A 72089-nucleotide genomic window follows, 5' to 3' on the forward strand; every position below is an offset into this window, starting at 1 on the left:
ATGACGGAATTAGGCTACGAGGAGGCGGTTTTTCGTTAGCTGTGGTGGTAGTGGTGGTGGTGGTGGTAGTAGTAGTAGTAGTAGTATCATCATCATCATCCTCATCATAATCATCATCGTTATTGTTATTATTATTATTATTATTATTATTATTATTATTATTACCGGTATTTCATTACCTTTATTCTTAATCAGTTTTACTTCCTCTTTAGCTTTCCATTCATTTTTATTTTGCCTGTCGGTCTTAGTTTTTCCTTTTCTTTCGTTTTTGTTACTTCACGTCATTTCATTTATTTTCAATAAAGATGCTTCTTTTTTCATTTTTCTTATTTCGTTGTATTTTTTAATTTCTGTATTTAAATTTGGTACACAGACGAACTATACAGCACAAGCCAAACAATTAACATGATAAAGAACCGTGTGAAATGGCCAACCAACCTAAATATGGCACCAGAATATAGGCAAAAATCAATGTATGAATAAATAAATAAAAATAAATAAATAATGTTGTTTGCCTACTTATATACTTAAACCCCTCGGTACTGCTATCGAATTACTGTACCTAAAAGAATGGTAACAAACATTAGACTATTGTATGAGATCTGATTATACATGAGTTATATGAAAGTACTATACGAACAACCAGAACTGACCTGCACATTATATACTGGCTTTACCTAACCCAGCCGTATTGCCACGACAGAACCTAGCCGCATTGACCCTACATGATCTAGCCGTACTGACCTAACCTAACCTAACCGTATTATTAAAAGCGAGTGTGCAAAAGCGTAAGCAAACCCACATACTTTGACGTCATTTGAGGCACGCCTTTAGCTACTAGTTACGGTCACCCTGAACCCCAAATTACTGAGTGTAGCCATCAACGATAAATAAATCGCTCAGGAAAAGGTGTTAGGGAGCTTCCTTACTCGATGAGAATACCGGCCTAAGTCTAAACCTTCCTGTCCGAAAAGCACTCCTAAGTTGAATACAATCGTCTGGAAATAACTAGACTCTGTTCACCCTGACTTGGCGTAAATTTGCCATGTCTCCATCTTCAAGGCGAAGTAACAGCAAAAGGTTAACGCTGAAGTACGGTGCTCGTCACGAAGAAGTGCTATGGAAAGGATGAAGAGCCGCAGAAATCGGCGTCTTCTGACACTGAGCTACGGGAAATTAGCTGCAAAAGACCAGAATCTCCGCCTTGTTTATAATGCAGAAACTATATAATAGAATAAAAAATACGTCACCGGACTGCAGGGGTTAGGGAATAAAAAGCCCATCAAGAAAGAAAATAGAGAAAAATAAAGAGAAAAATTAAAAAAAAAAATTACTCCGGCCACGTCCATTAGATAACCATATTTCTAAGAGCATTTTTTGGTGGACCTTAAACGCTTCTTTTTTTTTTCTTTTTTTTCTTTTTTTTCTTTTTTTTTGTGTGTAAGGTGAAAGGGATGAGATAGAGGCACGTGGGTACTGAAGGGAGGGGTGAAGGGGAGGGAGAGGGGTGGAGGAAAGCTGGTAGGGAGGGAGAGAAGGGAGAAAAATGGAATACAACTGGTAAGAATAGAGGGGAAGGGGTGAAGGATAGGGGAAGGAGTGAGTGACGGAAGGATGATGGGGAGGGGTGGAGATGAGGGGAGGGGTTGGAGAGCAGGGGAGGTGTGGAAGGCGGAGGGGAGGGGTGAAAGAAACTGGGAGGGGAAGGGAAGAAAGGGAACTGAAAGGAAAGGGGTGGAGGGAATGGGGAGGGAGAACAGCTGGTGCGAATGGAAGGAAGGGGAAGAAAGAGGACTAGAAGGGGATGGCATGACGAGATGGGAAGTGGAGAGATGCTGGTGGATGAGATGGAAGGAAGGGAGGGAGGTGGAAAATGGCTGGTAGGGATAAAGAAAAGAAAGGGGGAGGGGGAAATGGAAGATGAGAGGTGGGGAGGAACGGAGGGGAGCGAGTTGGGAGACAAAGGGAAGTTGATGGATGAGATGAAAGGGAGGGAGAGAAGTGGAGGGAACATGGTGATGAGGTGGAGGGGGGAAATGCATAATCGTGTTAAATATATGTATTCTGAAAAGTAGGCAGGATATAAACAGACAATACATAAAATGCAAGATGGTACCGTACATGAAATATTGGAGGTATAAAAAGAGTATACAATGCTAGCCACATAATTAGCATTCATTAAGACAACATTTGGCTACTTCTTTCATTATCAGTAAGATGTCTTGGACTCGACCATATTCCAAGTGGCTTCGCAACACCCCCTCCTTAGCGATTTATTTTACACACTACCCCTCCAACTAGAGCTGAATAGTCAATGCTCCCAATACCCACATAATACCACTGTTAGGGTTTTTCCAACACACATTTTTGAACATATATATTGACTCTCTAAACAGCTAATCTGGTTGCCAAAAGGTGAGGTATTAGGCTAAGGTGAAAAAGGTGAGGAGACGGTTATTTAGATAGGTTGTACTAATCTGAGGCAATTATTTCCATGGTTACCCTCCAACACTCAGTCTCTTTCCCAGTTACCTAATACCCTAATACTCCAACCTCTTCCTAAATGTCCTCACCAATTAACCCAGACACTCAATGCCCCCTCACTATTACCCAATGTCTCCCTCTTGAATTATCTCAATATCCCAAATCCAATATCCCATCCCCACCAATTATTCTGACACCTCCCCTACGTCCCACCAGTTACCCCAATACCCAATACCCCAAATACCTAATACTCAAAAACCCCATTACTAATGCTCTCCACCCAACTATCCCCAAGAATTACCCCAGTACCACCTCACGCCTGCCCTCAATACCCCGCCCAATTACATAATACCTCTTACTCAATACCCCCTGCCCAGTACTAGCAGTAATTACCCTTCACAGTCTGGGTTAATAGGGGTGGTAGCAGCGCCATCAATATCCCTCATGTGCAGACTCAGTGGGGAGATTAATTAGTGTGTGTGTGTGTGTGTGTGTGTGTGTGTGTGTGTGTGTGTGTGTGTGTGTGTGTGTGTGTGTGTGTGTGTGTGTGTGTGTGTGTGTGTGTGTGTGTGTGTGTGTGTGTGTGTGTGTGAGAGAGAGAGAGAGAGAGAGAGAGAGAGAGAGAGAGAGAGAGAGAGAGAGAGATTAATAGTGTTGTACTGTAGAAGAGAGAGAAGGGCAATGGTGCTGGTGAAATCTCTATTAGGGGCGTCATCAGAGTGGTGTGGTGTGGTGTGGTGTGGTGTGGTGTGGTGTGGTGTGGTGTGGTGTGGTGTGGCGTGGTGTGGTGTGGTGTGGTGTGGTATGTTTTGAAGTGTGGTGTCGTGTAGTGTGGTGTGGTGTGGGATGGGTGGGGTAGTGTGGTGTGGTGTGGGATACGTGGGGTACTGTGGTGTGGTCTGGTGTGGTGTGGTGTGGTGTGGTGTGGTTTTTTGGAATTACTGTTCCTTCGTCTATCTTAACTCGACAGAGATAATCTTCCTTTTGAAGATTATTTCCCTTAACTCAGTGGCTCAATAAGACAATGCTACAGCCCTACATTCTTTCTATAGCACTTCTTCGTGACCAGCACCATATTCTAGTGTTAATCTCCTGCTACAGCTCAATGGCAGAATAAGACAATCCGAGTACAAAGACATTTCATCCTTTCTTTAGCAGTTCTTCAAGACTAGCATTATATTTTAGCGTGCCCCTCCTTCTCCTCCCTGCCTCCTTTCCCCTCTCTTCCTCCTCCTTCCCCTCCCTCCCTTCTTTCCCCTCTCTTCCTCCTCCATCCCCTGCCTCCTCCCTTTTATCTTCCTCCTCCGTCCGCACCCTATCCCCATTCCCCTCGTTTCCTCCCTTTTCCTTTCGTCTCCCCCACCTCTCCCTATCTTTGTTCCCTCCCTTCTTCCCTCTCCATTCACCTTCCTTCCCTTCCATCCTTCCACTGTGTTTCCTCTCTTCCCCCATCTCCCTCCCTTTTTTCTTCACCCTCCCTTTCCCTCTCCTCCTCCTCTCCCTTCTTTTCCTCCTCCATCCCTTCCCTATTTCCTTTCCCCTCTCATACCCTCCTTTCCCTTCCCTATCCCAATTTCCCTCTTCCTCTCTCTTCCCCCCCCCCCGATCACCTGATCACATTAGGTCACATTGGAATGATCGTCATTTTTTTTTCTTTATTTTTACTTTTGCAATATAGGTTTTCTTCACCTCTGATTCGAAATTTTACTTTGATGTAATTTTTGACAATTTTGCCCTAATTTACCTATACAGATTTTCAAGGTATATCATAAATCTCTCTCTCTCTCTCTCTCTCTCTCTCTCTCTCTCTCTCTCTCTCTCTCTCTCTCTCTCTCTTTCTCGCCTTTTGTTGGGTGTACTGATATAAAATGCTTTTTGGCCAGCTGACTACAGTATGCAAGGAGAAATTGAAAGACGAATGGGAAAGAGAAAATTAAGGCATTTTTTGGAGAGAGAGAGAGAGAGAGAGAGAGAGAGAGAGAGAGAGAGAGACAGACAGACAGACAGACAGACAGACAGACAGAGACAGAGAGAAACAGAGACAGAGACAGAGACAGACAGACAGACAGACAGAGACCAGACGTGCGAGAAACCAGATTGATATCCTCTGAGGGGTTATCTTTGCCTCTTTTGTGCTCCTGCGACGGACAAAGCCACTACGACTCAGCCAGCAAGCGCCTTTACGAGCAAATGCACAGGTAGAAGGCAAAATAATGGGTGGGTGAAGGGTGGCAGGGTATTTAATGGGGTAGACTCAGTACTTGTCAAGCTGCAGATGACTTAATACGTGCTAATGGCTTGGTGAAACAGGGTATTAGAAAGTGTGGATGAGAGAGAGAGAGAGAGAGAGAGAGGGAGAGAGAGAGAGAGAGAGAGAGAATGGATGCCTCTATTACTCAGTACGTCAGAGTGAAAGAGAAAGCGCAATTAGGTTAGGTTAGGTCAGGTTCCTCTGGCTCCTCCCTGTCTTTCAGCCTCTCTGTCTCTCAACCTCCCTGTCTGTCACCCCCCCCATCTCTTGCTCTTTCTCTCACCCTCCCTGTCTCTCACCATTTCTGTCTCCCACCCTCTGTCTCTCACCCTCCCATCTCTCATCTCTCACCCTTTGTCTCTCACATTCGCTGTCTCTCACCCTTTGTCTCTCACTCTCTCTGTCTCTCACCCTCCCTATCTCTCATCCTCTGTTTCTCACCCTTTCTGTTTCTCACTGTCTTTGTTGGCCTCCATTCTCAAGCTCCCTTTGTCAGTTCTTCAGTTCCTTCCTGTAAGTCTCTCTCCCACGCCCCATCTCTCTCTCTCTCTCTCTCTCTCTCTCTCTCTCTCTCTCTCTCTCTCTCTCTCTCTCTCTCTCTCTCTCCATCCGCATACAACTCAATCCACTAGACCACTGGGCGATCATTTGATTATATGGCTGCCACCCAAAGCAGAAAATGGTTTAGTTACAGGAAACCATATAGTCTGTTACAGTGCACAGACTCGGAAAGTAAAGTCTACATCGAGTGAGTGGATGATTAATGCCCCGACCCAACACAGTCATAAGGATAAAGCATAAACTAGAATGGCACTCAGCAGAGCGCATACCTCCGCCAAGGCCCAACATGCAGTTCCTTTTAATTCAGTCAAGTCTAATCCAATATGGAAAATGACTACCCCCCTATAAAAGCATATTTAAATCCGCTAGATCCGGAATTTTATTTGGATCCACACCAAACTGTACACGTTCGTAGATACCAACGTCCTAAATATGCATGATATTTTTTTTATCAAGATCCATGCAATGTTCACTGAAAATTTTACGAAAATGTCGAAAAACGCTCTGTCTCGCAATGTTAAAGTAAAAAAAAAAAAATCCTGGATCCGCACCTTTGTGCGGATCTGCACCAAAATTTAATGAAGTCTATTCTGGGCCAAGGGCCCATTCTTTTACCAAGTTTCATGGAAATTCGTCCAGTAGTTTTTGTGTTGTGGTAGGTGGTGGCGACCATCATCCACTCACTTGACGTAGTGCTGCCTACTTCTTCCTTAGCCTTTATCATTCTTTTTCTGTGTCTGCCCTCCTCTCTTCCTATTTCTCCCATCTTTCCTGTCACTTCTTATTGCTTTTCTTTCCTTTACAGGTGGCTTTACATTGAGTGACAAGCCTAATGGTTTCCTGTAAGCCAAGAAACCATTTACAATGCTGGGTGGTAACCATATAACCAAACCATACGTGCTCCCTACGTGTCAACAAGTGGGTTGGTGGAGGGTTAGTGCCCCTCCCCGTAAAACAACGAACTCAAAGTCAAATGGCCACCCCTTAAGGGATTATGGCGTCTGGCAGTAGATAGAGAAGAGATAGTTTTTGTGTAATCTTGTTCACAAACCAACCAACCAACCAACAAACAAACGGACAGGCGTGAAATTATAACCTCCTTGGCGGAGGTAATTAAAACCAGTTCAGTTAGACGACAGAATGATCATGCATTCGCACAAGAAAATAAAAGGATGAAAAGCAAAGACTATATCCACAGCCCACAGCGAAAGAAAAAAAAAAAAGGGGGGGGGGTGAGGAATCGGCGCAGCGTTACTTTCGGCAGGGAGGGTAATGACGATGATCGAGCTGAACGGCGCCGTGATGAACCGACCTCCGAACACGGTAATCTAGCTCAGATGACTACAGGGGCCGAATTTATAAACTCTCCTGGGCTTAAATTGAGTTTGAGACTGCTCTTGTATATGTGCATCTTCACTCACACAGCTACCAAAATCTTTTCTATCAAATAGGAGTAAACATTAGTGATAAAATACTAAAAACAAAATGATACGTGATGAGAGTACACTATTATGGAGGCACCGTTGAAAGTGGTTGGCATTCTTTATAAATATCGCCCTAAGTTTGACTTCTCCCGTGGGCAGAGTCATTATAATAAACCACAATTTCATAACTAGGCAAAATACCCACTCCATCGGCGGCTCGGAGCGGGACATTATCGCCATGAATCAATTACTTTATGCTTCCGTGGATCTGAGGAGGGAGGGAGTCGGCGCCATTTTGGCTACAACACCCGTCCAGTCGCTCGAGATTCTTTACATAACTAGTATGAGTATGTAAAACTTGGTCTCTGACAACAGGTATTATGTCCGGCACTTAATTTTTTCAGTTTTTCCTTTTTATTTTTGCAGCCAGGCTTATGTGTATGCATAAATGAAGCGTTGCCTTTTCTATCCGTCCAAACTATCATATTCCTCCTCCTCCCGCGCATATGGACGCAGGACTCATAAAACTTGATGGTGGGGAAGCGCGACAAAAACAAGTTCTTCTGCTAAAATTGACGTCGACGGGAGTTTTGAGAGATATACATGGCATAATCACCTACGTAAAATACTCTTGATCAATATACTTCGTAATATAGACAAAAAATCAAAGCATGGATTAATTCATTTAGCGGAACTTACTGATATTTGGCTTTCACTCGGCTTCCATTTCCAGATTAACTCTCTTAGTACGGCAGGCAATGAGTCAGCTGAGAGTGAGTCATACCAGCCTGATAGTTAATGAAAACTCACCTCTCTCTCTCTCTCTCTCTCTCTCTCTCTCTCTCTCTCTCTCTCTCTCTCTCTCTCTCTCTCTCTCTCTCTCTCTCTCCAAGTGAAATGGAACGTCGAGAACTCAGGCCCCGAGTTAATCTCTGCATCGTTCCAATTTTAGTATAGGTACTGCCGAAGACTGTCAACGCAAAGTGTCGTTTGGTATGCCTCCGTCAAGCGTTGTGCACGGACTCGCCATACAACCTCCATGACCTTGCTGACCTAACCAGTTCATCGTCCCCTCATATTGTATAACTGACAAAAATTTGGTCGAAATCCGTCAAGCGGCTCAGGAGATAATGCGCACAAAATGATAAATTAAGTCGAGTGAATAATTATGACCTTGACCTTTGACCCCTTGACCTTGCTGACCTAATCAGTTCATTATCTCCTCATTCTGCATCAGTTACAAAAGTTTGGTGGAAATCCGTCAATGGGTTCAGGAGATATCGCACCCACAAAAGTGTTACATATGCACGGACGCACGCACGGGCCAACGAACGCATGGACGGACAGACCAGTGACATAATGCATCCTCCACCGTAAGTGGGAACAGGCATAATGAAATGGGAGAAAGATAAGGACCATATTCTAGGCGCCAAAGCTGACTCCACTTTGAGGCATTTTACATTTTGCAAGGTTTTTCAAAAGTGTTTATATATTTTCCAGTATAGACACATGTTGCCTTAGTAACGTACGGGAGGATGAAGAGGTGTGACAGACAGAATAAATCGCTACGGAACTGATGTTACAAAATGTCCTTATACACTTTAAAATGGCGACACAAAATCTCTGTGTTTGTGATACTTATGATAATGGTGGTGCTAGTGTTAGGATTCGCATGTTTACTCATCGAATAGCATGAGAGAGAGAGAGAGAGAGAGAGAATGCCGTCCGTCACCGTCCGCTATCTGGCAGTGAGATACGGTACAGTACATTCCCTCACTCCTGGCTAGATCATGTACTACCATTACCTCTCTCTCTCTCTCTGTTTATGTTGCACAGGTAGTGTGTGTGTGTGTGTGTGTGTGTGTGTGTGTGTGTGTGTGTGTGTGTGTGTGTGTGTGTGTGTGTGTGTGTGTAGCATAGGTAGACGATAGCCACAGAGTTTAACCATTTCAGTACGATCATCATAATTTTTAGAAGGGGTAGTATCTCTTGTAGCGGCCCTGTCCTTCACACACTCCTTAAGATTTTTCGGACAGAAGGTGTTTCATTTCTGGAGACTAACAAAGGCCCATATTAATGCCCTGACGATCCCGCATCTCTAGAACTTTTATACTTGTTTTCCCACTATACCAAAACGATTTAATTCTTCACAGGATAAACCTCAATTGTTTTTATCTTTTTCTGCTCTTTCTTTCACTAACCAGTCGAAGGATCTAACTTTATTTTCCTCATTAAATAATTTTCTTCATTTAACACAGGAAAATCTCCTTCTTTTTCTCTATTTCTTCACTATCTTTTTTCTTCCTTTTCTTACCCCTTCAAACCATCCTTCTTATTTTTTCCCCTCATTATTCTGCCCCCTTTCCAGCTTCCTTTTTGTCTTATTTTTCCCCGGTTTTCCTTTCTTCTATCCTTCCATACTATCCTCCTTCCTTTTTTCCCTCAACTTTTCTCTCTCTCTCTCTCTCTCTCTCTCTCTCTCTCTCTCTCTCTCTCTCTCTCCATTTCCCTTCCTTTTCTTCCGCCCTTTCTTTTTTCTTCCTTTTTCCTTCTCACCCACCTGCTCCTCTAACCATCATTATCCCACTCTCCCTCCTCTTTTCCTTCCTATTTTTCCTCCTCGTCCTGGCTCTCTCTCTCTCTCTCTCTCTCTCTCTCTCTCTCCTTTTTTTCGCCCCTCCATCTTTATCTGTCGCGCGGCGTGGGCAGACGGACAAACGGAACGGCTTGTCTTGGGGAAAATACCGAGTTTTTTCAATTTCTTTTTTCCTTCCTTCTTTTTTTTTTTTTTTTTTTTTTGAGTCGCCTCTAGCTACCTGTTTTGTGTGGGGGTGAAATTTCTCTCTCTATCTGTCTCTACCTCTGTTTCTCTGTCTCGGTCTCTCCCTGTCGCGGTCTGTCTGTCTCTTCTGTATCTATCTATCTACCTACAGTATAGCTATCTGTGGCCATCATACATGTCTACCTCTGACCATCGCATATGTCTATCTATCTACCCGTCTATACTATCTATTTAACAATTTATCTATCTCAAAATTTTAACAGGACTTTACATACATGCACATACACTGATAGAAAGCACACGTACAATCACCAGCAGAAGTGCCTTTTCCTGCCTAATAAAGACAGTACACGTTATGGTACAACTCGTTCTTGTAACTTCTTGTAACTCTTTATTTTGCTATCGTTTCTCTCTCATTTTATAACTAAGTGATCACCTCGGGTCTTAGCATATACCGATTTTTTTAAGCATAGTTATAACTAAGTCTTACTGTGCAATGTATGTCGTGGCGCTGAGCAAAATAACAGTGAATAGCAGGACTCTCTCTCTCTCTCTCTCTCTCTCTCTCTCATCAGCTTGGCAGGGTCTCAATGCGGTAGGCCAATTAGAAGGCCATGGTTAAGACAGATGCCTCACCCAACACTACGAGAAAGAGAGAGAGAGAGAGAGAGAGAGAGAGAGAGAGAAAATAAATCGTCTCACAACAGAAGTGACAAAAAAAAAACTAAGTAAAATAAATTACACTTCATGATAAAAATAAATAATAAAGCTAAGAAGTGACAACAAATAACTACCACGACAGAAAAAAAAAAAAAACAAGAAAATATGAGAAATCTAAAGGAGAAGAAGAAGAAAGAGTTGTACCTCTCAAAACAGAAAAGAAAAAATAAAGACAAACAACAGTTCACCAAAAAAAATAAATAGAAGAAACGAACAGATTATAAAAAATACCTGTACCTCTGATGACAGAAACAACACGAAAAAATAGACGAAAAAACAAAAGGCAATAAAAGAAACAACTGTACTTCTCACAACAGAAAAAACAAAATAAAGAAATTAATACACACACACACACAATATATATATATATATATATATATATATATATATAAATCTATATATATATATCTATATATATACACCTCACCTCCCATACCAGAAAAAAATACAAAAAATAAATTCCAATACAAAAAATATGACAAAAAAACGAGCAAATACAAGAGACAATTAGGGGAAATAATAGAAAACAAAAGCAGGGGGACATGACGTCACCTGGCCTCGTCACCTGCATCGCCTAATTGCAGGTGGGAGTGTGCAGGTGAGGGAAAGGGAGTGTTGGGTTACCTAGTGAGTGAGAGAGAGAGAGAGAGAGAGAGAGAGAGAGAGAGAGAGAGAGAGAGAGAGATTATTGTATTTGGCAATATCTTCGCATCTCCTACCGCCAATTTGAGCATCGGAAAGACTATTATACATCATTATAGTATGTGGATAGATAGACAGATGACAGACAGATAGATAGATAGATAGACAGATAGATAAATAGTCACAGACAGACAGGTAGAGGCAATTAAGCAAAAGCCATGAATATCTGGACATGCGTATCAAGAAAAAAAAATTCACAAGTAACGTTACACACACATACACACACACACACACAGGCACACACACACACACACACTCCCTACATTCCAAAGACGCACACTCATTTAAAGGGTAACGAATATGTATGCACCAGCTATGTATACTAAGACAAGTATGTGCACCAGATATGTAAGCCAGGATTTTATGTACACTAGGTAAGCATGTGTACGAAATATGTACACGAGGAATGTATGTACACCAGGGAAGCGTGTACACCAATCACGTACAACAGGTATGTACATGCACCAGGTAAGTATGTACACCAATCATGTACACCATAAATGCTTGTGCTCCAGTCATCTGCACGAGGTATGTACGTATGTACACAAGGTAAGCCCACCAGGTAAGCATGTACAACAATCATGTACACCAGGCATGTATGTAAACCAGGTATGTACACCACTATTTAACATTTATGTACACCAACCATGTATACCAGATAAGCACGTACAGCACATCTAATTCGTGCACAAAAACAACCATGGATCATCTCAGTTCCGTCCGAAGAAAATGTGCAACTGGCGAAATACAAAGAAAACCTTATGTCTCCTAGTGGGTATTTCAGATAGTATCTTCTTTTCCTCTTTGTATTCGTCAGGCTTAGGAAAGACACCTTGCTCCTCTCTCTCTCTCTCTCTCTCTCTCTCTCTCAGCACGTCTCAGCACAGGCCCCTAATTAACCGCCGTGACTATAGTAATCTTCCCTGTTCCTTTAAAATTAATTGGAACTCTTGTCTTCAATTTTCTTTATTTTCGTACTCTCTTTGCGGGCTGATTTTTTGCATATTCCTTTCTTGTTTCTTTCACTTGTTAGATTATGGATAACGAATTTCTCTGTCTATCTACCTGTCTCTGTCTATCTATATATCTATTTATTTATCTATTTATCAATTACTTTCCTACAATTATCTATTAATAACTTCTGCCACCGAAACCTATATTTTCTTTAGTTTACCTTGATTTTCTGGTTCTCCGTTTTCTCTGGTCTATTGCTTCTCGTTTTCTGTCTTACCTGACTTTCCCATTTACTCTTCCTAAGTATCTATCTATCGCTCTATCTACACCTCTTTCTGCTTGTCTGTCTGTGGCTGTCTGTTTATCCATGTTTAGCTGTCTTTCCAACTATCTATCAGTCAATTTATCACCACCTCCCTATCTATCGATCTATCTGCCTCTCTGCCTGTTATCTATCTATACCCATTTATCTATCTGCCTGTCTCTCTGTCTATCCATTTATCTATATGTATGTCCGTCTGTCTCTTGCTGTCTCCCTAACACCTTCAGGCTTAATTCTCTTCTAATCTAAAGAAAATCCCTGCCGTCAGCTGGAATAAAGTAAATAAAAACCTTGAGCTAATGGACGTCAATGGGGATTTTTATTTTCAACCTTTCTGCCCCTTCATTTTCCCCTTTTCCTTCCCTTCCCTTTATCTTCTTCCCATTTAGTTTTTTTTTCTCTCTTCCCTGAGTGTCCTCTCCATTGTTTTACTTCATTTTTTTACTTTTTTTCATCATTACCTTCCATCTCCTCCTTTACTTCCCTTTCCCTATTATATCTTCATTCATCCTCTCCCTTTATTTTGTTCACTTACCTACCTCACATTTGTCCTCTCCTTTTATAATCTTCCCTTTGCTACCTTCCATTTATCCTCTCCCTCTGTATTCCGTTATCAACCTTTATCTTCTTCCTTTAATCTCCCTCTATTTTTTTTTCGTCTTATCAACATCCCATTTATCCTCTCCCTTAACTTTGTTTCCTTTATCTCCCTTTACCTTCTTCCCTCCCTTTCTTTTCTTCCTTTTACCTACCTCCCACAAACTTTTCTTCTTCCCCTTATCACCTATCGGCCATTAGGATATTATCTGTTTACAAGGGTCGCTCGTTAGCTGTTGGCCTCTTATCTAACCACCTATCAGTACTGCTGTTGGGGAAGTAGGGGGGAGGGAGGAGGGAGAGGAGGGGAAGGGAGGGGGAGGGGAGGGAGTGGAGAGGGGGAAGGGGGAGTAATGTAAAGCCTATCCCGAAAGTCTGTCACATAAGATAAAAATGCAAAAGCAATATATACGTCTTTCGCCTTAACTTGGCCCATATCTTCATTCTTTTTTAGGCTTATCTCAAGTAGCTCAGTACTACGGGTGTACATCTTCCCATAGCACTTCTTCGTGACTAGCATCTACTGTGTCTGCATCCTTTCCATAGCACTTCTTCATGACTAGCATCTACTATGAGTCTCCATCCTTTCTATGTCCATCCTTTTTCCTTAGTATTATCATTCTCCATTTTTCCAACTTTATCTTCCTCATCCTATTTCATCTTCTTCTATTCGTATTTTCTTAGCCCTTTTTCTTCTCCCCGTTTTCCCGATTCCCTTTTCACCTTTGCCCTTTCCTTTTTCTTCCTTCTTCTTATCTACGTCCCATTCACTTCTTTTTCCTCTTCTCCCCTTATCACCCAGTGCTCATTAGTCTCTTATCTGATACAAGTGTGGCTCATTATTTTACCTGTTGGCTGTTTTTTTGTTATCATTCTCCTATTATCTATTTCCTGTTATTATTTACGTCATGCTATCTACCTCCTGTTATCTGTCTACTGTTGTTATCTATTTCCTCTTATCTATCTCCTGTTTTTAGTCTCCTGTTTCCTGTTATCTCTTGTTTTCTGTCTCCCCTTATTATCTTCTTCCTGTTATCTATCTCCTGCTCTGTCTCCTCTTATCTCCTGTTATCCATCTCCTGTTATTATCTACTTCCTGTTATCCATCTCATGTTACGTCTTGTTATCAGCTTTGTTCCGTGGTAGCCTCTTCTCCCTGTACTTATACCCCTTACTCTATACTGCTATCTCCTGCTTCTCGCTATATTTCCTGCTTATGTTATCTCATGCTCCTTACTGCTATCTCCTGCATCCTACCCGTATTTTGTAAATAATCAAAATTTGCTGACGATACGAAGATTGGTAATAGAGCAGATATCCCAGAGCAAAGAATGCTGATTCACAGGGATCTTGATATATTGCTTAATTGGGCTGAAAAATGGCAAATGGATTTTAATATCGATAAATGCAAAGTTCTAAATATTGGAAGTAAGTATGAAAATGTAGTTATAAAATGAATCGTTCTCAACTCATGAATGTAAACCATGAAAAGGATCTAGGAATAATAACTGTGACATGATATTAAGCCAAGTAAACAGCGCACAGAAGCTATAAAGAAAGCTAATAAACTAGTTGGATTTAAAGGTAGATAATTTGAGTTCAGATCTGAAAATATAATTCTTACCCTGTACAGTTCCTTGGTGCGTCCACATCTAGATTACTGTGTGCAGTTCTGGTCACCGTATTACAGGAAAGACATATCGGTAGTGAAATTAGAAGAGTGCAGCGACGAGTAACAAAAATGACACCCAGACTGAGGAATAAATCATATGAGGAGCGATCAAATGAGCTAAAGTTATATAACCTATCAAAGCGCAGACTACGAGGGGATCTGATTCAAGTATTCAAGATTATTAAAGGAATCGATAATATGGGTGTTGACAAGTACTTTGCCACTGATAGTTCGAAGTATACTAGAGGTAATGGGTAAGTACTTGGATGGGTGACCGCCTGGGAACACCAGATGCTGTTGGCATAACGTTCTCCCTACATGTCAATTGGGGTTGGTGGAGGATTAGTGCCCCTCCCTGTAAAACAATTAACTCTGAGCCCTTGGCCACCCCGTTTGGGATACATGGCGTCTGGCAATGAATGAATGAATGAATGAAATTTCCAGTCTATAATGAAGCGAAGCATTTTTCCTTTAACAGGGTTGTTAACATCTGGAATAAACTGCGCAGGGATGTCGTTGATTGCAGTGCAGTGGTGACATTCAAAAATAGCTTGGATAAGTACCTTGCTTCAAATCCTCAGCTGAACGCCCTCATGACTGAATAATAAAATAAGCTGTTTTTCTCTATTTCAGATCGTGATGAAACTACAGTATAGCAGGGAAATACTATGTAATTTATGATAATTGTAGCTTATTAACACTTGTATAGATATAGGACAGAATAGAGTTTGCCACTTTTCAGTCTTTCGTATGAAAATTCCATGTCAGCTTTTCCATGCTACATGGTGGTCCTTCTCACTTTTTTCCTGCCGGCTTCAACTGGAGGGTTTGGTGGGTGGGGAGGAGCCTTCTTGCTTTGCTATCCTTACCTTCAACTTGTAAAATTAGATATCATAGTGATAGCCTTCTCTGTAACAAGCAGCCTCGAAAGGACCATTGGGTCTGTTGCAATTTGCTTTCCTTTGTACTTCTTTGTACCCCTATCTCCTGCAGAATGCCTCTGTCTCCTGTCCCTCCTGCTCACTACTGGCATCTCTCATATTGTCTCTTCTATTACCTCCCTGTTATCGCACTTATGTCTCCTGTTTCCTCAAATTCTCTCCTGTTATCTCCCTTCTGTCTTTTACTAACTCTTTATCAGGTATCTCACATCTTTTCCTCCTCTGCCATAAAGTGCCTCATTTTCTCTCTCTCTCTCTCTCTGCCTGACACCTGATATTCCACAAAGCCTCCCAGTTTCCCTACTAATGCAACTCTCAACCTCACCTTTCTGTGTCACTCAGGGTTTGGCTTGTCACGAAGAAGTGGTGTGTGTGTGTGTGTGTGTGTGTGTGTGTGTGTGTGAGAGAGAGAGAGAGAGAGAGAGAGAGAGAGAGAGAGAGTGTGTGTGTGTGTGTGTGTGTGTGTGTGTGTGTGTGTGTGTGTGTGTGTGAGAGAGAGAGAGAGAGAGAGAGAGTGTGTGTGTGTGTGTGTGTGTGTGTGTGTGTGTGTGTGTATATGTGTGTGTGTGTGTGTGTGTGTGTGTGTGTGTGTGTGTGTGTGTGTGTGTGTGTGTGTGTGTGTGTGTGTGTGTGCGCTTCATACGCAGAAATGTATATATTTCTTGACGCGAATATTTTCCAATTACCAAATTCAGAGAAGGCTGCTTGTATCTACGTGTGTGTGTGTGTGTGTGTGTGTGTGTGTGTGTGTGTGTGTGTGTGTGTGTGTGTGTCATACGTAGAATTAGGATTTTCTCCATTCCCACAGTTTCCCAGATTTTCAGTTCAAAGAATGCTGTCTTCATTTGCCCCCACGTGTGTGTGTGTGTGTGTGTGTGTGTGTGTGTGTGTGTGTGTGTGTGTGTGTGTGTGTGTGAATTATTTTTTCCTGTTTTTCACCCCTTTTGTTTCCTAAAATTCTTTTCGTTTCACCAAATATTCTCTCTCTCCCTCTCTCTCTCTCTCTCTTCCACGGGGCGTCAGGTTTGAGTGACAATAAACCCGTAATGGGGCAAGTATTTAATGAGGGTGTGAAGTGCTGTGCGGATGTGTTAAGCGCATGTTGTGCTGATGAAGTATGTGGATACCGGTATGTTATGTGGATGTGTTACGTGGGTGTTATGCGTTATGTAGATGTGTTATGCGGATGCTATGAAGATGTGTCATGCGGATGTTATGTGGATGTGTTGTGTTATGCATGTGTTATGTGGATGTTATGTGGCTCTGTTGTGTATGCGTGATGTAGGCGTGTTGTTATATGTGTATGTAATGTATGTTGTGTGTTGTTTGTGTTATGCTGGTGAAATGTGTGTATGCTGTGTTATGTGGGTGCTGTGTTATGTTGTGTGGATGTGATGTGCTATGTGGGTGCTATGTGTTATGCTGATGTGTTACGTAGGTATGATGTTATGTGGGTGCTATGGTATGTGGGTGTCTTTTTCTTCACTAATATTCTTTTCTTTTCGTCTCGTCCTGTACGTTCCTAATTCCCTCAGTTTTGTGTTCATCATCATCATTATTTCATCTCTGCTACCCACCTTTAAACTAACTTAAACACGGGTTTTCCATCATAATTATCACTACTGCAATTATCAAAATCAAAATAATAATCGCACAGCCAAAAATTACTCAGAAAACATCACGTCTATCATCCTCACTTAATCTGAACTGCGCAATTCAGCAAAATTAGTTTCTAACACGAACTACTGCCGTCATCATCACTATCATCCTTATAATCTTTCAAATATATAAGTTAAGAACAAAATATTCCCGCAGCACTCTGAAGGACAGATTTATTATATTGCCATCAACATCACTATCATATGTTTTCATCAATTATTTACCTATTATTAATCTTAACCTATTATTACCCATTAATAACCTAAGCACGGCTAATCATCACCACAATCATCACTACCATCATCATCACTCAGATACATGTAAACCAAGAAAAATGAAAAAAGGAACGGACTCGCGCATCTCCTTTGAGGCCAGCGTTTGAACAGCTCGCGCCATCTATTGAGCGGCAAAACGACTAAACCCTTGCCTCTTGCGTCTGCGTATTCCCGCGCGTCAGTCTTGCCCTGTTTTGCGTCAGCCTGTACGTCAAACAATCCAGCGTGTACGTCAAAATGTTACATCAGTGCCCGCAGGGGAGAGTGAAAAGTAGAATGTAGCGAAAAATACGCTGATATGCCAAATGAGCCGGCTTGAATTTTATAATTCTTGCTCGCCTCAGCGGGGTAATCAGGTGTACTGAGGTGTTCATGGCTGCCTATCTATCTCTATATATCTACCTATCTATCTACTAACTACCTACCTATCTATCTAGCTATATATACACCTATCTGTCAAGCATCGCAAACCTAAAACGATTAAGCTGTTTTCTAAGCTTGTCCTAAACACAGAAGTAGCACGAATGAAAATATTAATGTACAAACAACAGAAATACACACAAGAATAACACATTTACGAGGTATCCGAATAAGCAAGATACGAAATAAGTTATAAGTTCTCGCACATATGCAATATACTGAAAAACGCACACAAAACAATGCAAACAATAATAAATACGTGCACAAAACGAAATACGCACACGAAAGCAAATTACGCACACATGACAAAAACTGAAATGCTCCCAGAATAAATACGCACACGAAAAAAAACACATGACAAAATGATCTGACAAATGCTTGCATAATGAAAACGCACACGAAAGCAAAATACGCACAGAATAGCAAGCTTCGCACACAGCATAACAAAGTACTGGAGGAAAATCTTTGCCTCCGTATGATGATAAAATATAATAATAATAATGTTAATAATAATAATAATAATAATAATAATAATATGAACTATGGAACGAGTTCTAGTAGTACGCCGTTAGAGCAAAATCCGTTAAAGACAAACTTCAAATTGATCGGGAATACTGAAACAACAAATGTATACAATATATATATATATATATATATATATATATATATATATATATATGAAATACACACGAAACGTTCTGCAAAATACAATTGATAAGCTTATTTCCTTTCAGAGAGAGAGAGAGAGAGAGAATCTGCACCAATTTGAATCTCCGACAAAGTTTGACTGGCGAGAGATACGGAGCTAGCTTGCTATTTGGTTTTTCATGATAACCGCTCTACAACTCATGTTAGTGGTTCTTGAGCACACCAAAATCACCGCGAAAAGCTATGATCGAAGCAGAAACATCGGAACGAAGGTTAGATTGGTCAGGATCACATCCACGTAATTCTGGAAGCTTCTACATGCGTAACAAGCCTGCGCAGTTGACAGGTGATCTAAACTCAACATACTACTCTCATCACATTTGCACGATAATTTCTTACCTTTGTTCGGTGTTCTCCGGATTCCCGGTGACTTCCTGTCTTGATCAACACCAGAATATAGCCGGCGGGTGATCAACTATCGAAAATTTCACAAAGTAAAAGAGACTGACTTTCGCTTGTACCGTCATCAACGCACATGTCACTCAAGTGTTCGGACTCGGCGTTTCACTTTCACCCTCGACTTCAGTGATTCGACTTTGTGCGCTGAGAAATCGGGAAAATAATGCAATAACTAAGTAAAATAATAAAGCGGTATTATGGTCATAGGAAAATAATAAAGGTAAAAAGCTACTGATGGACTCTCCTCTTGCCGAATCACTCACTGCATGTCGAACTCTCTCAAACACTGAAGACATTTTCAAACCAGCATCTTCCTTATTTTCTTTAGAACTATGCACAATATGAGTTCGGCATTCAGGCTATGTTCTATCTACGCTTGTTTCAATTTCCTGACGTACTTAAGCGGGCAACTGTAATAAGATAATGCTTTTGTATGGATTAATTCCTTGTGTGACATTAATATGTTGGCTGTAGCATTGTTATTGGTTTATTTCAGGAAAAAGAAAAAAAAAATAGACGAAACTACTGTAGATACCCAGTCTCTCTCTCTCTCTCTCTCTCTCTCTCTCTCTCTCTCTCTCTCTCTCTCTCTCTCTCTCTCTCAGACCTGAAAATCCATCTATGTTGCTAGAAAATGTAAAATAGAGCGAACAATACAATTTATAAGAGAGAGAGAGATTGAGGCTAATGAATTATACATATTCAAATCTCTAATGAAGGCAGCAGTCATCATCATCATCATTATATCTTTTCCCACTTAAGGATTCCTGCATTACTGTTCTTTCCTCACAGTACCCCTTCAGTCCAATGATGTAGATTTTAGTCTCTCTCTCTCTCTCTCTCCCCACACTCCTTTACTGTTTGATGTTGTGATGACGCAAGTGAGGAAGATTGTCAAGAGGTCAAAGGTCAATATATGCCTTCCCCCTTCCCCTTTCCCTCCCCTCTCCCCCTCCCCAACCCTTTCTCCCCTTTCCTCTCCTATTTCCTCCAATGTTAGCCCTCCTCCTCCTCCTCCTCCTCCTCCTCCCTCCTCCTTCTCTATCTCTCCCCCTCCCTCCACTCCTAATAAATATGTATATAAAATATTGAGAGAGAGAGAGAGAGAGAGAGAGAGAGAGACCTTCATATATAAAGCAATAATCAAACCAACCTCAAGAAATGTGTTGTAATTAACATTTTGCTAATAAATTAAGGTAGTGCAGTATTGTTAATATTATTGTTTATCCTAATAGCAGTACTGTGATTGCAAAATGGATTAGGCGCTTCCTCTCTCTCTCTCTCTCTCTCTCTCTCTCTCTCTCTCTCTTTACCTACCTACCTACCTATCCATCTAACTACCTATCTATCTTTTCTTGTTACAAGACACCACTGCATATCACAAAAAGACGAATCTCTCTCTCTCTCTCTCTCTCTCTCTCTCTCTCTCTCTCTCTCTCTCTCTCTCTCTCTCTCTCTCTCTCTCTCTCTCTCTCTCTCTCTCTCACTAGGTCACGTGTAATTCCTGAACAGATCCCCTTTAGTTTCTCTTCAGTGACGTCATCCACCTCTGTTTATATGTACATGTAGATGTGTGTACGTGTGGATGCGTGTACGTGAGGGTTTGTGTGCTATTGGATGTGTGTATGAGTGGATGTGTACATGGGCAACTGAATCTGTGGATGTCTGTACGTGTGGTTGAGCGTACATGTGAATATGTGCACGTGTTGTGTGACGTGTGGATGCGTCTGTGTGGATGAGTGTGGATGTACACACACACACACACACACACACACACACACACACACACACACACCATGCACACACACGTACTTATGAAAGAAAACCTAAGAAAGAAAGACACGTGTGTTACATTTATTAAATACATTTTAGTGACATGAAAATGAAATATACACCACATGAAATAAGTTCAATAAAAAAAAGTATCGCACACACATACACACACACACAAACACATACACACACACACAAACACATACACACACATACACACATAAACACACAAATTATGTATACATTCATACATGCAGTTGTATGTATGGATGTATGTATGCATTTAGATGTATGTATAAATACCCTCATTGTAGCATAGCTCCTTCACGCTTTTCACCTAATTCACCCTTCCTTTAGCCCTCACAATTAACAAACTCCGATATAAAACTAAAATTCACCCTTTGAAGATCCACTGCCCCAGTCCATCCACTACTGACTGCCTATGGGTCTGCAGGGACGGCACTTGCAAGTCACCACATTCCTGAAGCTCTTCTCGAAGCTGAAGCCGTCATCACACTTCAGGGGGATGTTGATGTTCTCGTGTCTCTCTGGCTGACAGCTGCGACAGTCATTGCCTTGACTCCAGATGCCCTCCTTCCGTGCTGGGAGTGAGAGACAGGGCGAGTGTGAGTGACAGGGGCAGAAAGAGAGAGGATGAGAGTGATACTGATTAAGAGGTAGTCGGGGCGTGAGGGAGAAATGCAAAAAGACAGGGTGAGGAGGAGCAATATTACCGGAAAACGGTAACAACCATGCAATCCTATATTACCCCCATCTAGGTGTAAGGGTCTGAGGTAGGCAGTCGTAGACCAGTATATTATTTTTACGTTAAATAATGTGCTGGAGAGGGAAGCCTTCATGAGGTGGTACAGATATACCCAGGCAACTCCACTGGCTGATTGTGCAAACCGCTCTCAGCTCCTTCCCTGTCCTCGAAGATGAATAATGGACTGCAAGAGAAGGGCAGTTTCGGCTTGCAGTCCACTGTCCTCACATTCAAATGAGATTGGGTTCAGCAACAGCAACAACGCATAAAGCACTACTAGCAACTAAACACACACACACACATGCACCTATAAACGTCCTGGTGGCGCAGTATCCGTAGCAGTATCTGATGGGATGGGTGATGGGGTATCTATTGGCGCAGTGGCCGTGGTTGTACGTGTTCATGAAAAACATCCCGATCGTCTCGTGGTCGTCCATCTCCAGCGCTGAACATTCGCCTGCCGAACATGAGATACAGTGAGAGAACAAGATTACAGCTGCCAGAACAGCAGAGAGAGAGAGAGAGAGACTTCGCACATACAGTAAGAGCTGGATCATTTTTGGCTGATAGCTCAAAGTAGGGGAGTGAGAAATTGGTAGCAACTTCACCCCACCCACCCTCACCTACTGTAGGCTACTACCAATCCCTTAGTGTTCACACTTTCGTTACAGTTCGTTCATTTTAATGGCGGGGATTTTCGCCTTTTTGTGGCCTATTTCCCGTAGCTCAGAAGCAGAACAAATCAATACTACAGCCCTATATTCTTTTCACTGCACTGCTTCGTAACTAGCAACATAGTATAATGTTAATATCTTATTACAGCTCAGTAATCAATATGAGGAGATGGCAATTTTTTCGCCTAGTGAAAGTAAGCAGAGAATAGCTATCGTCAAAGTTCCAACCGTGGTCCCAACCAACGCTTACCAGAAAATTTTTCACAAACACTAGAGCCGCAACTAACCAATCCAACCTCAGTCCTAGCAGAACAAACAATAATGGTAACCGCAAACATATTCTTACCTTTCCTTACTCCTGATTCATCATTATCGTTGCGGTCATTACTGTTTTTCTTATTATTGCGCCTTTCCTCGTTCCTCTCTCTTTCTTCCTCAGCAGTCGTCTCAGACTCTGGCCTCTCCTCCTGCTCCTCCTCCTCCTCCTCTACGGCAGCTGAATCGGATCGCTGCTCATTTCTCCTGTTGACGGCTTGCTCTTCGTCGGCTTTAGGCTCCTCCTTTCCTGTTAAATCTCGTTCAACCGTGCCTAAGAGAAATATAGTGAAGTCGTAAATCTCGCCCAACAATGCACATGGGAAATATAGAATAGCTTTTCATAAAAATACACGTTTTCTCTATTATAACATTAAAAGAAAATGTGCAAAATAAGGGGCAACTCTTTAACTTTAACGTAATAGAAGTCAACTTTTTGCTTCGCGGAGAAAGAGACAGACAGACAGACAGACAGAGACTACCTGAGCCTGTGTGGTGAGAGGGCCGGGCCCACGAAAGTTCCGCCGTCTTCATGTCCTCCACAAAATTCAGTACAGCATCCAATTTTTGTTCCAACACGGCCACTGTCGCATTTACACGCTGTGCTGACTGGAATATAGAGTAGGAATGGTTAGATGGACAGACAGATAGACAGGTAAGTGTATATAGGTAAATAGGTCTAAACAGATAGGAAGGTAGACATAGATACATAGAAAGACAGGTGCTACCCAAAAGTTCCAGTAATTTGAACAAAGGGAGCCAACCATTTGCAGTTTTGCCTTTTGCCGCTAGGAGGAGTCAGCAGCACCCCTTGTGCGTCAGTGTGGCCTCGGCAGTGTCTGTGAGTGGACATGTTGTTGAGCTACGCTTACTATTGTAACGAGGTGTGTAGGTGGTTTGGCGGTTTTGCAATGGTGCAGCAATGTCAAGTCGATGTTGATCGTTTTCTTCGATATCCAAGGGATTGTTCACAAGGAATTCGTCCCACCCGGTCAGTCTGTCAGCGGAAAGTTTTACTGTGAAGTTTTGCTGCGTCTGAGGGAGAACATCCGCCGCAAACATCCAGAACAGTGGAAGAACAAGAACTAGGTCCTGCATCATGACAACGCCCCCGCCCACACATCAATTGTTGTCCGGCAGTTCCTGGCTTCCACTAACACGGTAGTCACTCCCCACCCACCCTATTCTCTTGACCTTGCCCCCTGCGACTTTTTCCTGTTTCCCAAGCTGAAATTACGACTGAAAGGGCGTCGACTTGACTCGACTGAGGAGATCCAGGCAGAATCGCAGGAGGTGCTCAAGACCATCACGCCTGAAGCCTTTCAGGGATGCATGGACTCGTGGAAAAAACGCTGGGACCACTGTACAGTATACATGCCCAAGGGGACTACTTAGAAGGCGACAGTGAGAACAAGGAGGTAGGGTAACTTATTTTCCTACAATATTCAAATTACTGGAACTTTTGGGTAGTGACTTGTATGTATATACAGATACACAGACAGACTATACAGGCAAGTAAGTAGGTAGGTAGGAAGAAACAGACATATGAAGCAGACCCAACATTAAATTCTATACAATGTCCACAACTCAAACAGCCTAAAACTGCCATCTTTCCATTTTGAATGAGAAGCTGTAGCAAGAGATTAACACTAAAATATGGTGCCAGTCACAAAGAAGTGTTATGGAAAAGCTGTAGGGTTGTAACAAAGTACATAAATTTTGGTACCATTATCTAATTATTCTAGCGATGAGCTACGGGAAATAAGCTGCAGAATAACGAAAATCTCCATCATGCTTAAAGAACAATAGATTACCACAACTAACCTGCGCGGTGAGCTGTGATATCCACTCCTTGTCTTGGTGTATGATATTGCAGAGAGAAGAGCCCCACCCTAACGACCCGGCAGCCTGCATCACCACCACCACAACCACCAAAACAACAGCTAGCCTCCCGTTCATCTTCCTGTGGGAGCAATATGAATACAGTATGTTAATTAGTTCCTGTCTTCAAAACGTGAGAGAGAAGCGTTAAGATCGTGATACTTGACCTGTGAGGGATGAGGGATATAATCAGATTGAAATGTTGATGTCGATGAGAAGGGTATCACTGAGCGACAAAATTTAGGGCAGCATGTTGAGAGAGCTATGGCAAAAGAAATAGTAGAGAAATTATACAGTCAGGTAGACTAAGATGGTTTGGACATGTTGAGACGAGGGTGAGGGAGTGCGAGGGGACAGACTGAGGAGGTCACAGATTATGAATGTGGAGGAAAGAATGACCGGAGGTAGACTAAGGGAGATAAGATCCTGCGAGAAGAGGTTCGGGTTGGGGATTTGTAGAAAGAAGCGAATCAGGATTGTGACACATGGGGATATGGTATCGGTGTAAATGCCTACTCATGCTATACTCTTTATACTTTAACTTGGCCTAAAATTGCCATATCTCCATTTTGAATGCTGGGTTGTAACAAAAAATTAACCCTAGAATGTGGTGCTAACTGCTATGGCCACAAACAAGTGCTAAGGAAAGGATATATCCCGTAACATTGTCTTATTCTGCAACTGAGCTGCAGGAAATAGGTTGCAAAAGGGCGAAAACCTCGGTCTAATTATAGAGAAAGAACAGTGATATGGTCAATGGCTCCTAAACGTAAACGAAATGTATTGGTAAAGCGTAGCAACACTCATTGTGTAAAATTTCAGACTTCTTTCATTCTTTAGTGATGTATTAGTGAAAGGTGATAATAATGATGATGATGGAGGGTACATCAGTCAAAACACATTATATTTTAAGTGAATGCATATATGAAGGTAACTACTGTATATATTGAAGCTACATCTTCCACTGAAAGCCTAATTAAACTATAGTACTGAAATTTAGAACACTTATATAGACTACAAATTAATTTTCACACTAGTTTCTTCTACTGTGCATCGCCGAGATTCTCTTCACTTTCGTTGCCTCTTCTCATCCATCTCTTAAGTTTCTAACACTTTTCCTCTCTTTCTAACCCGTTTCTTATCTTTTCAACACTATCTTGTCCTTCTCTCTTTTCTGGGATTAGTCTGGAACTCACAAAGCAAAGAAGAGCAGATGTCTCGTCAAAGTTGTGGACAGAACTGGGGTGTTTGGTCCGGCTTCACTCCTTAAGTAACCCCTCACCTTCCTCTTCCTCCTCCCCCTTCCTCATCTTTCCCCACCCCTCCCTCATCCCCCCCATCCTCTACCTCATCTTCTCCCACCCCTTCCTCCCTCCCTCAGTTTCCCCCTAGCCTTCTCTTCCCTCACTCCCTCTTTCCCTCATCCCCCCCATTCTTCCCTCCCCTCCCCCTACCTCATCTTCCCCCACCACTTGCTCTCTCTTTCTCTCATCCCCCCATCCTTTCCTTCCCTCCTCCACCCTCATCTTTCCCCCACCTCTTCCCTTCTCCCTCTTATTCCCCATCCTTCCCTCCCCTCCCTCATCCATACTGATCCTGCTGACTTGCAAATAGTTAACTTGTATGGACTGACTGAGAAGGAAAGCATCCAACAAACATATATACCATATGACTATGACACGCAACCATCACTTAATAGTTCAGGGTCCCTATTTGAGTTCGAAGCATTGCATTCGACGTAGTTTTTGGAGATTTAACATCTCTTCCTAAGCACTTTATTCTGCAACTTACTGTACTTCAAAATCCTTTTCTATGTCATGAAGTTGATGTTAGTATCAAAACTATAGGCCTATAAATAACAAGAGAATATTAACGTGTAACTGGACTCTTGATGAGAACTGAAAAACAGACACCTATACGAATCTGGAATAATTTTTGTGGCTAGGCTACACGATTCCATGCAACATAAAACTGATGTATGCTGTGATAATGAGACTTATTTCCTTTCCTGCATCTCCAGAAGTGCTACTAGGTAAGGAAGACCCGCGATGCAAAATAACCAGCTTTTTTTTTTTTTTTTTCAGCTGCAACCACGAGTCCGTGTGTGCTGTTGTGTACGAGATGGGCACGTGAGGCGGGAGAGACACGTGAGCTAACCCTTTGATATCACTGGCTTCTCTTACTCTCTCATCAGCATATCTCTGTCCTATGACTCGTATATTCAGGCCATATCGAAGCCTCTCCATACTCCAGGTTATTATGAGCATGGAAGATACGAGTAGGTACGATTCTCTAGCCGTTTACTTCCAGTTCCAATCACATCTGACCTGAAACGATGCCTCACCTGTAAATCTGCTGATCCTTTGTGACAAGTGGATAAGCTGGATGGGAGGGAGACACAGGATAGTCTGCAGTCATTTCATTCTCTTAAGGAATTACTGAAGCTCTACCCTGTCTTCCTACCACCCAACCTATCCACTTTACCCAAGCTGTTGATCCTCCACCCCTTCACAAGACCCCCCCCCCCTCCCCATAGCTTTCCTTCAAGGTGAAACGCCAGATGTTGAGCGTGGCGGGCAAGGGTTAGACACACAGTAAGCTTGGACCCTGACAAACGTACTACTCTGATGGAACGATCCGTGTAATGGGGCGTATAAAAGCCCGCGTTGCTTAGAGGCAAAGCGGGGATCCTCTCTTTGGCTCAGTGGTAACGTGCGCGCCTATCAAGCGCGAGGACCTGAGACTGAATCTTGGTCAGACCAGTGATTAATTTGTTAAGTTTCAGTCAGGTTATTACATTAGTTGGCAGCGGTGTAGGATGTGAGGCGAGGCCTTGAGGGCAATGATATTTGTTAACAGCCTTACATCCCAGGGGTAAGCTGTCCGGTGTGGTCCGCAGCGCCCCCAGTGGTGGCCTTCAATGCGCTGCGCTACCACGTGTTCGAAACTGACCAAATTAATCACCAGAGGAAGAAAAGTGATGTAATGGGGTGTATAAAAGTCCGCGTTGCATAGAGGCAACTCGGGGATCCTCTCTTTGACTCAATGGTAAAGTGCACGCCTATCAAGCTCGAGGGCCTGAGCTCGAGTCTGAGTCAGACCAGTGATTAATTTGTTAAGTTTCAGTCAGGTTATTACATCCGTGCAGTTAGTCATTTAACTTTGGACGTTTGTATCACCTGGCGAAGACCCAACACCTTTGCCACCTCTGCTGGTAGTCCATTGTAGTCAGACTGAAGGGCCGATATGACTGGTGTTCGGATTTCGTGCAACCATTGATGTTTCGTGTGTGTGTGTGATGCAACTGGGCAGCTAACAGTTAATGAAGGTAAAATTCCAAGGTCAAGGATATACAGGAAGTCTTACAAGTAGCTCCCTTCCCTTACCCCTGTCAATCCAAAGACATATCCTTCATTTAATAACACCAGACAATTTGGTTTAATTAAAGGGCTATATTGTATTGTAGTGGGGAGAATGAAAGCTACAGTATATTTAACCTATCCAGTTCGAAATCTCTCCTGAGTAAATTAAGATCATCAGAAGAAAGGGTAAGTGATCCTATAAGTGTAGCTGGAGCGTTACACCCTAACACGATTGCTAGCATAAGGAAAGTAAAGGCGGTTCTCTCCTGCCCATCAAACCCTGATTGTCTGGAGATTACAAGACTGCTGTATAGAAAAATATGTCATCGTAGTGAAAAGGCTCACCATGTCATTACAGTGAAGTGTAGCCAGTCCTGTTATAGAGTGAATCTTTTACAGTACCGCGATGGGCGCGAGGTGAGGGGCGATGCAACACGCACCTGTATGGCTGCACTCGAGGTAACCAGATGAGCCAGGATTACTGAGAAGCACCCTTGTCTTCCCACCAGCTAGACGGTTTCCCTCCCCAGGCACGGCCATGGGATGGTATCTTGTGTTAGCATGTGAGTTCAGTCCGTGCTGCACAGCTTGGAGTTTGCATGGTCAGTTTCCCAAAAAATCTCACTGGCTTCCCTCAATATCTGTATATAATGTAGGAAGATGCATGTAATACTTTTGTTGTGGGAATTACTACTCATTTTGCACACCTATGCATGGAGTGCTGGGGTGTATTATATAGGTGTGTGTGTGTGTGTGTGTCAACAGTATAGCTCAGTTTCATCAAATTTTAATCAAATTTGATGGAAAGATTGAGTCACTCTAGTGATTTGATATCAAGAACAAGAAGTCGAAAGTCAAGGTCATAGGTCGAGATTAATTCAAACAGTCTTCGTCTGATTCAGACCAAACTTGGTGGAAATGCTGAAAGTCAGCCTAGGATAGTGATTCAATTTTGCAGACAATCAGTTAATGGTCAAGGTCACAAGGCAGGGACAAACATTAGGACCTAAAACTGAAAGAACTTTGACTGATTTTGAACTGAACTTAGCAAAGGGGTTAAAAGTCTGCAAAAGAGTATGTGATTTCATTTTGAGAATAACAATTCAAAACCATCTCATAAATTTATGCCTTGAAAATACTCCTATGATCTACGTCTGGACATCATAAAGAAATCACTGAAAATTCTATTAGCAATAAATTATGCAAGCCTAAACTGGACCTAACCTCAGTAGCTCAAAATGGAAATTTTCAAAAAATGAAAAATAATGACTTAAAATTTAAAACAGGGTGTGCATCCATCCTCCATCCAATCCTACATTGCCCCATGAGGAGCGTAAGAGCCCGGGGCTAGGCAGTTGGTCCCGACATTTAAGATGAGAGTGAACAGCCTCACTCATCCCTGAGTGGCATTACATGAGCAATCAACCCTAATCACCCCTTGGATATAAACCTTCACCGGCTCAATCCGATAGGAGCACAATAATTACCCACTAAACCACCAGGCACCAAAATTTGGTTATATGGTTACCACCCAACGTAGTAAATGGTTTCCTGGTGTAGAGGAAACCATTTGGCTCATCACTCAGTGCAGTGTCACCCACAGGCAGAAGGAGGGGGAAAAGAATGAAGAAAAGAAAGATAGATGAGGGAGCGTAAAGTCACCCGTAGGCAGAAAGACGAGGAAAGAATGAAGGAAAGAAAGACAGAAAAGGATGGAAGGAAAGAAGGATGGAGGAGAGGAAAGGGCAGACATCTGAAAGCAGCACTACATCGAGTGAGAGGATGGTGAGCGCCCCCACCTACCACCAACAGGGTGTGCAAAGACCAAAAATACACATCACCTTTACCATGAAACAAAAGTACTCTCCTTAACTAACCACATGAACATAAAAGGATTATAATTTATCACTTCACAGAATTCATCCCATCCTTGAAATTTTATACTGAACTATCCCCATAACAAAGAAACAATAAAAACAAAAAGCCTCCCTACATTACACTCAATGCCTTAAAAACATCCTCCACCACCCAATCACAAACATAGAGGCATCCTGCTCCACAAAACAAACCTACACACAAACACATGTCATCAGAGCCACCTGAAATCTCCACCCACACAGCTTCCCCCATGAACCATTACCAGATATCTATACTACAGAAAATGCTGCTCCCAGAGACACACAAGTTCATTTAGCTAGATTACAATGTAATCACCACCATTCTCTACTCCAGTAACAATACTTAAACCGTGCAAGGCAAAGGCAATGCAGTATGTTCTTGTAATACAATCCATCACACAATGCATTTACCTCATTCATCTCTCATAATACAAAAACCTCATCACACAACACACTCAACTCATACACCTCTCACAAGTACAAAGCCCTTCAGCCTAACATCATGAAATTTCCAGAAGCACCTAGCTGGTAGCCAGTTTCCCACAATCCCTGACATTCACATTCTGATGAGCCTGGGGCTACAACCACCACATTCACTTTCTATATTTCCTCTATGGTACATATAATGTAAGCACACCACCATGCACCTACCCTCTTTGCAGACCTCTTCAATCCACATCTCTCACAAATCTCTACATTTCTTTCCTATCTAGCATATACAGTACAACCTACACATGAAAATACACATCTATCTATCTATTGCCAGACACCATAATCCCGTAAGGGGTGGCCATTCGACCGAGTTATTTTTTATACGGGAAGGGGCACTAACCCTCCATCAACCCACTTGTTGACACATAGGGAGCACATGTTGGTTTGGTTATATGGTTACCACCCAGTGTTGTAAATGGTTTCTTGACTTCCAGGAAACCATTTGCTTGACATTTGTCCATACTTGTGGTTCTATGTCAACTACCACAAAACTATTAGCACAATTGCAATAGCAACATTAAAATGTGTTTTTTTGGAACTTTTGATATACCTGTATAATGTCACTTTCACTCAGAGGAAATTTTCAGCTAGACTGCAGGATGAGGAATTTTCGACATGAAATAACATATGGGTATCTGAGCTGTGGGCAATAGAATGGAAAGTATCAACTGAGGAGACACACTTGAAATGTGCAGAGTAGTTTTGTTATCTGAGTGACATGGTGAATGTTTGAGGAGGAATGGATGCTAGTTCCTCTACTAAAACGAGAAGCGGGAGAAGGAAATTTTGGGAACTGTTGCCTCTCCTGCCCATAAACAGGCTCTTCTTTCATGCCAAGGGTAAAGGGTACTCAACAAAACATGGGTAAGAAGTGTTAAACTGTATGGTGGCAAGACTTGGCCTGTAAGAGGAGAGGATAAAAGCAAATTGGAACATTCATAAAAGTGATCTGAGAATGACGAGATGGATACTTGGGGTCTAGGAAGAACAGAACCAAGAACAGTGTTCTGCAAAAAGATCTGGCATATGAAACATTGGAAAGGTGATGCAAACCAGAAGACAAAGATAGTTTGGACATGCTGAGAGAAGGGAGAAGGACAGTCACAAGTATGAGTATAGGGAAGAATGCACAAAGGCAGACTGCGAAAGACATGAAGTCAGATACTGCATAGAGATTTCTGGGCCAGGGGACTGAGCAGGGGAATGGTTCAACTCTCACATGGAAAGATACCACTGGATGAAAGGACAAACACATTAACATGGTCAATGGTCTCTCATGAAAGCATGAACATAAGAAATTCGAAAATATTTCTTGGTATTTTCTTTACTATAACCTGTACCGCAAAAACAGAAGAGCAATACAGTACTTTTTTACCTTATTTGTGTATACATGATGCTGTAGCCTAGAATGTGAAACATATGCCAGTACAGTATAATTCTTTACATTGAAAAATGGTTCACCTGGCAGTAGTACTAATACGACATCACCATACTGAAGAGACAGAGGGACTCTTTTTAACTATTTCACTACCAAGGTGTCCCCTTAGTTAAATAAAATAGTCCAAGAAATTATTCTGAAAGTCATCACTGAAATGAAGGAGTCAATATGATGTAGTTACATGGCTCTTACATACATGTATACAACAAATACATGAAGAGAGAAACTTCAAGAATAATAAAATATTTATTTGTGAATAACACAACTACCTTACATCACTATACTTAAACCACCTTTACTCAAACCCAAAGACATACTGCAATGCCACCTACTGGACAATAAAGGGCATATCACAATGTCAATGCAAAGTATCATAACCAATTTACTGTACTTTACCCAGGACATCCCTCTGTGTAGCTGTTTTCTAAGTTGCTCTTTTTTACATAATTTTTTACTGGTAAGTCCTCATTATTGTAAAGTAAAACTCCCTATTCGCTTCACTGTTACCTAAAAAGCTGCTTTGCCAGTTTCACCACATTTACAGAAACAATACAAAAATATATGCATATACAATAAAGCCTCAATAACGGACTTCAATAGACCGGAATTCACTTTTATCGGAATCAAGGAGCTACCAGGCTAAATTCTTATATACTGGAAAAAGTCCAATAAAGCAAGAAGCAGTCCAGACTGCCTGAACACTTAAGCTACACTCACCACAATAAGGTAAATAAAAGACATGTTCATCTGCATAGAGTACAGTATTATTATATACTGTATATGATACCAACTGATTATCGTAGTGAATGTATAATACAGTCCAGTACTGCAATGGTGGTGAAAACAGTTTAAAAACCGTTTGTGCAATCTGGACTAATGTCTGATACATCAGAAAACATCCGGGTTACCAGGTGGCATCCAGATGTTGCTTTTATCAGAATTTTGTTTTTCTTGGAATGGCTTCTGCCCTGATTAGTCCATTATAGTGAGGTTTTGCTGTACATATATATTTTGGCACACATGCCACATTTATACCAAAGACTGCCTATACTGTATAATGGCCATGCATCTATCTACTGTACCATGCACTAACTGAACAATAGGGTGAAAATCTAATGATGGATGCTGGAATTAACCCCTTCAGTCCCATGATATACTTTTTACTTCATTCTTGCTGTTACCATGATGATTTTATTCATATAGAGCCAAGATTCCAGGGGCTTGAATGGTGAGCAAATAGAAACATGACCCACTGGATTGGGCAAATTTGGGCTGTCTGGACACTGCTACTCCTCACCCTGCCCTATGGTGGGAAAGGAGGTCCGGATGATGATGATGATGATGATCTGAAACCCATAAATTACTGAAGGCTGCATATAGCCCTTCCAGTTCCAAAAGTCTCTTCCAGGCTGGATATAATTATCTGGAGCCAGAATATAATAAAGGATATGTTCTGAGACTGCAGGGATTTAACCTAAGTACCAAATAGTGTGCTTGTGTGTAGTCATTAGTGGAAGACCAAGATTCACATTCTTGTCAACTATGCAAGTTCTTAACATCTGTTCCTTAGCAATTTATTTTGCATACTACACTTTACTGTTCTCATGTATGTTATTCATATCTTTGGAATATCAACACAGACTGCATTAATCTATCTATCTATCTATTGCCAGACACCTTAATCCCGTAAGGGTGGCCACAAACAAATCACCTCCATGTTGCCATGTCCCCCGTCATTTCACTGTCCCAGCTCACATCCCCCTCTCTCATATACCTCTCCACTCCATCCCTCCATCTCATCCTTGGCCTCCCCTCCCTCTCCCCCCCTCCACCTCACTCACATACATTCTCCTCGTCATTTTCTCACTCTCCATCCTCTCCACATTGCCAAACCACCACAATATGTTTCTCCTAACACTTCCTATCACATCCACATCCACACCACAACGCTCCTTCACTTCCTCATTTGTCAGCCTCTCTCTCCATGTGACTCCATATGCTCCTCTTAAAAAAATTCATTAATGACACATGTAAATATTAATGTAGTAGTAGTAGTGGTAGTAGTACTTATAGCCTCATGTTCATCTAACTCCAAACCAACTAACTGGAGGGTGAAGTTACCCTCCTGAAATCTACCATCCTCCTTTTCTTGGAGTGGGGGGGGAGGGGGAGGAAGACAGGAAGAGACTTGAGGAACACTTGTATGACCAGGCAGCTCCACTGCTCAATTATATCAGCACCACCTCATGAAGGCAACCCTCTCCAGCACTGATTACTCATCTAACAAAAGAGGAACTATAAAGCCACATAAGCAGATGAGAACATAAACCCATGGGCTATATTCCTATAAGCTTAGGAAGCCTGCCAGCACCTCTTTCTTACCCCATCATTTCTGTTGATGGAAAGTTAATAGTTTCCTCTATGATAGTTGCAGAGAATTCATTGACAATAAAACAAAATTTTAAAAAAGGATATCATGAGTGTAGAGGTCAAGGGCAAGGCTAGTTAAATGACAAAGCTGAGTAACCTAGTCCCAGGCCCCTACACTCATGATGGGGTAATAAAGGAGTGGACGATGAATAATTGAATAAAACTCTGTATGATGTGAAGCATGCAAAGCAGAAACACTAAGAAAGAGGTTCCAGATAGACTCCTATGTGAATGAAAATACAACAAACTAGGGATGTGAAGGTTCTACAGATTGTCCACCTTAACCTGGCTTAGAATTTTCACCCTTCGCAACTTATTTCTCACAGCTCTATGGCCAAATGGTTCTATACTAAAGCTCTACATCCTTCTCAATGGACTTCTTTATGATAAACACCATATTCCAACATAACTTGTAACGGCTCAATATTCAAGACAGAGAGATGGCAATTTCAGGTCAAGTATAGAATTTGGCATAAACAAAAGAAAAATTAACATCTTCACCGATAATAACTTTTTCCAAACAAAATGGCAGAGCAACTTTACAGTGTTAATCTTGTATCAACATACTATAAAACATAAGCTTAACCCCTTAAATTCAGTCATGCATTTTTTTATTCTACTCTTGCTAACTTCTAACCTTTCTTTCTATTTTCAGATTATTTCATTTGGTTGAAGATAGACTTCTGAGTGGGAGGGTTAATGCAGTCTTCATGAACATCACAGGCAGAGATCTTTCAAAAGCTACATAAGCTCATCTACTCATACCAAGAATAAAATAAAAAATACGCTATTGGATTCATGGGGTTAATGTTGGTCCTCCCAAGATAAACACCGAGTAAACAGAGTAAATGTTCCACATACTTTACAGCACACATCTCAATGTCTTCTATAACAAAACACTGCCAGTGAATCAGGTAACTTATTACTTAAATACGATTCAGTAAATTATCAAATTCCCTCCTATTACACGTGGGATCTTATTCTCCCAACTCTTGCACACGTATTCCAGAAACTTCATTAATATTACAGTATACTTTGTGCTATCTCACCCTTTACAATATACTGCACATATATTGCACAACAGAACCTAGTTAAGTACTGTACACAACTCTACTCAGTAACAGTGACTTGATTATCACAAATTACATAATCATATAAGTAAAATTAAGTACAGTATATAACACTCCCTTCCCTTTCATCCACCCATCATCCAATCCTATACTACCCTATCAAGAGCATATGGGTCTGGGGCAAGGCTATTTCCTTCACACATTTCAGAGTGATCAGTTACATGGCTCTTAGAGCCACTATGTTATTCTTCTAGGTTACATCTAGTTAAGGGTGGCTAAACCACTATATGACAAAATGTCCTGCCTTTTAATTCTCATAAGTCAGTTCCACAGCACAGTACATTACTGCCTTCATTGGACAATGGATAAACACAAAGTAACTGCATGGACAACTTTGCTGAATCATCTGGTGCTTATGTCTGTCTTTAAAAAGCCTACCTTTCCAATTACAGACTGCTCTTCCAACACACAAACTAAGAATTCGGTAGCCAATCTATATAAAAAAAAAAAAAAAAAAAAAAAAAAAAAATTGTCATCAATCTCTCACAACATATAATTTTATTTCTCATAAAAAGTATAAAATATTAATACCTGTATGGCTTAACCAGTACCATTCTATATGCCACTCAATATGACATAACCAATTAAATCCAAATTTATACATCACAGAGATGCTGCCATTCACTCCTCCATAACGTCTACAGATTAAGAGTACCAATATTAGCATCATTTTAGTTAGCTACACCAAATAAGGCCAAAATTTAACACATCAAGCGAACAGATGACAGAAATGATAAAATAAAGCTACTGTACTTAATAACATATTTTATACTGCACAGGTTTTGACAGCAACATACATTTATGGAGGATGAAAGGAAAGGGCAAAAATATCTGCACAAACTAGATGATTACAGTGGTCAAAACAATCACTCAGGGATCTCCTACTCAAACACAAATGCTTAAACCATGACTGTTTAGCCAATTGGGCCTCTTGTTCAGCTTGTTTTCTTGGAAACATGTTGGTACAGTATAAACAATTTGGTGATCACTCCATTCTTGCAAAATAAAGATTAACTCTCTCTCTCTCTCTCTCTCTCTCACACACACACACACACACACACACTAAAAGCTAAATAAAAGCATAATCACAGAGAGAATATTACAAAGATACTTCACAGGGGTCTGTATATTTTGACGGTAGAATGTGCTTCAGTAAAAATGAAAAGTTTTATGCACTCCTACCTCAAATCTACTAGTTCACCATCAGTATCATATACAAAGAATACCAATAATGTTAACAGTATACTAAGGAACATCAAGTATTTCTGTATTTTATATAAATAGTAACTTAAAAAAGAGATTCACAAGCACTGGATTAAATTCATAACTTTTCCAAAGCTTTACTTAGAAAATTAATAGTAACAAAACTCATACCGGTATATTATATAGCTATCACTTCCATTTTTAAAACTGCAACATTTGATACAACTGTATTATTGTAATTACATTTTTAAAAATCTTTACCAGCCACAAAAATTATTTACCTAACTTAGTTTCATAATCATCTGAAAAACTCATCCACAGAAATCTCAGGTGCTAAAAAAAAGGCTAGCAATGATACATTCAACAAGGCAACATACCGTACCCTACATCCAAATATGCATAGCTATTTAAGCTTCCTCAACTCGTTTGGTTATTAGTATAAGATGCACCATTTACTAGGCCCTCAGAAGCCCCATGGCCATTCTGGATACCATTAGCAATAACTCCATTCTTCACTATCCCATTACGCTGATGATCTGACTTGCCAACAAAAAAAGGGTGGTTCTTGAATTTCTCGTACTCTGGAAGTGACAGCTGTTTATCAGACTCACTGATGTCATTGTGAATGGCTGCAATGAGCTCCTCTGAAAAACACAGGAAGGTCATGGTAAGCAGGAGCTATTGCATCATCTAATATCAACTGCAAAGTATCTAAAAAAAACAAGAGTATTCTATCTCAATGCATAGATTCCACATCCCGAAGAGAACCCAGGTCCAACAGAATGAAGCATTTTCAAAAGTCAAGAAAGGGGGTACTCCCAAGATTTGAACCTAAAGTTTCACGGCTATGGGGGAGGTACACTCCTCCAGCAACACTCCACCCACAGCAGCCCTGGGACTCAATAGGATACATTAACCCGTCACGTCCCGAGGTTTTCCGCACCTCCGACATCCCCCAGTCCCGAGGTATTTTCGATTTTTTTTTTTTTTGGCTAAAACCTTCGCTTTTGGTGAGAAACATCGAAAATTCATAGAGAAATCGCTCACCTGAGGTTTAAAGTGCCCAATCCAGGTAGGAGTTCCTCCTTACCTGAGTGGGTTTTCTAACATGCTGGCACCAAAGAAAACGAGTTCTATGGGAGGGTAACTATTTCATCCACTCATAAACGGTATTTCTTTATTTACTTGGTACGAATGTACATGTAGTATGACAGTATATTGGTTTTCAAGCAGTAATAAAGGCATTATAAGCATTGTTTCACTCACTAACTAATCACCATACCTGACCTATTTTTGCCACACTACCTGATCATTATTTCTGGCTGTTTCTTCTTCTAATGCTATGTAAACATTGTCCTCCACATTGTCATCGATTGGGGAATCACTCTGGCCCTGAATAACTTTACTAGCCAGGTCACTGGTAACAGGTCCTTTGCCAAGACAATGGCGTGAGGGGGGGAGGGGGGAGGTTATGCAGTGTAAGGCATTGTCCCTGCTTGGTATCTTGTACAGGAATAGAGGAAGGTGTCCGGTGTATACATACGAAAAATCACGTGCGAAAATTGAAAATTGTGCAAATTAGGTACCTTGCAATTGCACGACGTACTGGTACGTCGCCGGGACTGGCAAATGCAAATCGTGGTGACGTACCCATACGTCGTCGGGACGGGGCGGGTTAAGGACAAACTATCAACTATAAAAAATTAAGATATAAACATATTACATGACTGTACTGCAAAAAACAGAACGTCTCAACTCAGTCCTGCTCTATGTGATGTCTGCTGAGAGAGGTGACATATTATGTGACGTGCTGGTTTCACTGCTGTTATACAAATATCCCTTTAATCTAAAGAGGGTGCCATCCAGATTAAAGGGGTTCATAATTCTTCAGGTACCAAAAGAAACTGTGTTAATCATCATCATTATCTTCCCTCTTTTACCCACAGGCAGGTGGGGTGAGGTAGGGTACAGAAAGTCAGGAAAAGGAATGAATATGACAGTGGGAGAACTAATAAACAGCATGCCCAATGAAAAATGGGCCAAACACACGTTCATTCACCATTCAAGACCCCAGAATCCTGGCTCCATCTAGTAGTGACAGCTGTCTAAGCATAGCCTCATAATTACCAATCAGATGGAGTCAATTCAATTATTTAAAAAAAAAAAGTGCTAAACGGCATACACACTTTCATAAAAAATTAATCCAACCAGCTCAATCCCTTGTCTGTTCCCAAGCCTCATCAGCTTTTATACCTCTCTTACGTACACACTCATTTATCATATTTATACACCTTCTTCCTGGACAACCAAACTTCCTGCTACCTTTAACCCGTTAACTGCGGGGCGTCACTTTCGTGACGCTTGGGAGCAAGGGATCATACCGCGGGGCATCGCTTTTGTGATTCTGTGTTATTTTGAATTCACCCGGGCTTCCAAGTGGGGGCTTGTATCATCTATCAGTACTGCCAATGTCCAACACTAGTCAGCACTCCTAATCTCATCTGTACTCCCATCCATTGTTGACAATTTAGCCATTTCTCCCCGTTCTTGACTCCCCTCCCTACCCCCCCTCCATTACCCTATCCTCTCGCCTGCCTGGCCGTGCTACGCTAAGTAAATCCTCCCTGGAATTTTTCACTGATTTCATCCATTGAAATAAGCCCTATGCCCTATTCTTATACCAAATAATATATACAAGAAAGAAATAAGGTAAGTGAGAGTGCCATACACCTGGAATTGGCTAATTATCACCTGAAAACACCTCACGTGCACTCGTTCGCTAATTTTCGCTGTTTTTTTCCCCTTGAAATATGCAGTATAATCTATTTTCGTAATAAATATACATATAAGGAGGGAAGGGAGAAGCCTAATTGATATTTACATTCACCTGGAACTACCTAATTTAAAATGTATTGTCTAGATTTCCTGCCAATCATTTCAGTGCTATACATAGCTGTTCCAAGAGCTAACATTGGTAGTACTGAATATCCCCTAAGTAGGCCTCCACCCGGCCCTCCCTTATCAGTTTACTCTCATCTTCCGAAGTGGAGGTACGTCTGTTTCGTCTTGCTGACTTCAGGGACTTTTTCACCCCCATGCAAAGGGCCCTGTGACCTTTACCCCCTACTAAACCTCGTGTGGAAAGAGGTAAAGGGCTGACAATTGATAAAAGAGTGACTACGATCTTTCTATTGAGTAAAACAGTGCAAGTGGAACTGTAAATAATGTGTAAATAATGTGTAAACAGCAAGTGAAAGTAATGAATGTAAATATACGTGAACAATGGAAAATAGTTTTATAAGTTACTTCAAGTGACAGTGCATAACACAGTGTAAATAAAATAGAAATGTAAATAACGTAAATAAAATAGAGAACGTAAATAGAAATGTAAATGAGTAGTATTATAAGAATACAAGTATATACCCTAGGAGTAATGAAAGTGAAAGTTTCACTCTAGCATGTCTGAATACTATGAGTTATGAGAGTGAAGATGAAAGTGACATTCACTCTCAATGCTAGTATACAGGACGAGAAAGTGAATGCTACGTATTTTACTGAAAGAAATTGAATCCCTACAGTGACAATAAACTAATACTACTGAAGGAAACTTATGGATAAAGACTGTAGATATATATAAATGTTATATAGTAATAGAAATATAAAGTGTGAGGGGTTTTATGAATAATAAATGACACAGTACCAAGAGCGAACTAGCGCAAGTGCGACGGTCAGACGCGCTCATAATTTTCATTGCTTTCACAGTGGGGTTTTTTTTGGAGTATGGATCCCAAACTACTTGAAAATCATAGAGTAGTGTTTATAGTGTTAATATCTGGCTGTGGTAATCATATAACGGGTTGTCGGGAGGGGTAAAGTGGAGACTTCGTTACCCAACTTCAGAGGTCTCCACAAATCCTATGGTAACTGAAGAAGGCTCAACAAACATTCCAGGAGAAAGCTGAAGGTATGTGCCATAAGCATATGTAATTTTAATATTCTAGGGCTAATAACTGATTTTTGGCAAATATTTTTTGAGAGTCTGTCGGAGCCCGAATAACCCCGCGGCACACGCGAAACATCGGTAAACATGCCCACGGTGTAGGGGTTAAACTCATTCACACATACCCTCTTCATCACCTTAATTATATCCATTCTTTCCATATGACCATACAACCTAATCACACTCACTCCAACTCTGCTGTCCATGGACTTCCTAACTCCACATCTTTCACAAATCACGTTACAGTAAAACCTCAATATAACGGACTTTAACAGACCGGAATTCGCTTTATCGATATCAAGGAGCTATCAGACTAAATTCTTAAATACCAGAAAAAGTCCGATAAAGCCAGAAGCAGTCTAGACTGCCTGACCACTTCAGCTATGTTCACCACAATAAGGTAAAAAAAAAGACATGTTTATCAGTGTACAGTACAGTATTATTACTGTGTAAATCTAACTATCTATCTATCTATCTATATATATATACTATATATATATATATATATATATATATATATATATATAAAATACCATTCGATTACTGTAGTGAATGTATAACACAGTACAGTACTGCAATGGTAGTGAAAACAGTTTCAAAACCGTTGGTGCGATCTGGACTAATGTCTGATATATCAGAAAAAATGTGAGTTAGCAGGGGGAAGTCCAGGTGTCACTTTTATCAGAATTTCGCTTTTTTCGGAAGGGCTGGGGCCCCATTTAGTGCGTCATAGTGAGATTTTACTGTATTTCTTATCCACTCTTTGCACTGCACACACATTTCTTAAGAACACAATCTCCACCACACTAACTCCTGACATTTTAAGTCACACCAGAATCTCAAACCTACATGTTAAGGTACAAGTACTGTGTTAAAGGGATATACAAATTCTTCATACAGTGTATAACTTACCCAAAGAGTTGAAATTCTTCTCACCCCGGATGTAGCCAAGCATTACTATACGAAGTTCAGATCCATAAAAGTCATTCTCGAAGACGTGCATGATGTGTGTCTCCTGGAAGAGGTACGCCTCCTGTGATGTAGGTACACAAACACACACAAACACACACACATACATACAAACACAAACAGAAAGGATTAGTAAAGAATTATTAAAAAATAATAAAGCTCATGCATGAGCTTAGGAGGAAGTAAGCTAAGTACTGTACAGGTTAATATAGGATTAGATATGTTGCGAAATTATAAAGCAGATGCATGTGCTAAGCTAGAGATATGTTATACAAGGGTACAAAATGCTATGACAGAAATATTCAAGTTCATGCATAGGTTAAGGACTTTAGGTGGAGGTAAGCTATACACGGAGACTAAAGTGTATGGAAATAAGCTACATAAGGATTAAAAGCACCTTCAAAATATTACACAGGTAAACAGAAAAACTAAGGAGTTGAAGCAGCAGTTTAAATTCAGTATACTGTATCTACAACAGATGCTTTCGACAACACCTGATTTTATACCCAGTACAGCTTCTTTACACATGTTCCAGAAACAAGCAAATTAGCTAAAGCAGTACATCAAAGTGACTGGGTCGTGCTAACATTTCCCTCCTACTTTGTCACATTTCTCTTGCTTCTTTCATCCACTATCACAATAATAAATTAAAGATAAATTACCGTCTCACTGAGCTATACACCAACACCAGTAATTATGGTTTTCTTTGTACTCAAAGTATTGCCTAAAAATGGTTCCCTTTCATCACAAATATATCAAAATTCAGCATTTCTTTTCTTTCCTTTGACACCCAGTCTCCTAAAAACTTCCTTAATTTTCTCACTGCACTTACACCCTGCCTAGGTAAACTCTTCCGTCTTTGTCTATAAATTTGCACCTTTCCTTCTTGCTGGAAGTTTCCTCCCATTCAACCTGTCCCAAAGAAGGGTGACCATTCCCAGCCCTATAACTAGCGCCCAAATGCTTTAATATACAGTACGTCACAAGTTTTTGAGTCTATTCTGAACAAAAAAAATTATAAAGCATCTTTCCTATCACAATCTTCTTTCTGACTGTCAGTATGGGTTCCACCAGGGAGAGTCCACTGGTGATCTTCTCACCCACCTTTCAGACTCCAGGTAATCCACCTTTTGGGACTTTGGCAAAAGCTTTGCCATTACAACTGACATCTCAAAGGCTTTCAGTTGAGTCTGGCACAAAATCTTTAATTTCCAAACTATCCTCTTACGGTTTCTATTCTTCTATCTGTGCCTTCATCTCTAACTTCCTTTCTGGTCGTTCTACAGCTACTGTTGTAGATGGCCACCATTCTTCTCCTAGAGCTGTCAATGGTGGTGTTCCTCAGGGCTCTGTCCTATCACCACCTCTCTTCCTTTAATTCATCAATGCCCTTCTAAGCGCTATATCTAACCCTATCCATTCATACGCTGATGACTCTACCCTTCACCTTTCCATTCGCTTCCTGCAGCGTCCATCTCAGCAGTTACTTCAACAAACAAGGGATGAGGCTATGACACACCTAATGTCTGACTTGGCTCATATCTATGACTGGGGTAAAAACAACCTAGTTGTTTTAATGCATCCAAAACTCGGTTCTTACATCTATCAGCCCAACAAAATCTTCCACAGGACTACCCTCTAAAATTTAACAATGTCCAGCTCAATCCTGCATCATCTTTAAACATATTTGGGATTTCATTCTCCCGGGATTAATCTTGGAAAGAACATATTACCTTTCTTGTAAAATCTGCTTCCAAGATATTGGGTGTACTAATCCAACTCTGTACCTTCTTTAACCCTGCACAGCTGTTGACTTTTTATACAGGTTTTATCCACCCCTGTGTAAAGTACAACTCTTATGTGTGAGGAGGCTCACCACACACAGCTCTTGTCAACAGAGTGGAGTCAAAGGCTTTTTGTCTCAATAACTCTCCTCTTCATAATGGCTTCCTTCAACCTCTGTCTCTTTGCCGCACTGCTGCATATTCATCTCTTTTCTATTGCTACTTCAATGGTCACTGCTCCTCTGAACTGTCTGCTTGCATCCCTCCACTATTATGGCGGGAACATAGCACCCATCTAGCAACAAACTCTCATCCCTTTTCTGTCCAACTCTCTACTGCAAGAGTTAACTGTTACTCCCAATCCTTCATGTATGCAACAGGTCAACTCTGGAACTGTCTCCCTTTGTCTGTTTTTCCTACTGCCTACGATCTCCAGTCTTCCAAATGCATTGTGTCCACGCATCTCGAAATGAATGGATCTTAATTTGGCTCTCTGTTACCTTGTTTTTGTTTTTTTCTTGGAGGAAGTACTTTGCAGGTCCTTGGCCCTTGGTTCCTTCTTCCTTGCATTAAAAAAAAAAAAAGGGGGGGGGAGGGGAGACTTAGTCCTTCCCCTTAACTAAGACTTAATTGACTTCACGCAACCACAACTTAGTTCAGTACAGTGAACAGTATTCAAGTCAGGGCAGTGACATAGTTCTGCCAAATAAAAGCAAACCAACTAAATCTTATCATACCCTTCACTGTTACAGTCACCCTTGGGTAACTTAATCTGGGTAATAAAAGATTATTTTATCTAGCTTTTAGTCCACAGCAGAAAAAGGCATAAGGCATTGGCAGATGGCATTATTGATCAAAGTGCAGCTGAACACTAAGAACATGCAGAAATTACACACGGTTAACCCAGAGTAATTATAGTATCTTTAGCTTCATTACACTTACCTTCAGTTTTATGTGCATGCAATCGAAATGAAAAGCCACACTGAATTTTCCATTAGCATAGACACACATTTACATTACCTCTAAATGTTCCAATATATCATCACATTAACATGGATTCCATCAATATTCATCATCATCATCCAATCCTGTGGTGCCCCATGAGAAGCATAGGAGCCCTGTGCTAGGCAAGTTGGTCCTGACATTTAGAGTGGCATTATGAGAGCAATAAACCCCAACCACCCCTTGGATATATATTTGCACAGGCTCAATCCAATTGGAGTGCCTTAATTACCCACTAAACCACCAGGTACCATAATTTGGTTATATGGTTATCACCTAATGTAGTACAGTAAATGGTTTCCTGGTGTACAAGTAATCATTTGGCTTGTCACTCAGTGTAGAGTCACCTGTAGGCTGAAGGAAGAGGAAAGAAAGATGGAAAGAAAGACAAAAAAGGGAGTGTAAAGTCACCTGTAGGCAGAAATTGGAGCAAAGAATGAAGAAAATAGGAGACAGAATAGGAAGGAAGGAAAAAAGAAAGGAAGAGAGGAAAGGGCAGAAACCTGAGAGCAGAACTACATCGAGTGAGTGGATGGTGAACGCCCCCACCTACCATTACATTAAGAAAAGAAAATCTAGCAACTTCATAAAATGCCAGATCCATGCTCCCGAAATGCTTAATCAACAATACCAATCAATCATATAAATCAGATAAAAGAAAATTTAAAACGCTAAATCAGATAAAAGAAAATTTTAAAAGATGGTGCTTTTGAGAAAAAAAAATATTATCATTATTATTAAAGGTTCACTCTCATCTTAAATGTCGGGACCAACTGCTTAGTCCCTGGCTCCTACGCTCCTCATGGGGCAATGTAGGATTGGATGATGGATGAATGGATGGATGGAATTATTAAAGGTAATTAAGCAGGCACTCATTTTAATCAGGTAAATGAAACAACAAAGAAAAAATATTAATACAGGTAATTATGTAGGCTATCTATCTATTGCCAGACGACTTAATCCCATAAGGGGTGGCCACAAACAAATTGCCTCCATGTTGCCCTGTCCCCTGTCATTTGACTGCCCTGCTCCCAGCTCACACCCCCCTCTCTCATATACCTCTCCATTCCATTCCTCCATCTCATCCTTGGCCTCCCCCTCCTTCTCCCCTCCACCACCTCATTCACATACACTCTCCTCATCAGTCTCTCACTCTCCATCCTCTCCACATGGCCAAACCACCTCAATGTGTTTCTCCTAATGCTTCCTATCACATCCACATCCACACCACAACACTCCTTCATTTCCTCATTTGTCAGTCTGTCTCTCCATGTGACTCCACATGCTCCTCTCAAATAACTCATTTCCACAGCTCTCACTTTTGACTTCTGTAAAGGCACTCACTCATATTCCAAAGTGGAAGGTCAACTGTTACAACTCATGCTGCAACTTTAGGGAAACACATGAATAAACAAACATACACACAATTGCTTCACAATATAATTAAGTAGAGCTGACTTATTTTCATCTGTATTCATAGCATTTCTAGTGTATGAATAATTCCAGAGTGCCTCTCACATACCGGTAATCTAAAAAATGACAATGCAATTAAAATCCTGCCTTAGCTATTTGCTGGTGAACAATGGTGGCTGAAACATGACACCCAGCATCACTAAATGTCATCAACTGGTTATTTATATATATATTTTAAAAAAAAAAAAAGTATGGCCAAAGTTTTCAAAAACATAAAAGTAAATTTTAAACAATACTGTACTCCCTGATAACCTTTAGTTATTTCATAAACAAACAAAAGGAAACAGTCTGTACACTGAATGTCAAATGTATGGTACATACAGTAATACTCCAAGTACTGTACAATTAAAATTTCCCTCAAGCATACTGATTTGAGATATTACACTGCAGATATTTCACATAACCATGAAAACAATCAATCCTTGCTAAAGTCCAGGAAAATACCAAACAGTAGCTTCCCTAATCAAGTAGCCTTCATTACAAGAACTTTTACCTGTAGGAACATAGGATGAAATACTTAATCCAGTAGTAAACTTCACCCAACATTTAGAAAATAGTAAAGTATTGTACAGTATAGACTAATGTACTACTAACTGAACAAAGACCTCCAGATTCAAATTAATAAATGCAAGAGCCCTGGGGCACAGCATCTTGTGGAGGCCCTCTAAAAGGCCGAACACTGAAGATGTAAGGCAAAAGGCAAGGGGTTACATGTGGAAATTTCCCACAGCTGGGTTCACAGCTCAGCCCTGTCCACATATGAATATGGTCTAAATAGTAAAGCAACTGAAGTCCAAAAAGCAAAAGGACACTCCAGAAAATGGGTACTTGTTACTCAAGACAAGCTGGATGCACCACTTACCATGGACTTCTTCTCATTCTTGTAGTATGGGTTCCAGCCAATACTCATCACCATCTTGAAGGTGGGTCCATTGTCCACCTTCGCCCACCCAAAGTAGATGCCAGTGGTGATCTCATCCGGAAGGTGCTCTACTACATGCTCAGGGAAGTTAGCTAGAACATAAAACAAATCAGTATAACCTACTCCACCCATGGCTTGCTGGCATTCAATATTGCATTAAGAAAACTATTGTTCACAAGTAGTACAGTTCAGTGCATAAAACTTACAAAGAATGTTCAAGATTTCTCAGTTCCAAGTGATCTATACAATAGTTCATTAATGCATACAGTAATCATTTGTTTTACCATATACAGTCGGAATTTTGCCAAATACTATTCCACAACAGTCAAGCATAATTAGCTATTGTACCAAACCCATATGAAACCTGATATGCAATTAAGATCTAACCATACACTCACCGATGACACTTAAATGCACTTTACAAAATGTGCAAATCAGCTGTTCATCTCACTCAGCCCTTATCAACTCTACACTTTCCATGACCTTCAAAATGTTCCCCACTTATCAGGGATGTCAAGATTAGAACTTCAACCCACCATGCCGGTGTCTGGTTAAAATTACAAAGTAATAGTATAAAATTATTTATAATCTCTATCTATCTATAGCCCGACGCCCTAATCCCGCAAAGGGTGGCCGCAGACAAAACGCCTCCAAGTCACTCTGTCACCCACCATTTGACTCCCCTCCCCCCAACTCACCCCCCCCTCCCTCATATACCTCTCAACTCCATCCCTCCACCTCATCCTCGGTCTACCCCTCCCTCTCCCTCCCTCCACCTCACCCACATACACCCTCTTAGTCAGTCTTTCACTCTCCATCCTCTCCACATGTCCAAACCACCTCAGTGTATTTCTCCTAATCTTTTCAACCACATCCACATCTACCCCACAACGTTCCTTCACTTCTTCATTCGTCAACCTGTCCCTCCATGTCACTCCACATGCTCCTCTCAAGTAACTCATTTCCACTGCTCTCACTCTTGACTTGTTCCCCTCTTGCAAGGTCCACGCCTCGCTTCCATACGTCAGGGTAGGGATCACAATACCATCATGCAGAGACTTCTTAACTTCCATACTCACTTCCCTATTTCTCATCACTGCTTTCAGCATGCCTACAACCTTCCTTCCCTGCTGTACCCTTTCACGCACTTCATCCCCCAAAGTTCCATCCTTACTCATCACACTACCCAAGTACTTGAATGCACTCACATTCTCCATATCCTCACCATCCAACCTCACTGCACACTCTGTGACTTCATTCCTCTCAAACACCATAACTTTACTTTTGTTTACATTAACTTTCAGCTTCCTCCTCCTACACACTGTCCCAAATTCATTCACCAAACCTTGCAACTCCCATTCATCTTCACTCAACAATACTGTATCATCAGCAAACAGCAACACCGGAAGCTTCCAAATCTCACCCTCATTCGTTAGGGCCACCCCCACATCCACTGCCCTACCTTGTACCTCCTTTACGACCCCATCCATATATATATTAAACAGCCATGGAGACATTACACACCCCTGTTTCAGTCCACATTGAGATCAAAGAACTCACTCAGCTCACCATCCACTCGCACCGTACCCCTAGCTCCCTCGTACATACTCTTCACAGCACTCAACAATTTCCCCTCCACTCCATATATTCTTAATACCTTCCACATACCTTTCCTATCTATTCTGTCATAAGCTTTCTCCAAGTCCATGAAGGCAGCGTACACTTTCCTTCCCTTCTCTAGATACTTCTCCACTAAACATCTTAGAACAAATATCTGATCTACATACCCTTTTCCCTTCCTAAATCCCCCTTGTTCTTCTCCAACTAGCTCCTCTGTCATATGCCTAACCCTATCAATGAGTATTCTACCATATATTTTACCAGTCACACTAAGAAGGCAAATACCCCTATGGTTACCACATACTTCTCTCTCCCCTTTTCCTTTGTACAGAGGAACAATTATACCTGATTTCCAGTCCTCTGGAACCCTTCCCTCTTCCAAGCCAATCTACACAACTTCCATATCCACTCCACAACAATCTCACCCCATACCTAAGCATTTTCACCACATACTCCATCAATTCCTGGGGCCTTTCCCAGCTTAATCTTCTTCATCGCTTCCACTACTTCCGACCTACTGATCTCTTCCTCCCTCCTCTCATCTCTTCTTCTCCCAGCCATTCCCCAACCACTTATACTCACACTGCTCTCACTCTCTACATTCAACAAATCCTCAAAGTGCTCCTTCCATCTCCTCAATTTCTCTCTCTTCTCTACCAACAATCTATTATTCCTATCTTTCACTCCCCTACTATTTCCCCTTTCACACATCCTTACTTTCTTTACCTCCTTCCAAAACAATTTCTTACTCTCCCTCCATTTCACACTCAGATTCCTCCCAAACTCTTCATCCACTTTCTTCTTACTCTCCTTCACCAGTCTCTTAACCTCCCTTCTCCTGCTCACATATACCTCTCTCTTCTCTCTCTCATCTTCTCCCCTACCTCTACTCGCCAACCATTCACCATATGCCTTATTCTTTTGTTCCACAGCTCGTTTCACCTCATCATTCCACCATGCTGTCCCTTGCACACCCTTGCATCTCCTCCTCACTCCACAAACCACCTCACACGCTGCGCTTATCTCTTCCGTGAATATCTTACATACGTCTTCCACCCCTTCCATCTGCTCTAGCTCATACCTTCCCAATCTTTCTTCCACTATGCTCTTATACTCTGTCCTCTTCTCACTATCTTGCAATTTCTCCTCTCTTCTCACAGGAGCTGTTTCCTCCTGTCTTCCCCTTCGCCTCCTCAACCACTTTCTTTGCAGCTCTACCTTGGCCATCACTAAGTGATGGTCCGAGACTCCATTCCCCCACCCTCTCCACACCCTTGCATCCAACACTTGTCTTCTCATTCGCTCATCCACACACACGTAGTCTATCATTGCCTTTCGTTCAACAAGTTCACCATCCATCCTCCTCATTACTCTCCATGTATACCGGTGGATCATCTTATGACGAAAGTAGGTGTTGGCTATTGCCAACCCCTTACCAGCACAGATGTCCACCAAAGCACTACCATTCCCATCTACTTCTGCTGGCACACCCCACTGACCAACCACTCCATCCACTCGTACATTCCCGACTTTGCCATTCATGTCTCCAATCAACAGCACTCTCTCGCTCCTCTCAAACTTGTCCATACATGCTTCTACTCTACTTCAAAACTCATCTTTCACTCTTGCCACTCGATCCTCTGTTGGAGCATACACACATACAATCGCCCATGCTTGTATACCTACTTTCATCCTCACCCATACAATCCTTGCACCCACTGTTCCATACTCTCTTATATTCTCCTTCCACTTCTTGCTTATCATCAGACATACTCCCTCTATTGCCCTCTCATTCTCACTGACTCCCGCACATATACCTACACCGTATTCCCATTCTCTCATCCTTTCACCTTTCCATTTAGTTTCAGTCAATCCACATATATCCACTTTTGCATCCTCAAGCACCTGGACAATCTCTCTCTCTTTCACTTCATCATTCACTCCTCTCACATTCCACGTTCCTACTCTCAGAATGTCCTTTGTCCGTTCCTTAGTCGTCAACGCATGGTCCGTCCGGGTCCGAGGCGCTTTATTTGCTTTTTTAGTTAGTTCTTTTTACGGGGTGGGGCACTAACCCACCACCAACCCTTTTAGTCGCCTCGTACGACAAGCAGGGATACTGGGGGAGTATTCTTGAAACCCCCCTACCCCCAGCTACAGAAATTTGAGAGAATATTGCAGATCAAGACAAATTTTTCATAATAAAATACAGTACTAGAAGTCACTGGAGATATCACAAATGTTACCATGGTCCTCCTTATACCCATAGATCACTGACAACAGCTTACTGTACACTATCAACACTGATTACCTTATCAGTAAATGCTGTAACACTTAAATAATATATACAGAACCTACAGGATGCTACACAAGAGGTATGTCATTATACTCTTATCACTGTAACCTGTTCCCAAACTACAATCTCCCCACCTTTAATTCCAAGTTGTAACAACAGAGGAATACGGTGTGTGCATATATATATATATATATACAGTGGGCTCGGACAGTGCGCGTCACCGTAGTGCGCGATTCGCCTTGTGCACGAGTGACCAAAAATCATAACCAAAAACCCTTTAATGCGCGAGTTTACCGCACAGAACGCGAGGCAGAGGCAAGGAGTGGCTCAAAAATGCCATTTTCTACTAATGCGCGACCACCCCTCACAGAGCGCGTCACGTGTCGTCATGTTGATGCGCCAGACAGTCAAGTTGAGCAGCCTAGCGTGATGGAAGGCAGGACTGAGCTGTGTATGTCAAACATTAGCAAGATCCTTGCTGCCGTAGATAAGCTCAAGGAAGAGGTGAAGGAACAGGAAGTGAGCAACCTAAGAACGGAGGAACTTCTGGTTGGTATCGACAAACTCTTCCGTTTCTACACAGACTGGCACAGGGAAGAAATAAACAGGAGAAGACAGACGCTCATAACAAGCTACACACAGCGGGCTCAAGTTGGTGAAATAGCGGAACCATCGACATCGTCTGCTCCTGTTCCTGTTGAGGATGAAGAGGATGCAATGTCAGAAGTGTCAGCATTGAACTTTGAAGGGTTTATGGCTGAAGTGAGTGACTTTGATGCTCCTGGGGAAGGTGATCAAGAAGAGTCTGCGGAGGGAAGTGTTGGTGCGGTGGGGAGTGCGGCGCTGTAAGTGTTGCCGCGCCTCGGAACCCCTGTTATTTAAGGTCATCAGGCCTGTTGTCTACTGTTGTTAAGGTGACTACCCATATTTTTGTTATTGTAGCTATAGCTTTAGTACAATGTCTGAAACATATGACCTTTATTATGTCTCTAAGGGCCAAAAAATGTCCAGGTATGAGGGGGTACCGCCCATATGTAATTATTCCCATAAGATTATGTACCGGTATTCCTAGTACGCGAATTCCCAGTGCGTGAGCTCGTGCACTGCCCAATCTCTCGCGCACTGTGCGAGCCCACTGTACTGTATATATATATATATATAAATATATATATATATAGTACACTGTATATATTTAAATATGTGTGTGTGTGTGTGCATATATTCATACACACCATATTACTCTATTGTTACAACTTGGAATTAAAGGTGGGGAGATTGCAGTTTGAGAACAGGTTAAAGTGAAGTGATAAGTGTGTGTGTGTATATATATATACAGTAATCACTCTAATATCCGGACGCCCAATATCCGAACATCCCCACTAACCGAACCTTATCGTCCTGGGATCAAACATTCCCAAAATGGTCCGAAAATCCAAAAAAATTGGAAAAAAAATCGATTTTTTGCCGTCCATAATTTGAACTTGCCGCGCGCGCCGCGTGAGAGCATTGTTTTGGTTCGTCATTCCTCCGACGTCTGATAGGGCGCCGCTGCATCCTCCCCACTTCCCGCCTGTCTCTCACCGCGACAAGACCTACGCTCTTCGCCATGGCTGCCCACGTGCTCGCTTTTGTGGTGGTGCCGTACTTGCTGCAAGGCCTCCTGCTGCTCTCTGCCCTACTCTTAGTGTGTGTGATGATGGCCCCGCCTCCTGAGAAAAGGAAGAGAGTGGTGTTGACTCTGGAGAAGAAACGGGAGATATTGGAGAAGGTTGATGCGGGTTGGTCTTCCTCTCGCATTCTCCGCGAGTTCAACCTGGCCCGGTCGACTTTGTTTGATATCAAGCGTTCCCGAGACAAGCTCATGCAGTACACGGCTGACTTCTCGTCGAGAAGCAAACGCAACGTGGAGAGGAAGGTTATGTTTACCCCCAAGTATGCAGAGATCGACCGCTCCACGTTGATTTGGTATCGACAGCAACGTGCAGCTGGTGTGATGGTACATGGAACGGAGCTGAAGGCTGCTGCTGAGAAGTTTGCAAGGCTTCACGACGCCCTAGACTTCAAGGCATCCGAGGGTTGGCTCTTCGCGTTCAAGTTGCGACATGGCCTTACTAACCGTAAAGCACATGGCGAAGCATTGGACGCTAACGAGGATGGAGTGGACGAGTTTCGGCACAAGGTGAAAGGCTTGATCGACAGGGAGGGCCTCACTCTCGGTCAAGTCTATAACGCTGACGAAACTGGCCTATTCTATCGCTCGGTGCCAACGAACACTCTCGCCGATGAGACGGATAAGCGTGCACCTGGCCGCAAGCTTTCTAAGGAACGGATATCTGCTTTGTGTTGTGCCAATGCTAACAGCATGCACTGGCTTAAGCCCGTTATTGTTGGCCGTGCAAAGCAGCCTCGGTGCCTTCGTGGGGTGATGGATGTCCTTCCTGTCATATGGTACCATTCTTTGAAAGCATGGTTCACAGCTGTGATTTTCAAAGACTGGTTTCACCATCACTTCGTCAAGGAGGTCATACATTACCAGACGAAGACACTGGGAATTCCTCGCGACCAAGTAAAGGCTCTCCTTCTCCTCGACAATGCACCTGCCCACCCGTGCGACAAGGACTTGGTTGCTGAGAATGGCCGTATTAGGTGCATGTTTCTGCCACCTAATACGACTGCTCTCATTCAACCAATGGACCAAGGAGTGATCGTGGCAACAAAGCGCCTGTACCGTCGGAAGTTCCTGGACGAGGTGATGGTGGTTCTCGAGGACGAGGACGAGCGCAGGGAAGGACGTGACACTCGAGGCAAGCGGACTTTGGAAAACCTTCGCCGCTACAACATCAAGTCTGCGCTGTACAACTGGGCTAGTGCATGGAAGGAAGTCCCTGTGAAAACTCTTGAAAATGGTTGGTCTCGTCTGCTTCTCGGAACAGATGTGGAGTACGATTTCCTAGGGTTTGACGTGGATGACTTCCATGCACGGCTACGTACGCACGGCGACGATGTTGATGTGGACGATGTTCGTGAGTGGTTGGACGACGACGAGGGCGATCCTGGGTATCAGACGTTGTCTGATATCGAGATCGCGTCTTCGGTTGCTGGTGTCAGTCCCGAACTTGAAGATTCCGACGACGAAGGCGATGATGATGCAGACTCCACCCAGCAGGACACTACTCCAGCCATCCCCAAGCTGAGCGCACTCCGGGAACATCTAGAGTTCGTCCTAGACTACCTGGAACACCCGGACTGCGACAGGGAGATGGGGCCCTTGGGACTCGTGGAGGAAGTGCGTGCTTTCCGGCAGCGCATCATCAATCGCCAGAATCGTCGGTCCTTGCGTCAGTCAACGATTGACAGTTTTTTCAGGCCCGTGACCCCCGCTGTGCCAAGCCCTGGTTCCACTCCGTTGCCTCCCCAAGACAGGCCCTCATGCTCCGAGCCACAGCCCAGCACATCAGCTACAGTGGAGTCACCGCTCGACGTGAGTTTGCGGCTGTCTTCAGAGTCTTCTGTAGTCGGTACGCCATCACCACTACCCACCGATGCACCCCTTGGACGCCTGCCAGTGATACTCTCGGGCTCTGACAGTGAATAAACAGCAAGAACTTCTCCACTAGACCACACGGGAATTTTGAGTGTTGTGCAGTGAAAAAAACGGTGTGTTGTGTTAAGGTTTTCAAGTTGGGAGAAAAGACTAAGTAGAAAAGAAATTTAACGTAACTAACCTTCTTTGTTTTGGCTTTGGAAACTTAAAAAAACTTGGGAAAAGTTAATGTGCAACACTTAAATTTAATGGAACATTATTTGGACTAAAGTGAACACTGTGAAAAGAACGGACTTCTGTGTGTTATTGACTAAGTTCAGTGCAAGACTTCAGGAAGAGCGTAGCGCAAGTGCTTCAGGAAATCGTTCTTACTGTCAGACTCCGAGAGGAGGCGGTTATTCATCGAGGTGGCCAGGGACTTGCTGTAAGTAGCCAAAATGTTTCATGTTGTACTATTTCCCATACTATATTTACCAGAATGTTTCATATTGTATTTTTTCCCATACTATACTTACCAGAAAGTGTCATACTGTACTTCTTTCCATACTAAACTTACCTCATGCATGTGCAGTAGGAATGTGTTTTTCAGGGTTCGGTTAGGTTAGGTTCGGTTAGAGTCCATAAGTACCAGAATGTTTATTAATGTATGAACATACTTCTAAACCCACATTTTATGTGTCTATTGCATTTATTTCAGTCATTTATGTGCCTTATTGGTGTGATTTGGGTGTTAAATAGGTGCTATGCATGTCCGGAGGGAGTTGTATAGGTGTTTCTCTGTGTTAGGGTCCGTAAGTACAAGTCCATAAGCTGGGGCCCAATATCCGGACAAAACCAATATCCGAACCTACCGATGGCTCTATTGATCCGGATATTGGAGGGGTTACTGTATATATATATATATATATATAAACACTGTACTATATATTTTTAAGAAGTTAATCCTCCATGCTAGGATCAATGAACAATACAGCTGTGAAGCATGAGCACTACCACCGAGCTATTCTGGCCCCCTAGAGTAATACGGTACTTGATGATGATGCTAGCCGCGAAGTTCTACAGAAAGGACATACTGTTAAGGTGCAGCATAGCCTTCTTCTGCCACTGACGTACATTTTATGTGCTGCACAAGGACAAAAATCTGGGCCAAGTTAATGTGAAATGTGTAGAGTGATACTGTCTTTTATTTTCCAAGGATTATGGGTAATTTTTGTAGTTTTGGACAGACATGCTTCTTAGATAATTAAGTCAGGTTAGGTCAATTTGAGCAGATCAGTCAGGTTAGATTTGACACGTAAGTTTAGATAGACTAGATTGGTTTGGTTATGTCTGTCTGATTGTGACTGTCCGAAACTGCATGTTTACCAAAATAATGGGTATCTGTTTGTTACTTGACTCACTTAAGCCAGGGATGTCTTTTACATATAATTATTATCACAGACAAACATTCAACTGGAGTGGTTAAATATATTATAGCCTTAATAATCCACTTTCAGAGGCAGTGGCCAAACTGATAGAGAAGGGGTACTGGTATACTGTCTTAATGGAAGTGGGCTCAAATCCCAACTGGGGAAGGGAACAGTTTCGATATGAATTTCATTAAAGTATAATTTACTATCAACCAAAGACCTACTGACGTAAAAAAAAAAAAAAAAAAAAAAACTCACTTATACTATACTGTACTGTACTATACCGGTAGTCACGGTGCGCAACTAAGATTGTCATTATTGTACCCTGGCAACCTACCTGTAAACAGTGCATCCAATTTCATATCATATTATACACGAATCATTATTATACAAGAACATATTACTGGCATACATGAATCACATGCGTATCACATTATACACGAAATCAGACGCACATTGACAGGTAGGTTGCCAGGGCACAATAACGACAACCTCAGAGTCGTGCACCATGACTTTAATACACCAGTCATGAATGAGACAGCCCTAGCATGTATTCAGTATGGATGGTTAAGTTTTGGCGCCTAACGGGTAAGTGGTGACGTGGATGTGTTGGGTATGTACGATGACTGACAGGACTCAAGGAACAGCCTGTTACGCCTATGCCCTGAATCAGATACATAATAATAATAATAATAATAACAACAGAGGCTTTTTCCTAGCTAAACAATACACTGAATTGAGTATTACCATATTTCAAAGAATAAAATAATACATAAATACAGCATAATACAAAACAAGCAGGATACATTTAAATTTACCAGTAACATCATGCATCTCAGGATTATATTTTAGTCAAAATAAAATGTGATACTTTTTTAACCAAATACACTATACACTTTAACTTGGCCCATATTTTTGTCCTTTGCAACTTATTTCAAACCGCACAACAGTTGAAAATGACAATACTACAGCTCAGATTATTAGCAATGCTAACTATGCAGCTGCTGGTCCCCTGGTGCCAGGGTTTGAACCCTGATGCAAAACAGCTGCCATAACTCCTCAGGTATCCATCTACCCTTTGAGTTGGTAGGTAAAATGTGTAGGCTACATACCGGTAGGATGAAACCAATCGGATGTAACCATGGTAACTTGGGTAATGCAGCAGCCTTGTATTCAAGGATGCTGGATGAATAACTCATCACAGGTTCAAACGTCTATGTTATGGAGATACCGGTATGCACTGCACTTTGGTACAGTACCTCATGGCATCTCCCCACCTTTATGGGAGGGAGGGGTACATCCCACTTCTTTGTGACTAGCACCATATTCTGTTTATCTATTTGTAGCCTACAACTCAGCATTCAGGATGGATGGCAGTTTTGGCCCAAACCAGATTAAAAAAAAAAAAAAAAAGTAACAAAAGCATGTTTATGATTCCAGCAGTTAATACCCCTACATATGCTACCCCGCTACACAATAATACATAACCAGCACGACACATAACATTATCAATACTAAATCTATCCCATTTTCCATGGACTATGTTAGTCACTTAAAACAGCGATGCATTGCTGACTTTTAACAATTTATTTTTCGGATTACTCCTCCCATTTTATCGGAGGAGATGGTTCTTCAAGGGTGTGATAGCTCGATGACGCAACACACGGGCATACACGGCCAACTTTCTCTTATTATGGAAAGCACACAGACAGGCTTTCAGGTTCAAACACGTGTGCGATTTTAGCCCGTGTGTATTTTCCTTTCTGGAGTTTCCATGGTTTAGTAATGTTGTTTACCTTTGACCACCCGTTCTCAGAAGCTAACATTCTCAAGTCTTTAGAAATTCGCAACCATGTACTGTACTTCGAGTGTAATATCCACTTCACGTAACAATCGGTCTAATCTACATCACTTAATTAGTTCTTAACACTAACCTGTAGGTATTCCCAGTTCCTTAGATCCCCGGCCAAAGCCTTTGACAACCGTGCCGACAGCGAAGTAAGGCAATCCTCCCCTCAGCGCGGCCATTTCGTAACTGAATGTAAGCGAAGCGTCGTCTGCACGGTCTACCGTCTGCGTCCCACCACCACTCACCATCTCAGCGAGTCTTCACACAATTTCAAACTTTCATTTAGGCCAGTATATTGCATTTATGAAGATATTTTTTTTTCCATGTCTCGATTACTTTCCATGAACTAGTGTATGTTGTACTTAGCAGAAAGCAACATACAGTGAATTACTATGAACATATCGTGCAATGTGCGTAGTTATCGACTCTTGTACAAACATGTAGTTTTGCTACAGACTGACGTACAATTTTGCATTTTTTGTCAGAACATCATTCCGATTAAAAACAGAATAACTGAAGCTGTAACATTTACTATTGTCAATTTATTTTCGCCTCACGAAACTAGACAACGCCCTCAGCTACAATACAACGCAATGGTTACATGAAATTCAATGAGCCTGTCTTCTTATAGTTAAAACGATCCTCTCATCTGACTATATTTGGCCATAAACCGAGCTGAAGAGAGTTTGGAATCTCTGTCAAGCTAATGTGCTATACCGAACCACGACCCATGACAATCATGTGAACTATGGAGGTGAAAAATACACATTTATGATCCAGGGGAGTAAATGTGAATTGATTATGCAGCGATAAAAAGCGAACTTAGAAGATTCTCCACTACCCATTCCAAAATACGACGAATAGTAAAATATATGACCCAAGTATAACATTTCTCATGGTACTCAGCTGCTATGAGACTTGTGCTTTCTTGAATACTGGGTAAGATTCTTTAATTTCATCCCATAAAATGTAAATATAACAGTCCAGTTGTCACACACACACACACACACACACACACACACAAAGCCCTTCTGTCATAACTATGCAATAAGTAGCTTTGCAAGGACGACAGGACGTAAAATTTTTGTAACCTTCTGTCTTTGTCTATCCCACACTCTCAGATCATATACTAACAAGGGAGAAATAATGGTACAAATGTGCGACTCCCATATCCTACGCGACAGCTGTGCCGACGTCCTCTTGTATAATAGCAAAAAAAAAAAAAAAAAAAATCTTGATCAAGTCGCTTTCGTAACTCGAATTTTTATTTGCAGGGAAAACAAGAAACACAGGGAAGTTTTTGCCCTATTTTCTTTTCTGCAGGAGCCAGAAAAAAAAAAAAAAAAAAACGATTACTGTTTTTGTAAACTAAGTCTGTGGCAGAGATAAGCGGTATGTGAATATTCGATAGTCATCACTGTAAAAAATGAGAGAGAGAGAGAGAGAGAGAGAGAGAGAGAGACATAAAGTCTACATCATTGTCCTATCGTAACATCTTTTTTTGCAGGAGGAACGCAAGGCAATGGAAGATTCTCCAGTCCTTCTCCTCCCTAAAAAATCAGTGTTACGAAAGATTCTGATCCCACTAGTACTACTACTACTGCTGCTGCTATTACCGCTACTACTACTACTACTACTACTAATACCACAACCACTACTACTATAGTACCACGGCCACTACTACTACTGCTACTTAATATTACTACTACTAAGTCTGCTACTGCTACTTCTAACCCTTTCAGTTACAAATATCTCTCCCAGACTATAATAAAATGGCCTTAAATGAACAAAAATAGGAAAAAAATAGAAAAAATGGGAAACATGATTAGAAAGTATAAGGGGAAATACCCAGGGGCTTTTATTACACGTCCTCTTAATTTTTCCCGCAAATTCCTACTGAAAAACAAATTGATTAACTGTTGAGAGAGAGAGAGAGAGAGAGAGTCGACCTACTGTTCAGGTCCTGTTGGCCATGACTTGCACATGTATTAAAATTCCCCTCTCTCTCTCTCTCTCTCTCTCTCTCTCTCTCTCTCTCTCTCTCTCTCTCACACACACACACACACACACATACACACACAAGAGATCGAGCTGGCTGGATGAATGTTGTGAGACGTGCATGATCGGGGATTTGGCACCCCTTTTTAACGTGATAGCGTCCGGATTGACTCTGTCGAATATGTTTATGTGAAGCTGCAAATTGTGGTGAATGTTTTTGGCTTATCAGAGCCAGGATTCCGGGGGCTTGAATGATGAGTGAATGGAAGAGTGGCCGATCTGATTAGGCTGTACGAACGTTGCTACTCTTCACCCCGCCCTAGGGTGGGAAAGAAGGTCCGAATGATGATGATGATGATGGAGAGAGAGAGAGAGAGAGAGAGAGAGAGAGAGAGAGAGAGCATAACCTACTGTAGATTAATATATGTTGGTACTTTCATGTGTGTGTGTGTGTGTGTGTGTGTGTGTGTGTGTGAGGGGGGGGAGCTCACCATAATACACATACAGCTCTTCTAAAAGGAGTGGAGGCAAAGGCTTTTTCGTCTGTTACCTCAAAGCACGTTCGAGAGTACGTAACACCTCTTCTCTAATGACTATATCTACACATTTCACTTCAGCATCCTGTAGAATTTAAATAATGATGCAAAGTATGTTGGTATGAACATAATGTAAATAAAATACAGAAGAGGAGAAACGTAAAATCAGTCAAATACAACGCTAAGGAAGAGGTGTTAAGCAGAGTCCAACAAAGGAAATAGCTCCTATCAGCTTTTTTATCTATTTTAATTAAATTTTAATCAGTTTTCTCAAATTTCCTTTATCACAGATTTTGATGACCTGTGCCTTTACCCCACAAAAGCATTGTTTTCCTACTTCACTCTATACCTCTCTCTCTCTCTCTCTCTCTCTCTCTCTCTCTCTCTCTCTCTCTCTCTCTCTCTCTTTTGCATATTTAACAATACTTCTATAGTACTACAACTACTGCTACTACTACCACCACTACTACTATTACTACTACTACCACTACTACTAATACAGTACTAATACTACTACTACTATTATGGAAAGGATGCCGTAGTACTCTTTTTCTGCGACTGAGCTACGTGAAATAAGCTGCAAACGGACGAAAATCTTGGTCAGGGTATTGTGAAAGAAAGATACCGTAGTTACCCTTCTAACAGATTTTTTTTTTCGGTTCAGGAAAACTCTAATGTAGTGAGGGGATTTAGCCAGGTTGTATCTAACCCCTCCAGATCGAAACGTCTCCCCTAAGCTAAATAAAATCGTCCAGAGGTGGCAGGAAGAAACTAATGAAAAAATACGTCAATGCTCTGAGGGGATTACGACATCATCTTGCCCAAAACCTTAGGCTTAGATATACAAACCAGCTTAAGTAGGAGGGAGTTACGTTTTAGCCAGCAAAAGTGTGTGTGTGTGTGTGTGTGTGTGTGTGTGTGTGTGGGTGTGTGGACTTTGATTTAGGTAAGTGTGGATGTGAGTGGATGTGGGTATGTGTGTGAATGGTTGTGTGCATGTTGATTTAGGCAGGTGTGGATCTGGTGGGTGTTGGTGTGGCTGTAGGAGTTGGTGGATGTGGGTATAGGTGGGTTTGAGTATGGTGTGGGTGTTTTTATGGGTGTTGAAATACAGTAGGTGTGGGTGTGGGGTGTGATTCATGGAGTGGCAACAAAATGTGAATCATTGTGCAAATGGAAGGTAGGCTATTGGCAGCTGTTAGATATTTATTCTCTCTCTCTCTCTCTCTCTCTCTCTCTCTCTCTCTCTCTCTCTCTCTCTCTCTCAAGGATCATGCTCACTTCAAGAAGCAGCTAAAATACGAGGCCACTGCGCACCTTCAAATGCACTTATTTTGAGGTTTTATATCCTAAAGACGAGGAGAGGGAAGAAGAAGGAAAGAAAAACGAAGACAAGAAAAAGAAGATGAGGAGGAGGAAAAAGAAAAAGGTCCTCTTGTAATAAATTCAGCTCCTACTTACAAAGCCTTTCTAATATCAGTAAATTGTTTATTCAGAATCCACTCTCCACTGAGACAAGCAAAACTGAATAACGTCTCTTTAGTCACGTACTGTACAGAGAAGCGCAAATGTGTGTGTGTGTGTGTGTGTGTGTGTGTTTGTGTGTGTGTGTGTCTTCTGCATGACCTCCCGTTGCTTACAAAGGTTATTTGACACCCGGTAAACTTTTTTATTTTTAATACGAGAGAGAGGGAGGGAGAGAGAGAGAGCCTGAATCTGTGTTTTGGAGAGCCAGACTGCATATTTGTTGTATTATTTGTATTTGGAGTAAAGATTTTGCATCATGAAAATGAATGAATAAGACTCCTGAAAGCTCTTTAAAAATCATCATCATCGTCACGAACATCATCATCATCACCATCATCATCAGCATCACCATCATCATCATCATCGCCATCATCATTATCATCTTCATGCCATCATCATTATCATCATCATCGCCATCATCATCACCATCGCCATCATCATCATCATCATCATCATCATCATCATCGATACATCTCTTCCCACCAAGGATAGAGCACAGCACATCTTTTCATGATGAAGAATTAATGAAAATCTCTTGAAAGCTCTGGCTGTATATGTATTTTTTTTTTTAAATCTTATTTGAGGGTTATATTCTACTGGATGTGAAGATTCCTAACACCTTTCTGTTGCCGATTTATTGTGCACATTACATCTCAACCTCTTATTTTATCTTATTCATGGAAGTTATGTCGATATTAATACGATATCAATAGCACACGAGAGAATATTCAGCTATTGTATGCAAAATGAATCGCTAAGGAAGAGGTGCGACGGAGACTCGTAAGTCACGTACAACAAGGTTCAGGAAACGCTTGAAAACACGAGACTGTATAATATAGGATGGCCTAAATATAGCGCTCCTCCTCCGCTCCGCACAGTAAGTGTTATAAAGTTTCTATTCTGCGTCACTGAATGATTTCCTACCGCCAGTGCCACATCCACGCCCACACCAGCAGACTGGGGCGTCCCCATAACACAAAATACGATCAAACGAATTTCTAATGGACCTTTAATTACGGACCATCCTGTATGGTCTGCAGTTAAGTATAATTTTCCCGAATATCCGTCATCACTGACCTTTGGCCGAACACATGCGTCATCAGTAATGATTTTTCACACACACACACACACACACACACACACACACACACACACACACACACACACACACACAGTAGAGCCAAGTTTGACCCATATCAAATCATGCATTCATATTTTCCTACCATACATTCACGAGTAAAAAGCCAGATCGAAAGGGCCAAAAGGAGCTAAAATCTCTCTCTCTCTCTCTCTCTCTCTCTCTCTCTCTGGCCCAGTACACTCAATGGCAACGATAGAATAAGTATTTCATTGTTTTCTTGTTGTTAAGGTGTTGCTAGTGAAGAATTGTAAGTGGAGGAGGAGGAGGAGGAGGAGCAGGAGCAGGAGCAGGAGCAGGAGCAGGAGAAGGGAGAAGAGGAAACATTGATTATGACCAAAAGGAACGAAGAGACCAAAGTAAAAAGAAAGTTGATAAAAGAAAAAAAAGCAAGAATAGGAAGAGAAATAAGATATAAAACAGACAATGAATGTACACACACACACACACACACACACACACAACACTCAGCAACCTCATACACATGCAGTGAGGCTCACGTGCACGGATAAAACACACACACACACACACACACACACACACACACACACACACACACACACACACAACACTCAACAACCTCATACACATGCAGTAAGGCTCACGTGCACGGATAAAGCACACACATACACACACACACACACAACACTCAACAACCTCATACACATGCAGTAAGGCTCACGTGCACGGATAAAGCACACACATACACACACACACACACAACACTCAACAACCTCATACACATGCAGTAAGGCTCACGTGCACGGATAAAGCACACACATACACACACACACACCATGAGTACCATGAGTACAACACACAGCACTTGGCAATCTCATACACAAGCAGTGAGGCTCACGTGCACGGATAAAGCACACCCACCCACCCACCCACCCACCCACCCACACACACACACACACACACACACACACACACACACACACACACACACACACACACACAATTTTAAGTTTTCATTCACTCAGTTTTTCTAACATTATTTTTTTATTTTTTCTCATATTCTCAAATTTCTCGACAAAGATTATAATCAAGATGTGTATATACCATCAGTTTTAATTTCAAATACTGTCTCTAAACTTTCTAGCTCATTTGTGTGATTTTTTAAAGCGTGGCATTCGTGATATTTTGACAGGATATGAGAGAGAGAGAGAGAGAGAGAGAGAGAGAGAGAAGGTGAGGAGAAATGAGTGATTTTACGTATCCTAATATCTGCACAAAATATCACCGACATATCATGAATACATTGCCTGAAATAAGCAAAGACAGACAGATAGATAGATAAATAGATAGATGGACAGATAAATAGAGAGAGAGAGAGAGAGTTAAGGATTCACAGCAAACGCATAAGTGATCACAGTATTTCTCTCTCTCTCTCTCTCTCTCTCTCTCTCTCTCTCTCTCTCTCCGACCATGAGGAAATATGCTTTTTTTTTTTTTTTTTTTATTCTTATCCATGACTAGAGCTTCTATCCCGTCAAGGGCAAGGGAAATAATGGCTTATCTCATGGTGGATGATTCTGAACTTTCATTGCCTATCTATCTGTCGGTCTATCTGCCGGTTTGTCTGTTATCATTCTGCCTACCCGTAATTCATCTAGCTATCTGTGTATCTATCTCTTTGTCTGTCTGTCTGTCTATATCTGCACATATTTTAATGTGTCTGTCCTTCTTACTGTCTGTCCTTGTATATATCTGTCTACATGTCTTTCTGTCACTTCATCTTACTATCTCTATGTATCTCCAACTGTCAGTACCCGTTTGTCTTTCTTTGTGATTGTCATACTGTCTGTTTGTTTATGCATATGTCTATGTCTGTCTTTCTATGTGTCTGTGTGTCTCTGTGTCTCTCTGTATCTTTCGGTTTTTCTGCCCGAACCTCTCTGCATATCTATCCGTCTATATCAATAATTATCTGTCTATTCTTATTATTCATCTGATTCTGGGCACACACCAGAATCCTGTTTCCGAGATTGAGTGTTCCACGTAGCACACAGCAACAGAAACCTTCCCCCCTCCCAACCCCTATGACGTCACCACATACTATCAAAACAAAAAATGAGACGTGTTATTTGTAAGCTTTTCTGCGCTGTTTTTATGAGTACTAAACACACACACACACACACACACACACACACACACACACACACACACAATCAATCAATCATTCAAGCCCCTGATTAAACACACGAACTAGGTCATTTCCAAAGACTATCGAAATACAGTACCAGGTCACACACACACACACACACACACACACACACACACACGCACACAACTTGCCATTGTTACTGTGAGCACAATAGCGAGACTGCCCGTGATTGCACAAGCCTCCCCTCCCCTCCTTCCACCAACACGAGCCTGTCTCACTATGCCTCACTTGGATACCCTCTGCCCCACTCTACCTTCACTCTGGTTCATTCTCCCTCATGCTATTATCTCTCTACCTCATTTTCACACTGTCTCACGGTTATTCCCTGACTCACTCATGTAATCCCTCTCCGACACTCTTTCATCTCTCCTTCTCACTCTGTCATCACTCTACCTTACTCTGTCGTCTCTGCCTTATTCTACAACTCCTCTCATTCATAGTGTCTTATGGTTATCCCCTGACTCACTCTTATCATCTTTCTTCCTCACTCTATAATCGTTCTTCGTCATTCTGTCTTCTCTCCCCAACTTTGCTTCATTCTCATACCTATTCCCTCACTGTGCCTCTCTCTGTTACACCCTTTCCCTCGCTCTGATGTACCCTCCCTCATTCTCTCATCTCCAGCCTCACTTTAATATCCCCCTGCCTCACCCGTGCTCGTCCTTTCATCTCCCCTGGTTCCCCAACCTTGCTATGCCAATCCCGCGACTCCCTCTGCCTACTGTGTTTGACTATCATCCTTTGCATCATTCTTTCATCCCCTATTTCATTCTTTCATCCTTTGCCTCACTCTGTCATCCCTTGTCTCACTGTCAATCCCTTCCTCACTGCTGCACCTTTGATGCACCCGGCTTCCCCCCCTTTCATCACTCTTCCTCGCTCTGTCACAACTGTCCCATTTTTCACACCTCTCTTACTTCATCTCCTCCCTCATCCTCACCCCACTTGCCGTTCCCGGAATTTCCTGTCTCGCTCCCCCTCCCCCTGCATTTCCCCTTGCCTCCTCCCCCCATCCCCCTCCCCAGACACCGCTTCAAGTGTCCTTTAAAACTTTCCTAGAGGTGAACCAGTTGCTGTCTTCACCTTCAGAGGAGTCCAGATGTGCCCAACTGACTGGACATTTCTCTCTCTCTCTCTCTCTCTCTCTCTCTCTCTCTCTCTCTATATATATATATATATATATATATATATATATATATATATATATATTTATACACTAATGAGCTTCTGTGGTACAGTGGTAGAGTGTGCGTGTTACGCACGCTGGTGGACGAGAGTTCGCCTCCCGCCAGAGTTGTAAAAACTTTGGGAATCGTTCACCGAGCCACTTGTTACTTTGGCGGACATAAGGGGTGCTGTGGTTGAACCAGTTTCACATACTATAAAGTATGCTTGCACGCAGTCGGCTTGCGTGAGCCGATTACACTTGGTTCACTGACTACACACACATCCAAAGCCACTACAACAGTACAATTACACTTACAAGCACTTCTCAGCCTACATAGTTACAATCTCTACCAGACAGCCTAAGCCACTGGGTAGAGATATATTGGCTGTATCGTCCCTGCTTCGGTAGGGATAGGCCGGTCCTGCAATGGACCTCAACGGCTGATGATGATGATGATATATACAATAACCTATGTGAACAACTGGACTGCTGTAGGGACTGATAAAACTATATAAAGTAAATGCATGGTCTGGAGAAAGCTTAAAAAAAGTGAGATAACGACCACTGATCCCATTTCTTTGAAACTTAAAACTGATCTGCTTGCCACATGATTGCCATAGATAACTGGGTGATTTCTGAGTCATATCATGTGATGATAATTGTCAGACGAGAGCTGCATACAAATACATTATCCCCATCAACTAGAGAATGCTTTCCATTCTGTGGTCAGGGCTGGATTTATACAGTGAGGCCCTAAGCTATGAGGAACTGTAGAGGCCCTATTTATATGGCTATGTACTGTACCAAATGAGCCTGACAAGACTTTTCCCGAGATGCATTACAAATCCAACCAGTGGGTTAATTATGTTAAATCATTACTTAAATGTAAACTATAATATATGAAAACCTTAAGCTGGTAAAATAATGGATAAGACAAACCACAGGCCCTGCCCACCTGCACAGTCCCAAGTCTAGGCGTGGAACCTGGGACTCATGTAGCCCACCAGCCGTGGCCTGCAGTGGCTGTGGCAGTACAGCTACAGGGGCACTCTCCAAGTGGGCCTTGGCACTGCAACTGCCCTGCCATTAGGCCTATACACCTACTGACAGGGCAGCCACCTGGGACACTACTCTCTGGTTCAGGACCCTCTCTATTGGACGGAAGTGGCAGTCTGGGAACCGTAATATCCCATACCTTCTGGCACGGATCCAAGCCCCATCCCGTCCCCTAAACCAGGGGTCCTTAACCTGGGGTTCATGGACCCCTTGCGGGTCCATGGTTGGGCTTCAGGGGGTCCGTGAAGGTCAGAATAATTGAGAATAAGTTAGCGATATTGCGTGATGCCGTTTGGCATCATTAGCTGCAAAGAAAAAAAAAAAAAATCTTGAATTCTGGTGTTTGTTGACAAGCCTTCCCTCGTCTGGCAAAGCGAGCTATGGGTGCTCTGATTCAGTTTGCTACTACATAGTACATACTTTTGTGAGTCAGGGTTTTCAGCGCTTGTTTCTATCAAAACGAAAAGTCGAAATCAACTGGATGTCAACGATGACATAAGTGTTTCCTTGTCAAAGACCACTCCACAGTTTCATCTTGTTCAAGCCAAACAACAACAACCCTTTCCATGAAAAGAACTTTCGAACAGAATTAAAGTTTTATTTTGTTTAATTTGCATAAGTTGGATGTATTTCATTTTTTCATCGAGTGGCCATTAGATTTTGCATGAAAAAGAGTAATAAAAAAATTCTTTGTAAAGACTGTTTTATACTTTGTGCATGTCATACACTGCGCGAGGTAGTTTTCAATAAAGTACATTCATTGCATGCAAAATGCTGTGGTTATGTGCATTTTTGTAGGGAAGGGGTTCATAGCTTTCACCAGATTCTCAAAGGGGTTCCTGACTCAAAAGTACCACTGCCCTAAACTAGGCTGGCGGACTCAGCGGAGTCTGCGCCATGCTTCCTCACAGGTCCACCACTGGGTAGCGGGAACAAAGTTTTCTGGTCGCATGCCGTTACTGACCTCAACCCATGATATAGTGAGGTACATTTTGTGGCATGTAAAGCGCATGTAGAGTAGGGCATGAGGCAGAGAAAAGTGTTTGGGAGTATGCTGGAGTACTTTCTGTGTAAAGTGTCACTGAAAAGGTTAGCAAAGGTGGATGGTAAGGGTATCATGATCGCTAGTGAAACAGGAGCTCTAGCTCTCCCTATCACCATCCTCCTCGGTTGTACCATCCTGATCGACTGGTGCTACACCCTACTCCCTCTATACGAAAAAAAAAAAAAAAAGGCCCTTTCTGACTATACGGCCCTAAGCTGTAGTTTGTTTAGCTCCTGCTTAAATCCAACCCTGACTCTGGTGATGCCAAAAGATTTTATTCGGTTTGATATCCTGTCACCTCTGATCGTTCCTCTTTCAGATCTCTTTCCCCCACGCACACATCCACATATCATTCTTGAGGGTGCATTCTAAGTGGCATTGGAGGTTTTGTAACACCTACTCCTCAGTTATCTATTCTGTACATTACACTTCATTATCATCTTTATGTCTGCTCCAAGCTCTGTGTGTACAACGAGAATATAAATAAATGAGATGTTGAAGTTTAGTATGCAAATAAATGGTTTAGACTCTTAGATAGTAACACAAAACCTCCAATGCCACTTAGCAAGTGGCCACTGCATCTTCTCTTCTCCAAGATGCAGAGCACTGAGGATAAAGGAATTAAGTACAGCTGTGGTTGCATACAGAAACATGCTCACATATACCCACACACAACCTGGCAGCACAGTGTTCCTCATCAACCATGGCTCTTAGTACACTGTAATGCAAAACCAATGGGGGTTTCAAGCTCCACAGGGTCTGGACAGTCTGTCCCTTTGGGCTTAAACCTCACTCCTGCCTCATTGACTTAGTAGTGTCTTGGCACTCCAAAGGACTTGCCATGGTCAACCTTTTGATCCCCTTATTTTAGGATGCTAGACAAGGGAGTGTACAGTATATTCTGCTTCTGCAAACTATTAAATCACACACATACACAATGAAAAAAAGGTACAAATTTTGGCCATCAGTTTGCCACAAGTGTGTGGGAAATAACTTCATTTTGTGCTCTGTGGAAAAAAGGGTGCATAAGAGATGTAGTTGTATTAGAGGTAGACTACAAAATAATGCTGATTTTGCATGTGCAATATGTCAAGGAGAGCACGTGGAAATTGTAAGGCAAAACAGGATTAATCTTGCTGAGTTTCCTGACTGTGTGGAAGAGCTTTGTAATTTGGGGGTTAATTTATGTGCTGGAGGTAGGGCTGAAGCCCTGTGGCTTGAGTTAAAGAGTGGTTGGAGAAAGTTCAGGGAGCTGTTGCCTCTCCTGACATTGAGAATGCTCTCCCTCCATGCCAAGGGATCGCTGTATGGGGCATGTGTTAGGAATCTAATGCTGTATGGTAGTGAGATCTAAGCAGTAAAGAAAGAGGAATTTGCAGGTTCAAACATACAGATATGACAATGATTGGATGGATGTGTAGTGCATCCTTGAATGGGAGGCCTGGGAGGTGAAGGATAATGACTGAAGAGTTGAGAAGAAGGAGGGGCTGCGATGTATTGGTGTTGTGATGAGGAGGGGTAGACTGAAATGGTTTGGGCATGTCATGGGGATGGAGGATGACAACTGGGTGCGGAAGGAAAGAAGTGTAAACTTCAGGGGTTGGGTTGAGAGAGGCAGGCTGAGAAAGACCTAGGAAGAGGTTATTGAGGGTGACCTTCGGGATAATTGAATAGGGAGGTTGCCAGAGACTGGGCAGCATGTAGAGCTCCCATTAGGTAACCAAGGCTGACACATGTATGTTGGAGCCTTTATAAATGATATGATACAAAGAAAAAACAGTAAAGTTTTGCAATATATTTATTTGCACAATGGATACGGATGCATATCCCTGAATTCAGGGTCATCACTTTATATAAAAAGTTATCCACTGCATTAAACAGGAAATGCCACTGGTATTTCATTATTAAAAGACTTCCTACGAAAATATATACAACGTATTCTAGTGACTGTTGAGCACAAACAGCATCACAATACATATTAAGGCACTTACATACATGAATATTGTATTCTCTATAAGAAAAACCAATGCCACATTAGATCAGTGGTACAATTTTCTACTTTTAATGTTTTTCACACCTGAACTATGTTCTGGGCAGAGTGACACGTTGCTAAAGCAGTTTACTACTACTGCTAATACTAGTGTCTGCATTCAAACAACTTAAGCTAATGGCAACACACTGACCTGGAACATCACTTTATGCCCCACAGCAACAGTCAAGACTTTATAACTGGCCATGAATTACTTCTTAAACAAACTGCAGCATGTATGGTAGAAAAAATATATATATATATATTATAATAAGCCGCAGTGCATTAACTTTACCTCATATACAAATTCAAGTGAATCTACTCAGCTACACGATGGTAACAGCAGGTTAAAATTAGAATTACTTAGCCTGTCCAACCCAAGGGACATTATTTTATTTTTTCCTTGCTGATATCATACAATTTTATTCAGTTTAAGACAGCATCCTACTAGCAAAGGGATTGTCTTTACGTAAACCTTCCAGTTGATAAAACCTCTCCAGAGCATAGTTTAACTGTCTAATGAGAGCAAGATAAAAATATAAGATTGCATCACAGTGAAGGGATTTAACAGTGATAAAAACATATCCTTACACATCTGAAGTCCCATTCAAACTGGAATTACACCAGGCCAAAATTCGTACCCTCCCACATGCATCCGTACTCCCTTGCACAATGTCCATCACTTGTAATTACAGTCCATTCCAAATCAGAACAATTGTAATGGGTCATGGAGTTTAAATGAGAGGTATGGGCAAGAGGGGAATGATTCGAGTCACAGCTGAGTGTGCACCAGATCCTCATTTTACAATGAACCATTATGCATTAAGCTGCTCTTACAATGATAAAAGTTGCAACCTTTTTTTCAATATTCAATCGTCTGGCAATAAGATAGATAGACAGACAATCGGACTTTCACTCACAGGATTATTAGGGTCCCAAACAAAGCCTCAATTGTCAATGAACAATCGCCACTTTTGCTTATGCAAATGCTGACACATAAGCCTAGTCATTTGTTTGTTTCAAGATGGCCTTTCAACTAGGTCACTATCAAGTGTGTTAATGTCAGTGTTGAAAGGATAATGTGGTGTTGGAGCTCAAACAGCAAGTGGGGTGCAGTGATGTGAAATAACTACCATTTTAGATGAGTCTGAAACTCGTTTCAAGACTTTGTTGGGTGGGTGACCCTAAGCCAAAATTGTATCCCCACTGAATCCATGTTATAATTAACTCGATATATGATCAACTGTTACGCGATGGATTTTTTCAAATGAATCCTCATCATAATGTGGGGGCATGCTCTAATTTTAACCGAGATTGAACTACAGCTACTAAGTGCAAGAGGATGACAAGATGCTGTCCCAGATTACAGATTATAAACTCAAGAGGTATAATTTGTGTCACTGGTCCCATTCCAGCCATGTATTTCATTTAACCCCTGTGATCCAGAGACATAATTTTGTAGCTGGCTCTTACTACCTCTCGACTTTATTCGGCTTTGGTAAGAATCCTATTCCGTGAATGAAAACATCAAAGGCTATATCTAACCTCTCCATCTTAAAAGTCTTCCCGTAAATAGTCTGAAACGTGATTTGAGTAAAAATTATGTCATACGGACTGTAGAAGTTATAAATTTTACCCTACAGATGCAAATATTATATCAGTTCAGTTGTGATCACCTGTGATCATGATACTGAATATAATTATTGTAGAACACATTTATTCCTTCCTTCCAATATTCAGGCCTTGAAAGAAGCACATGGGATGTGTATAATTTAAACAAGTTCTTCTGTAATTTAAAAAAGGCTATATATTCCAAAAAATACCTACGTGCAGAATAAATAGCACAAGATGAGGTAATATGTATGCTCCTTCCCAAAGAAAAAGGTGAAGGAGCACTATGCTGAGGATGGAGTGTCATGAAGGGAAGGATTCGAGCTGATTAACGACAGAAATCCCTGTAAATCATTCTGTCAGAGCCACCTTTAAAATAATGTAACATGGTTCATATGTTGTAATCTAAATGTTAAGTATTTCCAGCTATTACACAATGTTGGTAAACACAGTGGGTACTCTGTTACCCACTCATAACAACGATCACATACAGTACACGTAATATTGTAGCCATGGCTTTAGACACATGCATACACACACAAAAGAACTTATTTCTAATTAACACAGTGTAAGATCAGTCACTAAAACAATAGGATTTCATCAACGGCATTATACAACTAAAATAATCTTGACACTACTTAAAGCACTAGTATTAAACAAAATGTATTCCAGCAATTCTTAATCCTAACTCTGCACACTTCTCACTGACC

General features: G+C 41.7%; 2 protein-coding genes across 3 annotated transcripts; both read right to left on the bottom strand.

Moving 5' to 3' along the window:
• Positions 1-20939: 20939 nt before the first annotated feature.
• Positions 20940-25536, bottom strand: LOC145399641 (uncharacterized). 2 transcript variants are annotated; one of them, XM_080272181.1, is made up of 6 exons: positions 25412-25536; positions 24224-24362; positions 22882-23008; positions 22431-22673; positions 21718-21867; positions 20940-21246 (listed from the first exon to the last, which is right to left on the bottom strand). In XM_080272181.1, exons 2-6 carry the CDS (start codon positions 24356-24358, stop codon positions 21074-21076), a joined length of 828 nt encoding a protein of 275 aa, XP_080128307.1. In that variant the 5' UTR covers positions 24359-24362; positions 25412-25536; the 3' UTR covers positions 20940-21073. The 2 variants fall into 2 exon arrangements, with proteins under 2 accessions (XP_080128307.1, XP_080128308.1); XM_080272182.1 differs by having other exon boundaries at positions 25477-25505.
• Positions 25537-36079: 10543 nt separating this feature from the next.
• Positions 36080-57280, bottom strand: Rfk (Riboflavin kinase). The gene is made up of 4 exons (XM_080272385.1): positions 57187-57280; positions 46324-46475; positions 41146-41266; positions 36080-36877 (listed from the first exon to the last, which is right to left on the bottom strand). The coding sequence occupies exons 1-4, from the start codon at positions 57278-57280 to the stop codon at positions 36651-36653; spliced, it is 594 nt and encodes a 197-aa protein (XP_080128511.1). The 3' UTR covers positions 36080-36650.
• Positions 57281-72089: the final 14809 nt, after the last annotated feature.

The sequence above is a fragment of the Coenobita brevimanus genome, chromosome 50 (genome assembly GCF_032717465.1).
Source record: "Coenobita brevimanus isolate Jiangsu-jjx chromosome 50, ASM3271746v2, whole genome shotgun sequence".
Lineage (NCBI taxonomy): Eukaryota > Metazoa > Arthropoda > Malacostraca > Decapoda > Coenobitidae > Coenobita > Coenobita brevimanus.

What these genes read in the sequence shown, in the direction of transcription:
- LOC145399641 (XM_080272181.1), bottom strand. Translation starts at nt 24,358, where the DNA reads ATGAACGGGAGGCTAGCTGTTGTTTTGGTGGTTGTGGTGGTGGTGATG. An exon ending in TATCACAGCTCACCGCGCAG is followed by an intron (nt 23,009 to 24,223) that starts GTTAGTTGTGGT and finishes TCTATATTCCAG; the next exon opens with TCAGCACAGCGTGTAAATGC. An exon ending in CGCCACCAGGACGTTTATAG is followed by an intron (nt 21,247 to 21,717) that starts GTGCATGTGTGT and finishes TCTCACTCCCAG; the next exon opens with CACGGAAGGAGGGCATCTGG.
- Rfk (XM_080272385.1), bottom strand. Translation starts at nt 57,280, where the DNA reads ATGGCCGCGCTGAGGGGAGGATTGCCTTACTTCGCTGTCGGCACGGTT. An exon ending in AGAATGAGAAGAAGTCCATG is followed by an intron (nt 41,267 to 46,323) that starts GTAAGTGGTGCA and finishes CCTACATCACAG; the next exon opens with GAGGCGTACCTCTTCCAGGA. An exon ending in GAAGAATTTCAACTCTTTGG is followed by an intron (nt 36,878 to 41,145) that starts GTAAGTTATACA and finishes TGTGTTTTTCAG; the next exon opens with AGGAGCTCATTGCAGCCATT.